The sequence below is a fragment of the Culex pipiens genome, chromosome 1 (genome assembly GCF_016801865.2).
Source record: "Culex pipiens pallens isolate TS chromosome 1, TS_CPP_V2, whole genome shotgun sequence".
Lineage (NCBI taxonomy): Eukaryota > Metazoa > Arthropoda > Insecta > Diptera > Culicidae > Culex > Culex pipiens.
In genome coordinates, this window is record NC_068937.1 from 36,095,578 (window position 1) to 36,167,666 (window position 72,089).

The 72,089-nt window shown below is 35.7% G+C and overlaps 2 protein-coding genes across 2 annotated transcripts; both read left to right on the forward strand.

Annotated features, from left to right (window-relative positions):
- Window positions 1-3,604: 3,604 nt before the first annotated feature.
- LOC120418097 (uncharacterized) lies at window positions 3,605-4,760 on the forward strand. The gene is made up of 3 exons (XM_039580365.2): window positions 3,605-4,122; window positions 4,187-4,266; window positions 4,328-4,760. The coding sequence occupies exons 1-3, from the start codon at window positions 3,927-3,929 to the stop codon at window positions 4,622-4,624; spliced, it is 573 nt and encodes a 190-aa protein (XP_039436299.1). The 5' UTR covers window positions 3,605-3,926; the 3' UTR covers window positions 4,625-4,760.
- Window positions 4,761-10,918: 6,158 nt separating this feature from the next.
- On the forward strand, window positions 10,919-45,551 carry LOC128093836 (UPF0746 protein DDB_G0281095-like). The gene is made up of 2 exons (XM_052711668.1): window positions 10,919-11,052; window positions 45,055-45,551. The coding sequence occupies exons 1-2, from the start codon at window positions 10,919-10,921 to the stop codon at window positions 45,428-45,430; spliced, it is 510 nt and encodes a 169-aa protein (XP_052567628.1). The 3' UTR covers window positions 45,431-45,551.
- The last annotated feature ends 26,538 nt before the right edge of the window (window positions 45,552-72,089 follow it).

Here is a 72,089-nt window from a genome sequence, read left to right on the forward strand (position 1 = left end):
GGAGTAATGTCGCTTTTTCAGTCTAAATAGAGGTAAAAGAATAAATAGCAATCTTAAAAAAAAGGTTTCACAAAAATTAATCGGGAATTGTCTCAACAGCAGCATCCGAGTTCTGGGGAAGGTCCGAAGCCGCGTGTTTGGATTCTTAAGTCTCTGTTTTTTTATTTGTGGTTCCATCTGGAGTATTAGTTTTTAAATTATTGTTATTTTTACAGCTTCCTGGATTTTTTTCTAAATTAACTGTCTACATGTAAACGTATCTACTCACTATATGATTTATTTAAATGTTCATATTAATCCTCATCCTATTCCTTTCCTGTAACATAACATCTCCTCTTGCTTAAATTAACGATACTTTCTTAAACAGCATGGGAACCATCCGGAGCAATTATAATTTAAATTTCTGCATTTTTTTACAGCTTCATCTTGGTTGTATTTATTATATTTCTTATATTTCCTATATTTCTTATATTTCTTACATTCATTCTATTCTCTACATTTATATTTATTATTATTACAAAACTATATGCTTATTACATAATACACTACAGACTCACACTTACACTTACAAACTTCCAATACATTTTACTTATTACGAATTCAACCATTTTCATCGGCCCGATGAAATTCCCCTAACCCCCATTCCAAACCTCCCAAAAATATTCCGTTCACTTTTTAAAGTCGCATGGGTTCCCTGCACTTTTGCCACTAGTGAACAACAAAAACATCCCCTCCCAAATCCCCACGGGACTGTATGGGCGTAGCTTTGGAGCACAGTGTGGAAATTTACGTTCTTAGATATTTTTTGGTTGTACCGGGCAGCAATCAAATTGTCTAAGAATAATGAATTGACCATTGTGGCACCCCCTACAGCGTGGTGCAGAGCCGTAATGCTATGCTATGCTATGCTATGCTAAATAGAGGTAAAAGTTCATCATAAAATATTCAATAATATTCAACCTTCTAAAATAACACCTTCTAAATTTACACATATTGTTGCTGTGAAGGAGATGTGTAGCAACTTTAGGGAATTTCATTTGTAATTTATTTTCATTAGTGTTCACAGAAAAAAAAATCATGGGTATATTACATCTGGGAAGGGGTACATCTTTTATGTCAGTAAAAACCCGATTTAATATCACCAGAGGTGAAATAGAGCCTTTCTTACAAAATGATGAAACTCCGAGAAATATATTGGTGCAATTATTTTTTCAAAAACATAATGATACCATCCAGTAAGAATTTTACTTAAAGCTTCGAATCTTTTAAGGCTAAACCTCAAATACCATTTTTTTTATTTCAGAAGTACATTATTTGTCACAAGACATTTAAATTTAATTAAGAAAAACATATTGGATTGACATTATTAAAAAAAAGGGTACTCAGTCTATAATGTTAGCCTATGATTAACTTAAAAAAAATATGTATCGCTATTGCACTTTGTCGATCAATTATGAGAAGCCAGAAAGAACACTTTCACGCGCAGCGTAAAACGCGCAAGCGTAAAAGCGCTGGCGTTAAAGCGCTGGCGTTAAAGCGCTGGCGTTAAAGCGCTGGCGTTAAAGCGCTGGCGTTAAAGCGCTGGCGTTAAAGCGCTGGCGTTAAAGCGCTGGCGTTAAAGCGCTGGCGTTAAAGCGCTGGCGTTAAAGCGCTGGCGTTAAAGCGCTGGCGTTAAAGCGCTGGCGTTAAAGCGCTGGCGTTAAAGCGCTGGCGTTAAAGCGCTGGCGTTAAAGCGCTGGCGTTAAAGCGCTGGCGTTAAAGCGCTGGCGTTAAAGCGCTGGCGTTAAAGCGCTGGCGTTAAAGCGCTGGCGTTAAAGCGCTGGCGTTAAAGCGCTGGCGTTAAAGCGCTGGCGTTAAAGCGCTGGCGTTAAAGCGCTGGCGTTAAAGCGCTGGCGTTAAAGCGCTGGCGTTAAAGCGCTGGCGTTAAAGCGCTGGCGTTAAAGCGCTGGCGTTAAAGCGCTGGCGTTAAAGCGCTGGCGTTAAAGCGCTGGCGTTAAAGCGCTGGCGTTAAAGCGCTGGCGTTAAAGCGCTGGCGTTAAAGCGCTGGCGTTAAATCTTCGACTTGACGACTTGTCGAGCTTTCGAGCGAGAACGAGCCGGGACTTCGAATTTGATGTTCAGTATATGATTTTGTATAAATCCAAAAATTTAATTGGAAAAAAGGGTAAAAATAAGACGAAAAACCAGTCTTCCCGAAACGCGCGCACGCCGTACACGCCGTACAAGTTTTCAGTGCAGATGAACCTCAAACACACCAGGCTGCCATGTTCGAGTTCTCCCCGCACGGCGCACTCAAGTTTACACGCGGTGTAAACACGGGGTGCACACCTCGGGCACAACGCCGTACGAGCGAAGAGCGTGTAAAGAGACGAAAAAATGACTGCTTCTCACTCTCTCTGTGGCAAACACTGTAGTGTGACTGCAGCGGAGAATGAAACACCGCTTTACAGCAGAGGGAGCGTGAGGGAACTATTTTTGTCTCTTTTCTGCGTCTTCGGCTTGCACGGGGTTTGTACCCGGGGTGCAAGGTTCGGTTTTAAACTCGAGGTTCGTGTGCGCGTACAGACTGTACACGGCAGAGTTTAGGTTTGCTTGTACGCGTGCACACGCGGTGCTGGTGTTTGATCGAGTACAGAAACAGAGAACGCGGTTGAACGCGGTGCACGGGGATCACTGCGAAAAACACTAAAATCGCTATATCTCTGGAAATACATTTTGGAAAAGCTTCAAATTTTGGGCCCAAACAGTTTATGGCGCATGTTTTCGAATGGCTTTTTGTTTGAAACTGAATTCTTTAAATTTGATAGTGTTATCTGTAAAATAGTCCAAAAAATACCTCTAAAAATGGCTTTGACCACATTTACTGGTCGAAAATTGTTAATCGAAAAATAAAATGTTCGTCTCCGACCCCACGGCTACAGATCTGGCTTTTAAAAATTGTGGGTTTTACGAGCGGTTTTCCAGTGATGGAAGACACAAATTTTTAAGAGCGGATACAGACATCGGCCATGTATTTCAGAAAAAGAGCTCTCAAAAATCAGACTTTGAGTTCCGGGTTTCGGGCGAAAATTCAATCGAAAGGGCACATCTAAACCTTCAATTTAGTAATAGGATTTTTTCCTGGGACGAATCCTCGCCGTGCACGAATTTTTTAAGATTTCTGAAAAAAGCGTTTTTCCAAAAGCAAACCTTAAACCTTTCTTTTGTAAGAAAGGCAAAAAGGTGTAATTTTACCTCTGGAAATGTGTAATTTCATCACTTTTCTGATTAAATGTCACTTTTTCAGTCTAAATTGAGGTGAAATTACATCATAAAAGAGGTAATATTCAACCTTTCAAAATTACAGCTTCCAAATTTACATATTTTTTTTCTGTGTACCTCAACTACATGACCTCAAAATGAGACACCCTAACATTGCTTTCTACAATGCGTTCAAGCTATCCAAATATAATGAATCAACATAAACTGGATTCCCTGTCTAGTCGGGATTCTAAAAGCGTCTGAAGTTATCTCTTATGACTCATAACGGAAAGTGGTCATTTTGTTAGTGACCTAGGTATAAAGTATAAACTAGATTCAACCAAAACGTTCCTCGAATGAAATGAGTTATCTTACGACTGATTGGACTAAACAACTCATCACTTTTAAATGTTCTCGCAACAGAACTCTGCTTCTGTTACATAAGAGATTGCCCGAGTCACATCGCTCGCGATAAGGTTCGCTGTTTTGACCTGCAGCATAAGTGGCTGACTCACTGCATCATTGTTGTAACTTTGTGCGGTCAGTCCGTTGAACCATGAAACACCTAGTAAATACCCCAGCGAAGTTAAACAAAAACTACAAATATCACTCCTCCGTTCAATGAGTGCATTAGTTAATTTAAAGTCCAGCGAGAAGGTTGTGCGTGGAAATTGATCCGTCCAAAAATGGCGAAGGTAACAGCTCCAAATGTGGGCGGACACGTGCGCCCCAAAGAGCCACCTGGGGTGAAAGCAAAGCGGATCTTCAAATCTTTCGTGAAAACCAACGGTTACGTGGTCGCCACCACTTCGCTCAACTACTGCGGCGCGATTATCGCGGACAAGTTGACTGAAGGCGCGGTTTCGGCGCTGTTTGGGAAGGGTAATAACGGGGTACTTGGTGGACGTTTTGAGTATTTTTTAAATAATTTTCTTGTTTTTTTTAGACTGGGCTAAAGATTACAACATGAGCTTGTACTATGTTTTGTTCTTTGCAGCTGTGCTGCTTTTGTTTGGAATTTGTTTTGTAAGTTAACAACTTAAACTATTTTTAAAAGAAAGCCAACAGTTCTATTTCTACATTTCAGGAGTGCAAAGTTCTCATCATTTCCTTCATTTTCCCGTACGCTTTGGTGATACACATGGAGGAGGAGAAAAAGGCCAGTTACATGGTGCTGAAGTATATCTTCAGCGTGTACGCGGGCATCGTGCTGACTTTGCTGCTGACGTTCGGAGTTCGAAAAATCTTCAAAAGTAAGCCGCCAAACACACTCCGAGGGGGAGTCCAGCAAACGCCAAAGTGGTGGCACCGGGTTTTGGCGTTCTCTTGCTGTGGTTCTTGCCAGAAAATCAAACAATACCGGCAGGTGACGCAGAATGTTTGATATTGTTGTGATTTACAAAAATTACAAAAAACTGAGATTCAAACAATAACTGCTAAACAGAGATGTGGAAAAACGAGAAAAATGATTGAGATTACGAGATTTACTGCCAAAGATTAAAACCAAACAAGTATTGTATAGCTAGTGTAAAAAAAATACAGTAACTGGTTTCCAATTCTAGAGTAATGTGCTTTAGTTGTGGTTTGGTTGAGCGTTTTAGCAGAATGCATTACTGTGAATACAAAGAGACGAGTTGTTCCTTTTAATTCCGCTATATATTTTTAATATCTTGACAGATACGTATTTCGTCTATTACTTGCAGACTTTATCAGTGTTCTGTTCTCGACTGCTTTAGTTTTGTTTTTTTTTTTAACATATTAATTCAATGTTCTGAAACTAGTTTTAAAGTAGGTGAACATTATTATCGATCATATTTTTTTAATGGTTTATCCAATGGAATTCTAAACAAACTACTTAAAATGATTACCGAGGCCATCGCCGTAATCTGTCTGAGAATAAAACGAGTAAGCTTTATTTTCTAAGGATGTGATTCATTGTTATTAACCACAGTTTATAACAGAAAAAAAGCACGCACGCATCTTGACCACATTGACCAATGAGTCATTTATCATGTGTAGATTGGTTACAACGTTTTAGTGACATTAAAAATTTTAAGGTGGAAAAAATAGAAGTTACAATTCTAAAATCTAATCATTACGTTGCACGTACCAATTTGACGCATTGTTTTTGGATTTTTTTGTTGTGTTTTTTTAACAGAACTTTGATTACAAGACAAAAGTCGGCTATTGTGAAGGATGTATGATGGTTTTCGAAATTATTCTGTGTGTTAAAAATAGAAATAGATTAATTAATTAAAACTTCAACTTAGCTTTCTAAATTTAACCTCAAAAATAAATCGAAAATGGCATGACAATATTTTTGATTCTCAGGTCTCAGACAAACCAAAATCATTATAAGATTTATGTATTTATGTTTAATTCTGAAATAGTGCCTAAATATAAGTGACTTTTTTGAAGTAAAACATTAAAATTTTACAACACCTAAGTTTAAAACTTTAAAGCAAACATGGCAATTTATTGCAAAAAGAACAATGACCAGGGGAGTTTGGGGTAATGTGAACGGTGGAGGCAATATTGACATTACTTAAAAAATCACTTATTTTTCTGATGTGAAGTCAACCATGCTCATGCTCACTTATTTTTCTGATACGAAATAAAAATGGAATTGTGAATTGTGTTATATCTACTAATATTATGGAGAAACCATAAAGGTTTGCATAGGCCAAGTAGTTTTGGTACAAACTTCTGAGCCTGTTAGCATTTCGTCACTATCGTGCTATCTTCACGGAGAAAAAAGAGTTCCCAAAATCGTGAACAAGTGTTCATGAAAATGGGAACCACGAACATTGAACACTTTGTTGCCATGGTACGTTTTTCAAAATCGTACCATGGGATTTGAACACTTTGTTCTTGGTTCCCATTTTCATGAACGCTTGTTCACGATTTTGGGAACTCTTTTTGCCTTTCTTACTAAAGAAAGGTATAGGTTTTACTTTAAGGCTGGACGTCATTTTCATCTTCGTAAATAAGACGATACAGCATGAATTTTAAACGGAAAAATCGCCAAAAATTCACACTGCATCGATTTTAGACGCTCTATCGATTCACCTTGACAGAACTCGTCCATCTCCAACCCTCGAATTTTGAGAAAATAAATTCCGTGGAGTTCGAGTGATGTCCGTGTGTGGTAAATTTTTTGCCAAATTTTGTGTCGCGTAATCCTCGGCTCCCCTATTTTCGATTTTGATTGTTCCAAGTGCATTTGAAAGCTGGTGTGCTGAACAAGGGTCATTTTGAGACCGAATTTCGAAATATCCATCTGTTTTCGGATGCGGCCAGACTTTTCAACAAAATACACAGTTTTCAAATGAAAATATGGTCAAAATTTTTCATTTTCTTTTCTTTTATTTATCTCAAAAATTGCATTTTTCGAGCTCTACAACCTCCCAAATTTTCATCCAGATCCATAATCTGGTTCTGGAGTTAGAGCCGTTTGATTAACCTACCAAAAGGAAAAAAATCCCTAAAAAAAGGTAAAAGCCCACCTGGTGACCTTTGCCAACACTCTTCATTTCCAATTTTATCCGAAATTTCTTTCTACATCCATAGTACAGACCATGAGTGAGCATCTGAAACAAATTTGACATCTATCGGCAATCCGGATCAATTTTTAGAGCGATTTACTTTTTGCCTTTCTTACTAAAGAAAGGTATAGGTTTTACTTTAAGGCTGGACGTCATTTTCATCTTCGTAAATATGTCGATTCAGCATGAATTTTCTTCGGAAAAATCGTCAAAAAATCACACTGCATCGATTTTAGACGCTCTATCGATTCACCTTGACAGAACTCGCCTATCTCCAACCCTCGAATTTTGAGAAAATAAATTCCGTGGAGTTCGAGTGATGTCCGTGTGTGGTAAATTTTTTGCCAAATTTTGTGTCGCGTAATCCTCGGCTCCCCTATTTTCGATTTTGATTGTTCCAAGTGCATTTGAAAGCTGGTGTGCTGAACAAGGGTCATTTTGAGACCGAATTTCGAAATATCCATCTGTTTTCGGATGCGGCCAGACTTTTCAACAAAATACACAGTTTTCAAATGAAAATATGGTCAAAATTTTTCATTTTCTTTTCTTTTATTTATCTCAAAAATTGCATTTTTCGAGCTCTACAACCTCCCAAATTTTCATCCAGATCCATAATCTGGTTCTGGAGTTAGAGCCGTTTGATTAACCTACCAAAAGAAAAAAATCCCTAAAAAAAGGTAAAAGCCCACCTGGTGACCTTTGCCAACACTTTTTATTTCCGATTTTATCCGAAATTTCTTTTCACATTCATAGTACAGACCATCAGTGAGCATCTGAAACAAATTTGACATCTATCGGCAATCCCGATCAATTTTTAGAACGATTTTCTTTTTGCCTTTCTTACTAAAGAAAGGTATAGGTTTCACTTTAAGGCTGGACGTCATTTTCATCTTCGTAAATAAGACGATACAGCATGAATTTTAATCGGAAAAATCGCCAAAAATTCACACTACATTGAGTTTCGACGCTTCGTCGCCAAGTCAACAAGTTGCCAAGTTGAGCTTCGAATACTGGCGCGAGAATGCTGGCGCATTAGGTTTTGGCTCGACTTCTACTCGTTTGTAGTAGCTTGTCTACCGATGTTTCCTACAACATGTAAGATATCGTAGCTTTTCAGTTTCTTTTGCCCTGTCCGTTTTGCATATCTGTCCAATGTATATGCAAAAACTTTTGTGACATCCGGCTACAATCAATTTGTTTCCCGTTTACTCCTAAAATCGCTTAAAAGTAGATTCAATTTTTTCGTGATTTCGTAAGTTTATTGAACAGGGTGCAATTGGGCGCCCTCAGCAGGGCCCAAGAGAAACGTGTTCCGTTTTGATGATTCTTTCCTCTTTCTAGATGTTGCTACGTTGCTGGGTCGCTGTTCGTTTTATGCATCGCTAGCATACAATGACCGGTGTAATGGTATATCAGGGTCCGGTCTGAGTTAGAAGTAAAAATTTTTTGTTCGCTGCGATAATTAAATTTATTGTGGCTGGAGTGGCTATTTATTGCCAAATCATTAAAAATTAACTCCTTAAATTAGTTCAAAATGATTTTTTATGGACTTAGCAATTCCTCAGTCTTTTCAATGAAACTAAATTCTGTTTAAAGGGTTTTGTAGGAGACAACTCAAAAAACGTTTTCTGAAAATGTCACATTCTTAGAACAAAACCTGTGGATGATTTTTCAATAAATTAATTTTTTTCAATATTCCCTTTGAAATGGGTCAAAAGTACCTCAAAGTATAAAAATATCCACTTCCAATATTGTAGCATGTCAATACGATTATTTTGAAAAAGTAACACTGCTGAGTGACTTGTCTTGATCCTTTCTTTATATTTGAGCATTATTTTAGTTTCAATTTTTAAACGATTCTTCAAATTCCAACATATTTTTGGAAAATGTTGCTCAACCATCTGAGAACAATCCTTCGTTAAAAGTTTTTCGCAACCATTTAAATGGGTTTTGTTCTTAAGAAGTTATGAGAAGTCTATCGTTTTTTGACTCACAGTGACACAAACTGATGGTACATTAATTTAAACTTGATACAATTTTCAATGTTGTTTAAAAAAATGCTAGATTTTTATTTAAGTAAGATTTTCATTATGGCAAGATAATTGCAATGCGATGGATTTTAACCGATTCGTTCATATTAACACCTAAACTCCCAAGCTCGTGATTGAGAGTTTAGGTGTTAGGGAGAACAAGCCCCGCCCCCCCTCCCTCTGCACTTGACGCCCCTTGTGCAAATAAAGGCGCCCTACGAGGAGAAGCGCCCTCAACGGGAACATTGGCGCTAGTTCAAAATCGTACAGCTCAGCCCTGTTTTCTTCCTAAGGTACTCGCGATTGAGTGTGTAGTGGTGCGGTTGTAAAAATAGCTATTTCTGACTCTGTCACTTTCGTAGAAGCTGAATGGCTATCTTCCCTGCACAGAGCGGCACACGCTGTTCACTTGGAACTCGAATGTTCTTTGTGCTTGCTTTGTTCGGTAAGATGGTACGATGAACCAAAATACCAACACACAAAAGGGCTCGTACCGAAGCTAGAAAACCAAAACCGCGGTGTGCGTTGTCACAGGTGCATGGAAAGCTTGCTATGCTAGCGTTTGTCATAAACGCTTGTTTGATTAAGAATATGTACGGTTAAACATATTCTTTTGGTGAAAATTGCGTTTTTTATTTCTTTTGGAAAACATATAATTTATAATACTTTGCTTTTGTCATATTCTTTTGTGCTGACGTTATAAATAAACAAAGTCGATGTTATGAATTGAAAGAAGTTCTATCATTGTTATATTCTTTAGTAAGAAATGCTCTATCTCACTCCAGGTGGGATTAAATCGGGTTTTTCTCCGTGTTGTCGCACGTGTATTTTGGCCCAACTCGAGTTAAGAACGCCGGTTAATGCAGCTCTCAATGCCTCACCTTTTGATCTTCACAGATCCCCAGGAAGTTTCAATCTTGTCGTGTTATCTTGACACACCCTGAAAATTGTTGTAAGTGCGACAAAGGGGAAAGGGATTTCAGGTCAGAACGCGTTTGACAAACGTACAAGTCCAAAGTTTGTGATTTTTTGTCAGAAAGTCGGGAATCCCAAGCGATTAGTGTATTTCTGGAGTTTTTTTAAAGGTCCCATAAACCAAATTTTATTTTTTTGCTTTTTGGGTGTTTTTGAATACCCCTGACTCAAGGCGGTTCTAAAAACACCCAAAAAGCAAAAATTGAAAATTTGGTTTATAGGACCTTTTCAAAAAAAACTCCAGATTTGTACGTCGAGCTGTGCGGTTCGTTTTTGCTCGGCGTGCTTGCTTCGGTCCTATTTTTCGAGTGTTCCGTGTGCGTTCCGGTTTAAAAAAGTGTTTTAAAGTCTTCGCAACAAAGGGAACCTGTCGGTCGTTCACAGATTTCGCGGTGACGTGAATAGTTTCTCTGTTATTTGTCGTGTTTTGATTGACAAAAAGTTGGCTTCGCAATAATTTTTCGCTCTGAAAACCCGCAGCGAGACGTATCACACAAATACTAAGAAGTGATACTGTATTGGTGCGAGAGTTGGTAGGAAAAGAAGAGAGCAAGCCAGGGGGGCGACATCTATATCTCACTACAGGCAGCTCGCCAGCAGCCAACACAAGCTATCAACTTTGGCCAGCCCTTTGACACCACTGTAAATGAATACACTCGACCCCCGGTGGTTGGTCACTTTTTCGTTTGACACTTTTTTAGTTTGTACCCCGTTGGTTGGTCAAAGTCAAACTAAAAAGTGACGAACTGTCACTTTTTACACAGCGCTCATGCACACTATCAAAACAAACGTTTGGTAGTGTGTGTGAACTCCGTGTAAAAAGGGTGTCAAACTAAAAAGTGACCCCGTTCGTTTGACAACAATTGGTGTCAAACCATCGGGGTTTGAGTGTAGAACGTTTGACAGTCACCAAAACCTCGAAGAGCCCACGCATTAGTATGTGTGAAGAGCCCACCATAAACAATGTTTTGGATGAAGAAGTATTGGTGTGGTCTGATTGTTTACATCAAAATTAGGAAATGGCGAATGCGAAAGAGTTTAATAAAAAAATATTTTTGTGTTGAAAACTGTTGAAAATTTCGACACAAGTGGTCACGTTTATCTTGGTCATATTTCCGGACATGAAACATGTGTGTAGATGCCGGAAACAAGAAGTGGCGGGACGAGCAGCTGGAAACGGGAAGTGGCGGAACGAGCAGCCGGACCGGCGGAAGTTTACCTCTTCCGAAGACCGAAACCGGAACTGGTGCTTGTTGTTTGGAGCAAGAATCCGACATAAAGCTGCTCTGATGCGTGGAGTAAGTAACCTTACATAAAAGCAATGAACGATCTGCTAGTTTAAAGGAAAACCCCGAATCAACCGAGGAATTGAAGATTGAGGAAACCTTGGAATCTACGCGGAAGGAACATAATTTCAATGGCCCTGGCCATGCAGATAGTTTAACATGTAAAAAGTACACAATTCAAGAAATGTCTGTGCACTTTGTTTTTTTTTTCAAAATCTGACAGCAGGCACTTTTGTTTTCTTCTTTGTTTTCTTGATGTTCGTCAACGATTATTTTGGTTTCATAAACATTGCGGCAGTGACAGAGGGCTGACTTCGGCACCAGCAGCTGTTCGTTACGGAACCAAAACAAAGCAATTGCGCACTGTAAAAAAAAGTACAAAAACTCCAGGCATAAAATGAAAATAAAGCAATTATTGTTTTTATGTAAAATTTTACCGCAATGTACGTTTAAAAGTTGATGTTTGTTTTTAAGGTGATTTTTATCAATTTATTTACAAAATAAACCACTAAAGTTGGAATTATTAAGCACACATTAGGCCGATGACCTCATTTGAAGTTGTACTTTTATCACATGAAACGTTAAACTTAACTACTGTGTAATTTGATTTCTACTACAGTAATTGTTATAACAAAAATTGAATTATTTTTTTTAATTAATAATTCAATTTTTGTTATAATTTTGTTTTCACTGTGCGCAGTTTGCGTGCGTTATCAATCTCAATCACCCAAGATGGCGGCCTTTAGCATCCCCTGGAGCAAGCGGATTGTGAGAGGCAGTCCATGTTACTGACAACGGCCATCATCATCATCGCACCACTGCTGACGGGTTTTTCTAATAAAGTTACCGTAATCTGGGGTAAATTGGAACAACAGTCTGAAGAGGGACAGTATTTTTTGGAGCACTAAAAGCTTTTAAATTTGGAAACGGATTTACACATTTTGTTGGTCTGAGTCTGTTCAATCCGATACCAACCAGAAAAAACATGATTAAAACTGCTGTCCCAATTCGCCCCATGTGTCCCGATTGACCCCAGTTTACGGTACTCAATTTTTCCTTACTAACGTTTTTTAAATATAAGGTCCCTTTCACTATTTCATGAAAAAGCCTATTTAAGACATTAGACATCCTTCTCAATATTGGATGCATTTGACCAGATTTTCATAAAATATTTAACACACCAAAAGATTTTTATCAAACAATTTAAACCAACAATTAAGTTGATGAGAAAATAATAGAAAGTTAAAGCCTCATTCCAACGATTATGGCCAGCGTAAACTTATGATTCTGTTTTATTTTGTCACATTGGTAGAATATTTGAAAAAAGGTTCCAACTTGAATTTGATTATTTTTTTTTGTGGTAAATATTTTTAATTGTTAAGCTAAAATCATAAAACCATCTTATTCATTCGATTTTTTTGTATTTTTTGCCCACTCTGGAAATTTTTGAAGAGTTGGTATTTTATGTCCCCTAAAACATATCAGAAAATGAAAAAAAATCAAAATAGTGATTTGGCAAATCAAGTTTTACTGACAAAAAGTGAAATTAAGAATCAACAAAAAAAAATTACCGTGTATCATTTTTTTCAGCGTAGTCTTTATCCATACCTACAACTTTGCCGAAGACACCAAATCGATCAAAAAATTCCTTCAAAAGATGCAGATTTTTTAATTTTTATACATCATTTTTGTATGGACAGCTGCCAAATTTGTATGGAAAATTATATGGACAAACTAATGATGCAAAATGGCTTCTTTGGGCATACCTAAGGCTACCAACTCTTGCTGAGCAAAAATCCGTATACTTTACCGACATGACACCATGGTATAACAAAAAATGTCAAGGAATTATTTAGACAAATTTGGAATTTAGAAATAGAAATATTTTTGTTAAACGTTTAAAAGTTTACGAAATATCAAATTTGTTTTACGAACAATATCGTTGTCAGTGTTTTCACGAAAACATTTCTAGAGCTTTATTGGAAAGGTAATAAAAATACAAGCACAAGGTTTTCACATGCTTTAGAAAGCCTTTTGATCTTTTATTTGATAAATATGTTTTGTAAGGAATTTGAAAAGAACAATTATTGACAATCAAGTTTGAACTGAGGAAAACCCGGAAAATTATGCCAGTTATCTCTTTAAAATTAAACTGACAGTTAAATAAAAATGTCTAATGAGCAAAAGCTTTGACCCAATCAAAAAGCAATGCATTTTTTAAAAAGTTTTTAAAAATTCCGTACAAATCCGTATTATGCGAAAAATCCGTACAAAAAATCCGGCCTGTTTAAAATCCGCGGAGAGGGTCGAAAATCCGTACGGTAAGGAAAAAATCCGTACAGTTGGCAGCCTTAGGCATACCGAAGGCACCAAATAAGTTTCAGCCGGATTAAAAAATAAATAAAAAATAAAATTAAAGAAAAAAGACCGATTTCGTAGAAAATTGCTCACTTGTAAGCAAAAGGATTGAATTCATTCAAAAATATTGTATTGATTTATTGATTTTGAGGCGCGAAAATTGCAGTTAAATGCAGATGAAACATATTTGTTTTGTTTTTTTGTTTTATTTTATGATTTTAATAAAATTTAACCAACTGATTGAAAGCTTTAATGTGTTGAAAACATATTTTTTGTGTTTTCTTATATCAAAATGACGGAAATGTTCGGAAAATACTAGAGATTTCAAAAAACTTCAAGCGCTAGTTGATTTTTGTTTCAGTTTTACGGAGTGATTTTTTTTCAATTTAAAAAAAATCTTGTTCGGCCCGCAAGCTCATGTGAGCTTCAAATTTGGCCCGCCATTCAAACATGTTGAGCACTCCTGGTGCTAAAAATATGGAATTTAATTAGATTTTTTGCACTGAATCTTCTTTAATTAGTTGCACAACTCAAAATAGCCTTTATTTTTTAATTATTTTTTGGTATCGAGTAATGTTCCATCTTAGTCACATCGGATCAAACGCTTAATTATGTTTGGAAATGTCTCATTCATGTGCATAGGTTGCTTTGGAGAAAATGATACTGAAATCCATTGCAGGTAACTTGCCTTTATTATTTTAAGCAATTTTACTATTTTGAAACGTTAACTAACATAAGTTATACTAAAGAGTATTTAAATTTTGCTATTTCATATATTTATACCCGATGGTTTGAATGGATTGGATTCACTTTTTAGTTTGACACCCCTTTCACGTGGAGTTCACACACACTACCAAACGTTTGTATTGATAGTGTGCGTGAGCACCGTGTAAAAAGTGACAGTTGGTCAAACCTAATGAAAAAATCATTGTAGCCCAACTCATTCCCTATGAAACTTTTAAAAAAAGATTAGCGTGTACAGAATGTTATTTTTAGCAGCAAATAATTAGCAAATATCCGCAAGCCGTCACACCTAGATAAAAAAAACAATTCCCAATATCTGCAAGTTCTTCTCTAGAAACAAACTTTCTCCAACACCCTCTGCCACTCTGATGGATGGATGGCTAAGGTGAACCGAACCGGAGTGCACAATCTTTTCTCTTTTTCTCACACTGTCAGAGCGAACTGGTTCCAGCGCTGGAGTCAGCTGCGTTATCAGCTTCGAAACGAACCGTCCGTCGGGGTTGGCTGTGCAAAAGTTTTCTCATTTATGTCAGCCTGGCGTCCCCGGGAAGAGCCCCGAACAGTTCATACGTACGTTTCGGCCGGCCCTGGAGTTGGAAACAATTTTCATTAACGATTTTCGCTCGCCTCATTTCCTCAGGTTTTTGCTCGTCTTTTCTTGGACTATACTTTGTAGACATTTAAACATGACTGAATTATTGTTGGTTAAAAGTTGTTTAAAAATATTGTACAATAAAAGTCAAATGTGAGGTCAATGTTGTTTATTAGAGAAAAAGAAACATTTATCAAGCAACTGACTGTACTTCTCCACCGGACTACCCGCGCCAAGACGGATGACCACGGAAGAATGGTTTGGTCTTGAAATTTGCTTAAGAAAATGTGCCTTGTTTCTTAACTGGCTGACGGGAACGAAACGGAGAGAGAAAGTTTTTAATCAGATTTCTTCACAAAGAATTGAATAACCATTGTTCAGGGGAAAATTTCCTCACCTCTTAAACGGGGTGGTTGGAAGGGGGTCATTTGAGGTTTCTATGTGTATATAATCTGGCTGGCTTAACTCGTGCTAAATTCAGTTTAATTGATACAAATGAGAGGAATTTTGATGGGACTTTCCAGTACCCAGCAAGCGGAAGTGGTTGGCACTCGTCCAAAAATGTTGAACAAGCAAACCATAACGTCGGTTGAATATGCGTGCCAAATCGGGGAAGAACTGTTTTTGATTTATTTTTGTGTTTTATTTTTGAGAGGAGGGATAACAAAAATGTTTAAATGAAATGTTAAAAAAACAGCCATTTCCTTTTATAAGAAAAAAAAATTCAAGCCAAAAAATACCATCTTTAAAAATTGTACGATGAAGATAAATTTAACATTGGGCAAACTAGCACAGCTATGGACCGTTCTTGTGCTTTTAGTCTAACAGTTTCTACCGAGACCGGTAAACCGAGATTCATGTTACAAACATTTTTGTACCTTTAATAAAAAAAAATTGATTCATTCTTAAAAATATTGAATAAAAAATGCTTCAAAACGAAGTTTGACCTTGAGTTAGACTGTTTTTATAATGGAATTGATAAAGGATGACGTCCTCAATAACAACAATGTTGTTAGAGAGAGAAATTAACTTCACAGTTGACATATTTAAATGAGTTTCATCAACCAATTGTGCAAAACTTCGACTTCCTTGTTGATTGTATTGTAGGATTTGATAGAAAATCAAATAAAAAAATCATTATATTTAATTCACCTTTCAAATTGAATCATTTGATTAGTTTCAAATCGATTGTTAGATTTTTAAGGTATTTTTTATTCGATCAAAGAAGTCATTTGGCATAAAAACTGTCACTTTTTACACGGCGCTCACGCACACTATCAAAACAAACGTTTGATATTATGTGTGAACTCCATGTAAAAAGGGTGTCAAACTAAAAAGTGACCCCGTTCGTTTGACAACAGTTGGTGTCAACCATGGGGGTTTGGGTGTTATCTTAATTTGAAAAAGAGCATTTTTAAATCGGGTTTTGCCCATAACTTTTGAAAGAATTGACCAACATTTGTTTTTCAAGAATAAAAGTGTTCATTTTAACAAGCTCTACAATTGTCTAGAAGGACACAAAAATGTACAAAATGATCTAGTGGTTGTAAAAGAAGAAACAAGTTTTAGCTGAAAGAGTTTAACAAAAAAGACCTCCGGCAAAAACAATTGTTTTTTTTTCAAAAAACTTCCAAATTTTAATGGAAATATAAGTCTAACCAATTAAAAACAAATTGAAATGCATTAACCTAAGTTTAAAATCATATTTAGCATGTCTGAGATCGACCAAAAATAAATTGAATTCGATTTTGAAAGAAAATATTAAACGATAACTCATTTTTTAAATCTTTCTTAAATCGATTAATCAAAAAAATCATGTAAAATTTTTAATGCTTTGACTAACAATATATTTTTTGAAAATCTAATTATTTTTTAATTAAAATACCGTATTTTTCGAATGTACTCCAATTTTTATGGTTTGCAATAAGAGTGTTAAACGAAGCGAAATTTTGTATGATTTCTCTCTTTATTAGAAGTTAAATTCGTAAAATCCGAAAATTTTAAACAAATTCCGTATTTTTCAAATAATCATATGTTCAAAAATGGCAATATGGATTTTAAACGAAACGGAATTTGGTTTGCTTTTTCACATTATGATAGTTTTTTTTAAATACTAGTATTTTCAGAAAATACTTTTTTTATTTGCAATGTGGGAAATATTTTTTGAAATACTAAAATTTTCACATTTTTCCGTATTTTTTTCAAAAATACTGAAATTTCACTTATTACCGTATTTTTACGAAAAATACTAAAACTTTCACACATAACCGTATTTTTTTGAAATATCTCTTGCTTTTTTCATTATTAGAGTTATTTTTTTGAAAATACTAAAATTTTCCGAAATATCTATTTTTTGAAAGTACTCAAATTTTCATAATTTGCAAGGTGGGTATGAAGCGAAGCGAAATTTTGCATGCTTTTCCACTTTATTAGAGTTTTTTAACGAAAATACTTAAATTTTCATATATTACCGTATTTTTTCAAAAATTCACAAATTACCGAATCTTTTTTCGAAAATACTATATTTTTCACATATTATAGTATTTTTTTGCAAATTTGCATTGCTTTTTTTAAAATTTTGCATGCTTTTTCATTTTATTAGATTTTTTTAAATACTTAAATTTTCATATATTGTCGTATTTTTGGAAAATATTAAAAATTTCACATATTACCGTAATTTTTCGGAAATTCTCAAATTTCCTCATAATACTGTTTTTTTTTCGAAAATAAGGTTGGTACCAATTTTATTTACAGTTTTTATCACCTCTCCCCCCCCCCTTCAATGGCTCGAAAAATCAGGGGGTAAAAATAATATTTTTTTTCAAAAAACATCAAAACATCAATAGAAATTTAAGTGCAATCAGCTGAAATCAATTCAAAATGCACTCCGCTGCGTTTAGAATAATTTTAAGCATGTTTGGGTTAAATTGAAGTGCAATTCCAGCTCAAATCAGGAATTTTTCTGATACTTTTGTACCCGACCCTCTCCGATTTCAATGAAACTTTGTAGACATGTTATCCTAGGCCTATATAAGCCATTTTTGTGCATATGGAGCAAATAGTACTCGAGAATAACATTTGAGAAGGGCGTAAGGTATTTAAATATTTTTGTGTTCTGTAATTTAAAAATTACTGTATCTCGAAGCCGTTGCGTCGTATCAAAAAGTGGTCAAAGACAAACTTGTAGGAAATTGGACGGGCTTACTGAAAAAAATACACAATACAAAATACAATACAGTCTTTTAGTTACATTTTAGGCTATTTCCTCAAAAATTTTGAGCGAAAAAAAATCGTGACATCACCTTCAAATTTAACTTTTAAACTTAAAAATTGAAAAATGACAAAAAAGTGGCGTGTATTTTTGTTTCAGTGTATTTTAATCAGAAAGCCCGTCCAATTTCCTACAAGTTTGTCTTTGACCACTTTTGATACGATATTTAAATACCTTACGCCCTTCTCAAATGTTATTCTCGAGTACTATTGGCTCCATATACACAAAAATGACTTATATAGGCCTAGGATAACATGTCTACAAAGTTACTTTGAACTTTTTGGAAATTTTCGATAAAGTTTTCTTTTGCTACTTTTTTTTGTTTTCGTCAAATCTTACATTTTTTGAAGATTTATGATTGGAAAACAACTGAACTAGTGTAAAATGCATTTTAAAACACTTTTTGCATTCAAATGTTGAGACTTTGGCTTGTGATTTCATTTTTATTATTTTTTTAATTTTTTGCCCCCCCCCTCGACGCTGGCTAGAGCCGAGGGATAAAAACTTTGAAAAATATTTGTATTGGCCTAATCAAATTTTCAAATTATGCAATATGGGTATCAAACGAAGCGAAAGTTTTTATGCTTTTTTCACTTGATTAAAGCTTTTTTTTGAACACATTGAAATGTTGCTTCGTTTGGTATTCATATTTCAAATTTTGAAAATTTTGTGTATTTTAGAAAATTACGGTATTTGTGTGTTTTTTTAAAAAATATTTTGCATAAAAAAGCTAACAAAAAAACTGGTGCGTTCTTTTGTCCTGTAGGGGAAGGTGGGGCAAGACGACCATATGGGACAAGAGGAACAATCGCTCCTACGGCCATAATTTGTACAATTTTGATTATTTCCAGTATGAGGAATTGTTGCTAGCAATGCAATTAGCTGATTCTACTTCCACATAACCGCCAAAATGACGTAAACGCCACGGGGCATAAGATTTAATGAAGTTTTTTTCGAAACCTTTGTTTTCTTATAATATTTGGAAAGTACAAAATAAGGCTTAGGGTTCGTTTTAAGGCTCATTTTATCAAAATGCTATTTTTCCTAGATCAGTAGTGTCCCTACAAATGACATGCACCTATTACAAAGTATGATTTAACTTTTGGTTATTTTTGTTGAGAGCTTTTAAAAAATCTTGTTCAGGTGGGGCAAGTGTACCATATGGATTTTTAGTATGGAAAAAAATACGAATTGCTGCAACAACATATTTTATTGGGAAATAAATACATGAAAGTACTTAAAAACTGATAAACCAATCGTTAAAAAAAATTGTACATACAAAGTATAGTGATATTATGAAAATTTACTATTTATCATCGAAGTAGTATTTTTTTTCGTAAAAACGATAAAATTTTTAGTAAAATATTATTATTTAATCTAAAAATGGAAGAAACCATTAAAATACATTCTAATCTGATGTATCTAAGTGATAACAGTTCAATTGTTAGCAAATTACCATATTTTTTCATGCATTGTTCCTCTTGCCCCAACGGGTTGCTCGTCTTGCCCCACTAGTTGAGTAGAACGTACGGAAAATCAAAAATTTTAAAATCAATTTTTCACATTAAAAAACAGGATTTTTTAAAAATTTGCTTAAACAAAGTCTTAGTCAAGACCTAGAATAAGATGATTATAATAAAATCCGACAGATTTTTTAACTTTTTAATGGGTTATAACGAGCATTTCCTTAGCTTGTTACACTTGCCCCACTTTCCCCTACTATTCTTCTGCGAACATAATAACGTTTTTATTTCAATTCACAAATGCTTCTAATCAGATTAATGAGTGAAATAAATTTCATCATTAAAATGAATGTTATTCAGCATGCAATATTGAACATAAAAGGTGAATAGTTTTTCATTCTAAAACACTCATTCACACACACACTCGCCTGTCCACCGAGGGCTTACAAATGAGGTGAAAATTAATTTTAATGAGTGCAAAACAGCAGTGGCTCTTCAAAATAAATGTTCTGGTCTGTGTCTGAGGTGGTGGTGGTGGTCGTTTGTATGTGTGTGAGAGGGGTGGGGAGAGGGTCGAAAAAGCCATTTGTGTATCTGTGTGTGTGCGAGCGTGGATGTAGGACAAGTTTTACGAGCTTCGTCGAATCGCGGGTAGAACAACAACGCCGTCGTGCCATCGTGCAATTATGGCGGATTTTTGTGTGTCAATGGGTGTGTGTGTGAGTTTGAGTGTGTTGTTTATTGCTTAGAACGAATTGCCGACATTAAATTCACTTATATGAAAATTCTAACCATTTACGAGTGCTGCCCGGTTTGAATGAAAATTAATGGCAAGTGCTAATTGAAAGCAAAGCACCATGCGATTTAGCTATATCTAAAGTACAGTCTAGACTCGATTTTGTGAAGCTTGATGTTCCCATGGTCTACTAACAAACTTCAAACAAACGATTTTTGATTTTTAAGTGAAGGATTTTTCCTAAAATTACCAAATCATTTAAATGATATTTTGTCGAAATATTCGATCATAACGATCTAAAGTAAGATAAGTTGTTTTTTTGTGTAGGGACTTCGAATCATCGAGTCTTGACTGTATTTGCTTTAATGAAATTATTATACTCTGAAACGCAGTGTAAAATATATTATGCAATCCATGTAAAATTTGCATTCAATGTAATCGACAGGAGGGCCTCGTGGCGCGGTGGTTAGCGGCTTCGGCTGCCGATCCCTAAGTTGCTATGGGGCGCGGGTTCGATTCCCGCCTTATCCTCCTGGCCTTCTATCGGATGGGGAAGTAAAACGTCGGCCCATTTGCGTAAAAGAGGTTTTGGGTGACTCACCACACATAACCTTCACCTAGAAATGAGCAGAAACTTGCAACAGAGCCCACAAAAGACCCGGGGGTCGTTAAAGTGGATTGCTTTGCTTTTGTAATCGACATGTATTTAAATTATTCATTTTGTAAATATGCTCAAAACATGTCATCGTATCGTTGACCCTTATGAAAGGGACACTTCAACCAAGATCAACGAAGCAGTCCATGAAAATAAACCACTCAAAACGAGTCCCCTTCAGTTGGTAAGGCATCGACAGTTTAAACCTTTTACGGTGAAGGGCCAATCCAAAGTAGCATAAAACGAATCAAAGCACGCCAAAAAACATCCACCAGAAACCCAACTCGATACAAATATCTGGATTCCAACAAAACACGGGAGAGAGGGAAGGGGAGAAGGTGGGTAAGCTTAACGAGCGATCCCCAAATCAAAGTGCGACGATAAGAGGATTACCACCCAATGATATTCTGAGCTTCTTTTTTTTAACCCCGTCGTCGTCCTCATCATCATCATTTGTTTCACAGAGTTTTCTTGTTTTTGGGTGTTTCTCATTTTTGTCTGCTGTCTGTGTTATATATTTTTCCGTGCTTCCGATTTGTGTTTTTAATTTTCGGTGTCAACACGAATCCTTCCTTCTGTTTTGTAAGCGTACATTAAATCCTCACCGCCAATACAGCACGAAAAATCCGAATCCAATGAACAACACTGGTATTTGGTTTGTTGATTTATAAAAAAAAATAAAAATAGGAGGAAAAAAATAAAGGTTGATTGAATATTGAGCAATTCTCCGAGGTATCAGTCATTCGATTTATTTTTTGTATTTTTTAATCCGGCTAAAACTTTTTTGGTGCCTTTCGTATGCCCAAAGAAGCCATTTTGCATCATTAGATTGTCCATATAATATTCCATACAAATTTGGCTGCTGTCCATACAAAAATGATATTAGAAAATTCAAAAATCTGTATTTTTTGAAGAAAAAAAATGATCTTTTTGGTGTTTTTGGATAAGGACTACACTGAAAAAAATTATTCACGGCAAAAAATAGTATTTTTTAATTTTACTTTTTGTCACTAAAACTTGATTTGCAAAAAAACACACCTTTTTATTTTCTGATATGTGGAAATGGATTTTATTTGTATTTTTTGAATTGGCTCAAACATTGTGGGGGTCTTCCCTGTGTCCAAAGAAGCTATTTTGTGTCATTGGTTCACCCATACAAGTCTCCATACGATTTTGGCAGCTGTCCATACAAAAATGGTATGTAAATATTCAAACAGCTGTAACTTTTGAGTGTAATTTCTGATCAATTTGATGTCTTCGGCAAAGTTGTAGGTATTGTTGAGGACTTTTGAGATAAAAATAGGTACACGGAAAAAAATTGCTGATTTTTTATTAACATTTTTTTCTCAAAAAATTCAATTTCCAAAAATAATATTTTTTTGATTTTCACATTTTTTTGTATGTTTTAGGGGACATTAACCCGAAACTTTTAAGCTATAGAGAAGTATGGTCAAAAAATCTTCCGTCGAGATATAAATTTTTGAAAAAAATAGTGATTTTTGGAAAAATAAACTTACTTAATCCACCTATGTGGTAGGAGCCTTCCTCACTTATTACCAACAATGGCTGATATGATGGAATTGAACAAAAATTTTATCTTTTTTTAGATCCGGAATAAAAAAGTACATAAATATCACTTAATTGGCCATATTTTGAGTCAATGTTTTTGGCTCGTTAGAAAGGTCTTTTGAAAGCCTAACTAACGATGGGTCGGATGATGGACCCGGACATAGTTTACATACATTTAATTAAGATCCGGATGTATGTGAAAACACTTTTTTATACATAACTTTTTAACTACTTATCGAAACTTTAATCTGCATAAAACTCGATCTATGGGACCCTAAACCAAGTCGAATGCAACAGGTTCGGGTCAAATCGGTTCAGCCAGTGCCGAGAAACATGAGCTAGTTTGTTGGTCACATACATACATACACACACACATACACACATACATTTGTTCAGTTTCCGGTTCTGAGTCGATATGTATACATGAAGGGGCCTTTCCTATGACCAAATAAGCTATTTTGCGTCATTGGTTCACCCATACAAGTCTCCATACAATTTTGGCTGCTGTCCATACAAATATGGTATGTAAATATTCAAACAGCTGTAACTTTTGAGTGAATTTTCTGATCAATTTGGTGTCTTGGGCAAAGTTGTAGGTATTGTTGAGGACTTTTGAGATAAAAATAGATACACGGAAAAAAATATGCAGATTTTTTTATCAACTTTTTTTCACTAAAACTCAATTTCCCGAAATACACGTTTTTTGATTTTCGAGATTTTTTTATATGTTTTAGGGGACAAAAATCCGCAACTTTTGAGCCATAGAGAAACATGGTCAAAAAATCTGCTGCCGAGTTAAGATTTTTTGAAAAAATAGTGGTTTTTGGAAAAAAAATCGAAGTTTCATGCAAAAACAAGTTCGATATTATTTTTTTGATGCAAAATTGAATTTGCAATCGAAAACTACTTTACAGATTTTTTGATAAAGGGCTCCGTTTTCAAGATATAGCCACCGAAAGTTAGATTTTAGCGAAATATTTTCAATTTTTCAATTTTTAAAAATAGTGACCATGAGTGACCATTTCTTAAAATATTTTTTTTAAAGTTCAGAAAATTTGCTATAAAATTGTCTAAGAGACATTGAAGATTGGACCTCGGGTTGCTGAGATAGAGCCGCTTTAAGAAAAAGAAACACGCAAATTTAAGTTTTCTAAGCCTCACCAAAATAACCCACCATTTTCTAATGACGATATCTCAGCAACTTATGGTCCAAATTTTCAATGTTAATACATGTAACATTCGTAAAATTTTCCGATCTTTTCGAAAAAAATATTTTGAAAACTTTTAAATCAAGACTAAAATTTTAAAGGGCCAAACATTGAAAATTACGCCCATTAAAAATGCTTGTCTTGATTTAAAAAATAAGAAATGGTCACTCATGGTCACTATTTTTATAAATTGAAAAATTGCAAATATTTCGCTAAAATCAAACTTTCGGTGGCTATATCTTGAAAACGGAGCCCTTTATCAAAAAATCTGTAAAGTACTTTTCGATTGCAAATTCATGTCAAACTTGTTTTTGCATGAAACTTTGATTTTTTCCAAAAATCACTATTTTTCAAAAAATCATAACTCGGCGGCAGATCTTTTGATCATGTATCTGTATGGCTCGAAAGTTGCGGATTTTTGTCCCCTAAAACATATCAAAAAATCTCGAAAATCAAAAAATATTTATTTCGGGAAATTGAGTTTTGGCGAAAAAAAAGTTGATAAAAAAATTTGCAATTTTTTTTCCGTGTATCTATTTTTTTTTTCTAAAAAGTCCTCAACAATACCTACACTGACTTTTAACTGAATTAAAAAATGCACCTCAAGCATGACGAGTCATGTAGAACTTAGTTTTAGATCTCCTTCTCCCTCTTGTCTACTTTCTTCAATATAGAGGGACATAAACTTCACAAATATGTACAATGGGATTGATCCTCTTAAATTAACAACAGCGCTGTATTTCGAAAGTCGAGATGTTGATTGACGACAACGTCGTGGGAGGTTATCTGGAAATCAATCCTTTTATCAACCACAAAAATTGGTTGACGAAAAGTCAAATTTGACCCACTCTGGTTTATATCATATACCTTTCAGCTTCCAACTCCCTCAATATCACCTTTTAACAATCCATTCCAGCTCAAATCTATCCCAACGACATAACAAGCAACAAGCTTCATTGCCTTATCGAGTTTTCCACCACTTTTCACCCGTTCAACAGAAAAGAAGAAGAAAAATCTCGCGCAATCCACCGCAATCATTTCCCGGTGAGGGGGAAAAATCTCGCAGCCATTGTGGGGCGTGTGGGATTCTCCCTCATCCACCCACCTCTAAATCTCTCCGCGGCGGTCGTTATCTCGGTTTCTTTACGTTCGACAAAGATTTTCCGTGACACAATTGAAGGTCCCTTTTTCCAGAATCGAGGTGAAAATTGAATTTTCCCCGGCAACAGAACGGACCAAGAGGGCGCTAATATTGCGCGGAACAGTTGCTTTATTTATTCTGCCTTTTTCGTCCTCGCTTTTTTGTTGTCCACCCACAGCACCGGACCATTTTTCCGCAGTCCCGAACTGCTGCTCGGCCACCGGCTGGGTGGTTTATTTGATAATTTAGATTATGGAATTACCGACCGCCAGATTGTCACGTTTCCCAGGCTGTTTACTTGCTTTTTTCTTCCTTTCCTTCTTTTTCCAGTTCGAGGTCTTGTTTGTCTACCGGGCGAATAAAATAAAATAAAAAGCTGCGCCCCGAAGAAATCCAGTGAAATTCAATTAAATTAGAGGCAATTTAAGAGTGTCCTGCCAGCGCTGCGCGCTGAGGGAAAGAAATTTGGAATTTAATTTCGTTCCATTGGCCCAGCAGACCTTTGTGCCACGGCTCACTATGGTACATTGGGTGGCCAAGTTTCAAAAAAGTGACCTTCTCCAAATATTTTTTGGTATTTTTTTCACGAAAGAAAACATTCTAACTAAGAAAAATCCAAATTTTCAAAGCTCTAAGTTTGTTCATTACGGAGATACGCAAGCTGAAAGTCAAAAAATGGAGTGAAAAACTAGCGTTTTTCGTTAAAAAAAGGCTGATTGTTTAATTTTAAAATAGCTCAGCCATTTTAATTTTTTTATTAGGACAATTATACATCGTTGGAAAGGTAATGAGCTAAGCTTTGAAACTATTAATAGATAAAATGTTGTTTCCAAACCAAAAACTGAAGTTTTCATCGAATAACTGGAGCATTTTTTTGACAAAACTTATTTTTTTGTGTTTGTTAATCGAGTACTTTTTTTGCTAACCGATGCTAAACATGAAACTAAGATCACTTGAAAGATTGGATCATAATCTAACATTGCTGAAATTTCCAGCCTGCGATTTTTTGCGTTTTCGGAGATATACCATTTTGAACATTTACGTTTTATCAAAATTTGCTGCAATCTACATATGCGCCCGTTTATTTCATTTGCTTTGCTACCTACTTCGTGGGCATCGTCGCTTCAAAAATCAATACCTGGTTTCAAGAAGTTCGAAATGACTTTATTGGAATTTTCTGTTGCCTACATTTAAAATTGAGTACCTTAGTCAAAATAAGGTATTCGTACCGAACTTTCTCAAGCGAAACTGGAGAATCTCAGTTTGATACTGAAAAAAGTATTAAGCAAAATATTGACTTAGCATGATGAATTTCTGCGATCAATCCATGAAACTGATCCACATTTAAGTTCTTTGTTGGTTAGTACAAAACATCATAAAAGTATCTTTTTGCAATTCCACTGTGAAACTGTCAACTTTCCTGTCCTTCTGGAAAACCGAAACGGCCTACTTTTCCCTACCAAAAATAACAGAATGGAAAATTAATACCTTTCAACAACAGTGCTGAAAAGTTCTTCTTTTCAGCACTGAAATGGGTACTGAAAAGTTGAACTTTTCAACACTAGTATTGAAAAGTAACATTTTTCAATATTTTTTTGTTTTGAACGATGAATTTAATCAACACATGAAAGCACTCGTCGTATTTATCCAACTCGGTAAACCTCGTTGGATAAATGTACAACTCGTGCTGAAAAGATCTTCTTTTTGCAACTTGTTGCATAAACTACTATTAACATATCCTGAAGCCGTCAGAAACTCTATAATCAAATGAATTTTCATGAACAAGAACATTAGGATTAGTAAGAATATGTTTTGTATTTTATCGTTTTAATTCATAATTAATATTTTGAATAAAATTAATTTTTCTGTTATTTGATTTAACAATTAAAATTTTCGCAATTCATGCCCGTAAGGGTGGGGGCGGTGGGTCTCAAGTTATATGGCATGGACTCACAAAAAGAAACACACAGCAGTAAATAATAAATATTTGACTTAAAATGGATTTATTACGCTTAACAAAATTTGGTTGGATGGGAGGAGGGAAGGGGGGCGGGGGGGGGGTTAGAAAGAAAATGGAGGGAGGGGTTGTGTCCTTAAAGTGGGGATGTATAAGCTTATCCATAATTTGATAATATAAACTTGCAATAAAATATATACGCAATTCTTTTGCACTTGCAAATGTTTGAAAAGACTATTTATTATAAACAATCCACTATTGAAAAACATGAAAAGTCATAAAAATCGACGTATATCATTTCAATACCATACAACTACCCAAATTTGTATGAAAAAACATTTAAAAAGCAAAAAAAATTATTTGGCCGCCTGTTTGTATGGAGTTGGCCCATAGTGGGCTGGACCGACGGTGGATGCCCAAACGGATGGTGACCGACGGCTGTTGACAGGTTCTGTGGGAATTGTCACCGGGGAAAATGGTAATGCAATTTGAAGTTAGGTCGAGCTTTTTTGACTCGTTAACTCAAAATTTGTGAGTTTTTTTTTGAATGCCAGTGAATTTGCAATTTATTCAATTTAAATTTATAAGAAAAATAATGACGATTTGATCTCTATGTTTGTATCATGAAGATATTTCTCAATTTATTACAGAACTTTAAATCTATACTGCAAGCTGTGGAAGCATACAGAAATAGTTTCAATCCATTTTAGATTTGGAAAAGATAAAACACCAACAAGTGATTTCAAAATTCATGATTCCAATATGCTACTGTTTTGAATTTACTAGGATTGGTCTAACTTTCTTTTGTCGAATATTTCTCGGAAAAATAAATAAGCTCGTGCTAAGGAAACCAACAACGATTGAGATTATAAAAAACTACACGACCATGACGCGAATTATCCCGATCAACTAAATCGAATCATGAAACTGCAATGCGATTTATGCTTACTGAAAACCAACGACGACTCCACTAAAGTATCTAAAAGTTTCTGCAATTCCCTCACACAACAAACAAACTTCAGCGAGAGACGACGCAGTACACAAAATACTTAAAATAGTTAAAATTGTTTAACTAGTTAAAATTATTAAACTACATTAAAAACTTAAAATACTTAAAATACTTTAAAAACTTTAAAAACTTAATATACTTAAAATACTTAAAATAATTAAAATAATTAAAATACTTAAAATACTTAAAATACTTAAAATACTTAAAATACTTAAAATACTTAAAATACTTAAAATACTTAAAATACTTAAAATACTTAAAATACTTAAAATACTTAAAATACTTAAAATACTTAAAATACTTAAAATACTTAAAATACTTAAAATACTTAAAATACTTAAAATACTTAAAATACTTAAAATACTTAAAATACTTAAAATACTTAAAATACTTAAAATACTTAAAATACTTAAAATACTTAAAATACAAAACGAGTTTCGAAAATTTCAATTAAAATACTCATTGGTGCACGACGAACTCTGCCAATTGAGTGGTGTTTTAAGAATTTTAGGTTTACGTTTCAAATTGATTTGCTTTATGTGGCTTTGCGTTCGATTGAAGTGGTTTGACGATGACACAAAACGTCAACTCAATCGTGTTGGTTGTGAGTGCTAAAATAGGTGTGCAGTGAGGGGGGATTGTGCTGGTTTTAAGTACTGTGGAGGGATGCGGCCAACTGCCGCATGAAGAGAGGCAGCTTCCTTCTAGGTTCTTATGTTAGCGGCTGCATCTGTTTGTGCGGAAACGAGACCGGGAGCGGTGGCAGCCCTGTGATTGCTAAAAGTGTTAAGTGATAAGAGGAGGACAACGTTCAACGCTCGTCTGTTGCCCGGAGAGTAGGATACAACATTAACCTAGCAAGGCGGGCAACTGCGTAGCATGCTGAGAGTGATGCTGGGCTTGGCGACACCGGACAACAATGAGCATTTTTTGGTGGACTCCGGTGAGCACGTTCTATGTTGTCTTATGTATGAAAATGTGTGTGTGTGTGTGTGTGTGTGTGTGTGTGTGTGTGTGTGTGTGTGTGTGTGTGTGTGTGTGTGTGTGTGTGTGTGTGTGTGTGTGTGTGTGTGTGTGTGTGTGTGTGTGTGTGTGTGTGTGTATGTGTGTGTGTAAAAAAAAATATGGCGTAAAACATAACAATCGAGTCGAATGTGGTCAGCGGGGCCACGCGATTGCTCTGACGGAATGATGGTGATTTTAGCGTTTTTTTGCTAGTAGTGATGAAATCAGTCTTTCCTTTATCACCGTTAATCGGAAAGCACGTCGCCGGTTGAGTTCGTCGAGGTTTTTGTGTTTTAATAATATAGTAATTACATTACAAACATGCACGGCCAAGAGGAGTTAATAAGGGTAGCAAATAGTTATTTTTTTAATGTTATTAGGTAAATCGAATTGGAGTAACAACGCGTCGCGTCGCTAGTTGCTTTTCTTGCTTGGAGTGTATTCTAGACCTTTTACCTTCCCAAAAACCATCCAACTCCAAGCGAAACTAACTTGAGGACACCGTGGAGATTTTCCCTTATCCCCTTAGAAAAGTGAAGCAGAATCCGATTTGCGATGTCGTTCCGTCGGGTCGCAGGATTTTTCGCGTTCGTCGTCGGTGTGCAACAACAAAAAAAACTTATCATGCCTTTTCAGCTCGATAAACATCGTAACTCGTCGTTCGCTTCGTTAATCAGTACCTCGCTAACCATCAATCATTTAAAACTCGTAAAAAAATCTCAATTTAAAAAGTTACACTGTTTAATCCTTAATTCTATAATTATAAATGATTTTGGTTCTATCTTTCCACAGTCGGCTGTCTAAGATTAAACCATTTAATTTAAAATTTAACAACCGATAAACGGGAAATGTCTCATCCGCAGCATCCGATTGTTTGCCTTGAGAATAAGATATAATACCTTTCAACAAACACTATGATTTTGGGTCGCATCATCATCTTCTATGATGAATCCTGACCAAATACCCTACCCTACTAACAAATTTTCAGGTTTCTGGCGCTTGTGGGGTGTAAGCACAGAGTAAATCAGCTGCCCTAGTAGCAACCTGCGCTAACTAACATTCCCGTCCCTTAAACTCGAGGTCTACAAACTGACATGGCGGGCGCCGTTGGTGGCCAATGACTGTTACCTATTCGCAACTGATCTAGTTTTGACAATCATGGTGTTTTATCTTTTCAGCGCATTCATACATGCTGTTGATAAGGGAAACACCATTAGATTGTTGAAGCCTATGGTCATTAGTGCTGAAAGGATATTACGGTTCTGTTCAGCAACGGAGGGGCAACCATGGGTGATCTCTCATGCTCATGCTCATGCTCATGCTTAAAATACTTAAAATACTTAAAATACTTAAAATACTTAAAATACTTAAAATACTTAAAATACTTAAAATACTTAAAATACTTAAAATACTTAAAATACTTAAAATACTTAAAATACTTAAAATACTTAAAATACTTAAAATACTTAAAATACTTAAAATACTTAAAATACTTAAAATACTTAAAATACTTAAAATACATAAAATACTTAAAATACTTAAAATACTTAAAATACTTAAAATACTCAAAACACTTAAAATACTTAAAATACTTCAAATACTTCAAATACTTAAAACACTTTAATTACTTAAAATACTTCAAATACTAAAAATACTAAAAATACTAAAAATACTAAAAATACTTAACAAACTTAAAAAACCTAACAAACTTAAAATACTTAAAATACTTAAAATACTTAAAATACTTAAAATACTTAAAATACTTAAAATACTTAAAATACTTAAAATACTTAAAATACTTAAAATACTTAAAATACTTAAAATACTTAAAATACTTAAAATACTTAAAATACTTAAAATACTTAAAATACTTAAAATACTTAAAATACTTAAAATACTTAAAATACTTAAAATACTTAAAATACTTAAAATACTTAAAATACATAAAATACTTAAAATACTTAAAAAACTTAAAAAACTTAAAATACTTAAAATACTTAAAATACTTAAAATACTCAAAATACTTAAAATACTTAAAATACTTAAAATACTTAAAATACTTAAAATACTTAAAATACATAAAATACTTAAAATACTTAAAATACTTAAAAAACTTAAAATACTTAAAATACTTAAAATACTTAAAATACTTAATATACTTAACAGACTTAAAATACATAAAATACTTAAAATACTTAAAATTCTCAAAATGCCTTGGTGACATTGATAGGATTTCAATTTATTTTTAGAATATTTACCAACTGGTAAGGTTTTTCTCAAAATTACTATTTTATAAACAGGTCCGGGGTAAAGCCACACAAATTTCATGCACTATTTAAAAAAATAAAGTTGTTTCAAGAGGGTTTAAAAAAAGAGTTACGTTAAAAATTCTAAGTTTAAATTGCGGGGTGACTTTCAGAGTCATAGTTTTTCTTGTTCAAAACAGATTTAAGATGTTCAAACTTTATTTGAACGTTAAATGTAGCATCACTAAAGTAGCTGATATATTTTTCAAGAAAAAAAATCAGTGTTTATATTTAGTAAACTTAGTTTATAAATTTTTTTTTACAGAATACACATAAATTTTAGGAAAAACGTCAAATTTTGCCTGAAATTTGTAAAAACTAGTTTTGCTTATAAAATTATCGATTTATATTGCATTTTATACAGAATTTGAAGCACAAGTTTCCACATTTTACATGAAATTTGGTAAACTGAAATTGCCTACGAATTCGGAAATTATTTTTAATTGTGTTTCAAAACGCATATTATTTATTATTTACAAATTTATTTAACCAAAGAATCCAAAGAATCCGATAATGCCTTCCGTTTTCCGATTCAAAATCATTTTCGTTGAGAAAATCATGATACTTTGAAAAGGTTAAAATAATGACTTTCAACAACACTTTCTTAGCTGTAATCAACTAACTCTTTTATCTTTTTATAATTTTGTGAATAGTTTATTTCTTTACCCCGGTCAGTATGATTCTTAACAATTCCTTACGTAGTTTAATTGTACTCTTCATTTTGCGGAAAAATTTCCAAGCTTTCAAAGTCACCCTGGCTATCAAAGTCACCCCGTTTTACGGTACATAAAATAGATAAAATTCTCCAATTCCTTAAAATTCTTAAAAAAAACTTAATTACTTAAAATATTTAAATACTAAAAAATACTTGAAATAATCAAAATACTTTAAGTAATAAAAAACTTATATTCATAAAAAACCTAAGATTCTTCATGATACTTGAAATACTTTAAATACCTAAAATACATAAATTACTTAAATAACATGAAAAACTTCAAAAACTTTATTTCAAATACTAAAATACATGCAAAAAATATTAGTTAAAAAAAAAAGAAAATCACTTGAAGATATGTTGCGTATTCCACAGTTTTTACTTCCCAATTTTAGCGGTAATTAAATTCTGGATCAATCAAAAACCTTTTCACCACAGCGATCAAACTGCAGGCCAAGCCACATGAGGACGACCATTTTTTTTGTTATGCTCTCTTTGAAGGGTGTACTAAAACTAATCTCTGCAATGGTCACATGTTGGCATAAGTGAAACAAGCGTAGCAAAAAAGAAGTATTGCCTCAATCATGCCATGGACCACCTTTATGCATTTTGCATCAAACTCAACCCCACTTAGAGACTGGAGGGGAATTGGCTTCTGAAACGGGTTGCGGTTTGTTCGGAATTTCACGTCGCAAAACATTGTTTGCATAAACTTTTTTTTTTTTGTACTGGTCGGGCTTTTCCTCGCCTCCGATTGACGACGACGATGACGGTGGCGGTGGCGTCCCTGGTGGCCCGGTGACTCGACACAAAGTTAGAACAACCAAACCGAGGGAGGACCGACGACGTCGCCGTCCCCAGCAGCCGTTTTAGCTTGATTGGCTTCGGAAAAGCTTTGGAGCAAGCTCACTCGCACACAAAAAGTGGCAGCAACTTTTGATGAAATTATTTTTTCCTCTGTTATTTTCCGTTCCGACACAAATTTTTGCCTTTCTTGTTTGTGGGGAGAAACAAAAAATCGCAACCGAGCAGTTCTCTGGGATTTAGAATTTCTCGTATTCCAAACCAATGTTTTCCATAATAAATATGCCATACAGCGATTCCACGTTAAACCAGCATGATTCAGATAAAAAAATGCTCCGATTCAACTAAAATTTAGCATGAGTTTATTTGTTGGGATTTTAATGAAAAGTGCTAAGATATTTTAAAAACATAGCTAAATCCACTAATTGATGAAATGAAAACTTTAATTGGAGATTAAATTGATTGGGTGAATGAAAAGTTTACATTTTTGTAAAAAGTGATTCAAAAAACCTCCAAAAGATATTTTTTCTTTATTTTCATATTTATACAAAACAATTAAAATTTATTCAAAATATTATTTTTTATACATGAAATGTTTGATTAACTTATCAACTACAAAACCCTTACGCACTTGACGTTGAATTTTTTTTCTTACTAATTTTTTAACTAATTGTTCAAAAAGTGCCTTCACATTATTGAAACTAGCCTCAAGTTTAATTGATTGGATTAGTTTTTCGCTCATGGATTCCTTTAGAAAAGTTGAAGATAAACAAAACTTATCAGCTTATCCAAATATGCTCAATTTCGGTCTAAAAAAGAAAATTTTAGGTTTTTAAATATTTTTCATATTAAATTTGTTTGTAACGTACAGATTTATAGCTCGGATGGATAAGAAGCATGTTACTCAACATTTGTTCTAAATTTTGAAGAGAGTCAAGTTACCCCTAATATTTCGAAAATGACGGTTTAAAATATTTTTGCTTTCCTGACTGAGGAAAGGCAATGAACTTCCTAAATACACATCTCAGGTATACCTCAACATATTGACTCAGAATCATTTTCTTAGCAAATGACTGTGGGGATGTGTGTAAAAATGATTTTCTTTCCACACGCACACGCATGATAAAAATAAATGCTTTGAAAGCAGGGTGTTCATAAGAAAACTGCTATAAATGGTTTGAACTTATTAGATACAAAGCTGTGAAAACAGTTTTCAAGATTTTTTAAATACTTGAATGTACCAGGTTTTCTTATTTTGAAAAGATACTAAACTGTTTTTTTATATCGCAAAGTTTATTCTAAAAAAATGAATAAATAGAAAATTTAACTTATTTTTTTAATATTAAAATTGCCAAAAATACCAAAATTATGAGAGTTTGATGATATAAAAACTAACGGTTTCCACACGAAATCGACCATAAAAATAAGATTTTGAACCGGACCGTTTTCGATCTTAATAAAACTTGCTGGATCGTTTGTCCTACTCAAATCAACAACTCATGTGCACTCAGTTTAGCAATTCTCAATGGCATTTGAATTTTAGGAATTCTTTTAGTTTCAAATTTTTGGTAATTAGGGGAAATATGCCCATTTTAAGCCTAATAAGTGGTCGTGTTTGAATGATGCTGGATAATCTAGATTGTTCCTTGAAATTCACTAAAACCAAGTACATAAACTGGTAGAGCAACTTTTTGTGAACATTTCTGTTTATTTTCACTTTTATCAAAAGTTATGCTATTCCTTTTACAAGCATTTAAAAAAAATATTTCAAAAATGCATTCTAATCAGTCGAGTGCATTGGGCCACGCCCATTTTTTTATTTTCAGCTTAGTTCTTATTTTCTTCCAGCGCTCTTTTGGGTCTGCTTAGTGCTGCCAAAATTGATGAAATTTCAAGCGAACACTCACGAAAAGTAGCATTTATAGCGAAAGTTTCCTGGCAGCACTTGCTCACCCCAACAGGCGCTGCACGAGCATGTTGGTGGTGTTGGTGGCCACCCTTTGTTCTTTATTTGCCTTCGCTCCTCGCTCGGTTTTCTTCAGCCTTCGATTGGAATGGATATTCAAAGTTGAAACGTCAAACGACTTGGCGCGTTTGTTTTTTGATGGTGCTTGCTAATTATTTACATGTTTCGGGAATATTTTTCAAGTGAGTGACTAACTAATGGGAAAAATAAACTGTTGCCGGTAGTTGGAAGCAATTTTATATCTTAAGCGCTTTGAAATCGTTAGCGCAAGTGAAAAGATATTGATGGCGGCTTTCGTTAAGCAGTTAACCTCTCATCATGCGTGTGGATGTGTGTGCCACCAAAATGATGAAAAATGGTCTCGCAAAATAGAAATTATGATCAAAAATGCATTAAACATCATTTTGGCCAGTAAGTGGCATACATTTGCGGGCTTACTCGAGGCGGTGCTGTTGATGGTAAGTTTATAGCCTAAATAGTATTTTTGGAGCTTTAATCGACCATCAAACTCTCCATATGACGAAGGTAGGTGTTTGATTAGAAAGGGTATATTTCCCCTACTTTTAAATTGAAAAAATCATATCATTCGAAGCAGATGTTCAAAAACTCGAACGAAAGTTTGTTTTAACGAAAATCGTGCGCTCTTTTCAATGATTTTTTGAATGAAAGTGGTTCAGGAAATGTTACCTTATTGCACCTTGTTTGGTTATCTTTAGTGATTATTTCGTTCCTTTTATATGTATTTGAAACTGGTACGTCAAGGAAAAACTCAAAAACACGGAAGCAGCACTTTATTGTAAGTTTAAAAATGGGATCTGTTACAAAATTTGCCATCAAACATGTAATTTAGTTTTTTGGAAAAAAAACGAAAAAAGGTTTTTATTTACAAACCACTTGAAAACGCTTTCGCTCGAACTTAGTGTCTATGGAAGAAAAGTGGGAAATTGTCCGCTCTTTCGAATGGTAATGGCTAAATTTGAATCAAAGGGTGTATTCAGCCTGATTTTCGAAGAAAATTTGATTTTTGGCTGTTTTTTGATCGAAAATGAAAGTTTCGTATTTTCATTGAAAAGAGCGTAATATTTTCATTGAAAAGAGCGCACGATTTTGGTTAAAACACACTTTCGATCAATTTTTTGAACATCTGCCTCGAAAGATATGATTTTTTTCAATTTAAATGTAATTACCAATAATTTAAAACTAAAAGAATTCCTAAAATTCAAATTGCCATTGTGAATTACTAAATTGAGTGCACAGGAGTTGTTGATTTGAGTAGGACAAACGATTAAGCAAGTTTTATTAAGATCTGAGATGGTCCGGTTTTTAGTGGTCGATTTCGCGTGGAAACCGTCTGCTTATAACTTTTGATAGGGTTGTCAGATCTTCAATGTCTTGGACGCGTTGGAAAGGTCTTTCAAATACCTTTCTGAAAATGTATAACACGCATAATATTTAATAGCGACTTATGGGACCCCAAGACGGATCGAATGAGGCCAAAACGGACAAATTCGGCTCAGCCAGTGTCGAGATAATCGAGTGACACCACACACACAGACATTTGCTCAGAATTTGATTCTGAGTCGATAGGTATACAGGAAGGTGGGTCTACACGGAGAGACTGTGCCCAGAAATTTTAACAATTAAAATTGTTGATTTTACTTTCGTAAATTTCAACAAAAGCGTACTTGTTGCGGCCAATTTTCAGTTGAATCAACCAAAATTAAGTAATAATTTAATAACCTGTTTGTTGAAAATGCTAAAGGCAAAAAGCTAACAGATTTCCCGAACTCGAATGAACGTGCTCGACTGTTAGCTTTGGTTTTAGAAAAATCAAGATTTTTTTTTGGTTAAATGTAAATATCAATTGGTTGAATATTAAAAAGATGAACTTGGGTTTGTTTACGTTTGTCATTTGAAGTCAGGATTCGAACAAGAGCGGTCGATTTGTTGAGTTTGTGTTGTTAATTGTGAAGTGAGAGAATGTGAAAGGTGAAAATCACACTATTTGGCTAATGTTGAAGTGCAAATCGAAGTGAACACTGTTGCAACTGTGGAGGTGCAATTGGTGAGTAAGCTTGTTGATGATTTCTTTGCAGGTGATAAACTATGAAGAACAAGACGAGGACATTCGCAATGAGGACCTCTGATGCGAGGGGACTTCATGACAATGCTTTAAGGAAAGGGAAGGGCAGTGAAAGGAAGAGGCGGGCGAACTCTTGCACGACAATTCTTGCACGGGCAAATTTAACAAAAGGTTGGTTAATCTAAGTAAGTATGGATTTATTTTTACATAACAATTTATCTGTTGTGATTTTAATTAGAAAACTGAATAATGAAAAACCTTCGTTCTTACGATGGATACAAATTTAATGAACCATTATTTTTTCAGAATCATCAACCATAAAATACATGGAAATGCGTACACATAATATTAAAATAAAAATTAGATGATGGGAAATGTCTAAAAAATAAAATTTATAAAAGATATACAAAAGAAGATAGAAATATTTTAAAAATGCTGTTAATAGAAGACTGTTAAATAAACTGGTAAGTAAAACTCTAAATATTGTTTTCAGGAATCGGAGTATGTTGAATAAATTTAATGCAAGCTTGGTAAGTAGCATTATTGATATTTCTTCTTTCCTCATCATAATTAAATTTATTTACGATCCTATTTTCAGTTTATAGCCAAAATTAAGAATTTTGTATTAAATTACTAATAGATTTTATATGTCTATTTGCAGCAAAAGGTTCACTTTGGTGTAAATTCTGTGTCCAACCACAAGAAAAATAACTAAACCTGAGACCGTTGTAGATGATGATGACTTATCGGATGATTGCACAGTGATGGTAAGTGAATACAACACTTAATTTTATACAACATAATAACTTAACTTGGTGAAAATTTTGCTCGGTTTATATTTTTAAGGAATTCACATCTTTTTTAAATATGTTTGACAAAATTTGTAACATGTTTTATTATTATTTTTTTAGATTTATGCAACCTAATTTTTTCAAACTTTAATCAAACTTTACATGTTTTATAATAACAGTTAATAAAAAGTTTTGTTTTTATGCTTTTTAACAGTAATTTAATAACTTCATGCTAAAAAAAAAATAGTACAAAAAGTTAAAATTTTAGGCAGAATAAATGCGAATATTAAAACAACCAACATTAATTTGTGAGGCATTATTAAAAAATTTACTTCAAATTCAATAAAAATATTGCTAACAATAGCTAATTATTGACTACATGTACGAATATTTTTCTGTATTTAAGTAAGACATTAGTTAAAAATATAGCTAGAAATTCAGCCCGGCCTGTATCGTTAGATAATTAAAGAAAATATATATGAACACTTACATAAATTATGTCTAATTAAGAAATGTTTTGTTATAGACCACTAATAATTTGCTGCATGCAAACATATTTCAGTTAATACAACGAAAAAAAAATGTTGAAAAATAGTTGAAATGTATGGTCCAGCCTGTTTTTTACAGAATATTCCACAATATTTCAGCTGAAAACAAGAAAAAAATAGTTAATTTTCTGAAAAAAATATTCTAGCAGTCGACTGCTAGAATTTTTTTCGGCTATTTAGCCAACAAAAATGACAATTCCAACTATTTTTTTAGTTACTTTTAGTTATTGGTGGTCAGCAATTTTGGGTTAACAAAATCAACAATCGATTGTTGAAAAAAAGCTGTGTAAAAAATTAACCCATACTTTTAGTTAAATTAACCAAGATTTTTTTAGATTTGCCCTGGCCGGTCTCTCCGTGTAGGAGGTTTAATTGAGAAGTTTATTTTTCGAGTGATTTTATAGCCTTTCCTCAGTGAGGTGAGGAAGGCAAAACGCAACCAAGGGCACATTTTTTCCCTTTTTTCAGGATATGATCAGCTTTGGAAAAATGGTTCCTGACCACTGAAGATATTTCGAGTTTCCGAAGATGGTTTTGAGGTGCTTTTTTGCTGATTAAGGTGCCTGAAACCCGATATTTTGGTTTATTGCAGTCAAGGTTATAAATCTTTGAATGTTTGTAAAAGTTGGTTTTACAAGCCTTAAACTAAACCGAATTCATTTAAACCCCTAAACAACTCCTCAAAATCTAGGAGCCAGTAGAGAAACCTGAAGTTATTAGAGAACGGCCATCTCAAATGAAATAACTGCAGGTTCTCTAGTCGATAGTAATAGTTACAACAGCAATCAGCAAACTACATTCACAGCGTTTGGGAAACAAGTAGAGAACTCCACAAGTACAATCTCAAATGTATTGTCTTTCTAATTTGATGGGAGGACCGTCCGGGGCTCGACACTCCAATATTGTTGTTTCTTTTGTCCCTGGGACAAAAAGAGCAAGCAGGACAAACTACTCGGCGTATTCGGCAATCCTTAGCCAAAGCGAATCTGCACAGAACCATTGCAACCGCGATCGTGCTGGTAAAAGGTCGTCACGGGACGAAGCTTTTCGAGCGCTTGGTGTTAGATAGTTATTCTCAGTGCGATATTATATCGAAAGCGGTCGCCACCAAGGTACGACTCCGTCGGACTAAGACAAACACGGAATAGGCCCAGGTAAAGTGCAGAATCGGTCAGTGTGAAGCTTCGAAACATCGGTCGTTTGCTGTTTGTTTGGTTGTCTCCGAAATTCCGTCAATTTTACCCAACCTTAATATCGATATTCGTGACTGGCCGGTTTCGCATGACTTTAAACTGGTTGATCCAAAGTTTAACAAGTGCGGGTGTGGACACTTTTACTGGAAACTGTGTTTGGACATATCGTGTTAGATCTCTTTCTAAACATTTTATTCGTTAAATAAATACGCTAGTGTTTTCCTATGATTTTTTTTTTAAATAATTGTATTCGACTTCAGAATTATTAAAAAAAAATGCATTTTATTATTAAGTATGCAATCAACTATTCAAAATTGACTAAAATGGGGTCGCAAAACTCGAATTTGGGGTTAATATTTTTTTTGTTTTGTGATTCAATTTTTAATTTGCCTAATAATTTTTAAAAATGAACTTGAAATTTGAAATTCTTTTATTTAAGAAATTCAGGTATTAAACTTGTTGTTTGCAATATTCTCGAGAACTGCTCCGATCAGGCGCAGAGTAAATAAAAGGCTGCGAGAAAGCTTCGGGTGGTGGTGGTATAGAAAGAATCCGGTTGTGGTTTGGGGGGGCGCACAAGTTTAAGCATTGTGGCTGGGGCTTTTTATCAGCAGCAAAAGCTGTCGAACACCTGTCGTTATTATGCTCCTCTCTCTGCGCCCCTCTTTAGTACGGAGGGGGTGGTAAAAACTTTTTCTTGTTCTTTGCACAAACTCAAACGAAAGCTCTGCAATCCGGTGGTGGATGACAAAAGTTAGCATGTGGTCGGTTTTTATGGGTGAAAAAGCTGGTTTGACATATTTTGGTTGATTGGTGGGGAGCTTTCTTTTTGTTGTTGTTGCTCCAACGTCGTCACCTTTGCCAGTGAAACCAATGAATCCAATTAGGACTTATTGGGTTTCGTGGTACAAAGGTGATTGGCTGTATGAGAACACTTGAGAGAAGAAAGCGATTAAATTAATTTGGGATCGGTTACACCAAGAAGTCATTTCGACTTCATAAGATATTTTTTTCGATGTCATAACCCATAAAGCTCTTTCAAAACTTCCCTAAATAACGTATAGCCTTAAATGCTACTTATTTTGACGTGCGTTGAAGAAAGTGAACCTTCTCGTTCTCGCCACTCTTTTTCATTCATCCCTCGAAGGAATAATTAATTTCCATTTCACTTTTCCCTAAGCTCACCACCAACGAGATAGAAAGAGAGAGAAAGAGCCTTATCCGCGTCCGGAAGAGAAAAAAGCTTCTTCCGATTCTGCCAGCCGTGGCTTTGGTAAAAGGAAGCATACATTTGGGGGGAGAGCGAAAACGCTGCTGCATAACAATGAAATCCAATTTGAAAGTACAATAAACAAGCTTTAATTGATTTGCTTTCGCCGAGAACGACAACGATTTGTGTAGTGCTTTGGAGCCAACACGAATCTGGCTCAGAATTTTCTGAGATCTTAAGTTTGATGTTGTGTTCTCTTGGCAAAATTGGCAAAACACAACAAAAAAAAAACAAAAAAAAAGACCAAAAAGACAAAAATGACAAAAATGACAAAAATGACAAAAATGACAAAAATGACAAAAATGACAAAAATGACAAAAGTGACAAAAGTGACAAAAATGACAAAAATGACAAAAATGACAAAAATGACAAAAATGACAAAAATGACAAAAATGACAAAAATGACAAAAATGACAAAAATGACAAAAGTGACAAAAGTGACAAAAATGACAAAAATGACAAAAATGACAAAAATGACAAAAATGACAAAAATGACAAAAATGACAAAAATGACAAAAATGACAAAAATGACAAAAATGACAAAAATGACAAAAATGACAAAAATGACAAAATGACAAAAATGACAAAAATGACAAAAATGACAAAAATGACAAAAATGACAAAAATGACAAAAATGACAAAAATGACAAAAATGACACAAAATGTCAAAAATGTCAAAAATGACAAAAATGACAAAAATGACAAAAATGACAAAAATGACAAAAATGACAAAAATGACAAAAATGACAAAAATGACAAAAATGACAAAAATGACAACAATGACAAAAATGACAAAAATGACAAAAATGACAAAAATGACAAAAATGACAAAAATGACAAAAATGACAAAAATGACAAAAATGACAAAAATGACAAAAATGACAAAAATGACAAAAATGACAAAAATGACAAAAATGACAAAAATGACAAAAATGACAAAATGACAAAATGACAAAAATGACAAAATGACAAAATGACAAAAATGACAAAATGACAAAAATGACAAAAATGACAAAATTGACAAAAATGACAAAAATGACAAAAATGACAAAAATGACAAAAATGACAAAAATGACAAAAAAGACAAAAATGACAAAAATGACAAAAATGACAAAAATGACAAAAATGACAAAAAAGAAAAACAAGAAAAACAAGAAAAAAAAGGAAAAACAAGAGAAAAAAAAAACAAGAAAAACTAGAAAAAAGAGAAAAAACAAGAAAATTAAGAAAAACAAGAAAAACCAGAAAAACTAGAAACACTAGAAAAACTAGAAACACTAGGAAAACTAGAAACACTAGAAAAACAAGAAAAAATAGAGAAAAGAAAACCTAGAAAAACAAGAAAAACAAGAAAAACTAGAAAAACTACAAAAACTAGAAAAACTAGAAAAACTAGAAAATCGAAAAAAACGAGAAAAACAAGAAAAACAAAAAAAAACTAGATAAACCTTGAAAAACTAGAAACACTAGAAAAACTAGAAACACTAGAAAAACTAGAAACACTAGAAACACTAGAAAAACTAGAAAAAATAGAAAAACTAGAAAAACAAGAAAAACTAGAAAAACGATAAAAACTAGAAAAAAAGAAAAACAAGAAAAACTAGAAATACTAGAAACACTAGAAAAACAAGAAAAACTAGAAACACTAGAAAAACTAGAAAAACTAGAAACACTAGAAAAACTAGAAAAACTAGAAACACTAGAAAAACTAGAAAAAATAGAAAACCTAGAAAAACTAGATAAACGAGAAAAACTAGCAAAATAAGAAAAATAAGAAAACAAGAAAAACAAGAAAAACTAGAAAAACTAGAAAAACTAGAAAAACTAGAAACACTAGAAAAACAAGAAAAACAAGAAAAACAAGAAAAACAAGAAAAACAAGAAAGACAAGAAAAACAATAAAAACAAGAAAAACAAGAAAAACAAGAAATACAAGAAATACAAGAAAAACAAGAAAAACAAGAAAAGCAAGAAAAACAAGAAAAAAAAGATAAACAAGAAAAACAAGAAAAACAAGAAAAGCAAGAAAAACAAGAAAAAAAAGATAAACAAGAAAAACACGAAAAACAAAAAAACAAGAAAAGCAAGAAAAACAAGAAATACTAGAAAAACTAGAAAAACTAGAAAAACGACCAAATTAATCAAAACGACAAAACGACATTTTTTTAACCAAAATGACCTCTGTGCCAACAGTGCACGCACCCCCCGCCAACAAACAGTTTGTTATTCCGGCACACGAAACTTGAAGCGAGCCTGTTGATGAGGACTCCCGAGGATACGAAATAATGGGGACGACGCTGAACTGCATCCTTCTCACCACCGATGTCTGATGTCCGTCTGTCTGTCGATGGCTCTGCGGGCTGTTTTCGTTCATCTCGGGCCCGAATGTTGATTCAGGCCTTGCACGTGAGTAAACACGCTGTACCCGTTTTGGGGGCGTCCAGACGGATTCTGCCAACTCTACTTGAGGTGGGTACCGTTGGGTGGTGTGAATCGCGGTTGAAGCTGATCTTGGAACTGGAAACGATCGGTGGAATGTTCTGTTAATTGTATGACGTTATTTTGCGTTATTAAGAGTTGAAGTGATCGTTCAATATCACTCCAACAAACTGTATGTTTCATTAATCCTAGTGGCTCTTGTGGAAAATAACTCGGCAAACATCTTGCAACTTTTGGATTGCTCCTTCTTGTTCTTCCTTGAAGACATTTACCGAAAGAAGGTGGGCTGAAGGTATGTATTTCATGAAATCAAGAAATGTTCTACCTTCAATTAGTTTTGAGAATAAAATGTGATTTAACCAATGTTATAAATTACAACAATTAAATCAAGGTATTTTTTCGAACGCAGCTATTCCAGAGACATATTTGGCCAGATTTATCGCACTATTAGGTCTCATTTTCCCTGCCCAAAATCCGGACTGATTGCCAGCGACAAATAACACTCGGCGGAACCAATCCTGACGGTGCCATATATAGCTTTGGCGCAAAGTGAATTCGTCTTCTCTTCCCGCCCATTTGTCGTCATCGTAAATCCAGCCATCATTATTGGCACAATTTATTTCCCCCGGAACCGCGCAGTTCCAGATTGCTCCCGGAGGTGTCTTTACAGTGTCCAACGATGACGACACGTTCCAAGGAGTGCCAACTAAGACGTTGTTCTGGGTTGTTTGATTCGGCCACCACAGTGTCTGGCGAAGAAGCTGGTCACGTTTTCAATTAAAAGTATTCGAGTTGGGGATCCTTAAGGTAGGATCCAGGGTGGAAATTCGTTTATTGAAGGTAAATAAGTTATTTTAAGAACTGAGTTTTCATGCAAAAATTGTCCCTCTCAGCCTGATTTAATTAAAACATTTGTTTACGAATCGACAGCTTTTTTGTATTATTTCGATCTCATCATCACCCCGGGGAACAGTTTTCCCAGTCCGTTAATCTTTTAATTTATTTTCCCAGCACCAAAGCCGCAATCAATCCGGGATGCCGGACAAAAACATCCCAATTTAATGGACAACAATTAATCACTGCGCACAGCTTCAATCGAAGTCCCACACAGTTTTTCGCCCCCCGGGTGGAACTTGGATGAGGTATTGAAACGGTAAACAGAGTGATGGAAAAGTGTGGGAAATTTTGTTCAATTCAATGATGATGAAATTCAATTTAAAACGCGTGGGAAACGAGAACCCACTTTGTTTGTTTACAATAACAATCTTATTTGATCCAAATCCGAGAGATTAAATATCAAACATCATATAGATTCAAATATTATTATGTATCTCTACGCTATCTAGTTCTGTAAAAAAAGTCTGATTCAACCGAATTTTCATCATCTCGTCCTAAAGTATCCTGAAGAAATCCGCAATAAACGTCACAGCCCGACAGAAACAAAGTCACATCTAGACAGACAGCGGAAAAAAGAGGTCGCCAAACTCCAATAAACAGTTCGCCAACAAATCATCGAAACGTGCTGATAAACAGCCCATTATTCTATCGCGAGTGCACCCCGCACAGTGTCCTTCCCCTCCCGTGACAGCACTTTAAGGAGAAAAACTTTCCCCCCCCCCAGCCCGGCTGGCTGCAACTCTGGGCAAAACTGCACCGAAACTTGGCGCGCCCAAACTGACTCGCCCAAAGTCAGTCACTTTTTGCACACACAAATTTTCCGGTCGTTCCCCCAGACCGCAGCACCCGTTTCCAAAAAAAATAAAGAAGAAAAAAGTTACGGGTGAAAAACAGGCAAAAAGCCGTAAATTGTTTTCTCAACATTTCCACTTGATACCTTCCGCCATTTTGTTCCGACTTTTGGTTGGCTGGCGGGGCCAGTCGCCGCGGGTAAAGGGCTGAAAACTTTTGCAAACTATAAAGATTTATCTTCCAGTTGCTTCCTGGTTCCTCGCCATCGCTACCCTCTCTGAAGAGGTCCACGTGGCGCCCGGACGCATTTGCTCATTTTCACCGGGCACCTCTTTCCCTTGGACGGTGATTGTTGTAGAGCACACTTTAAGAGTGCACCGCAAGAGGGCACTAATGGATTCTTTTCTTTGTCTGGAAAGTGTGGTTTGATCAGGGTTTTCGTGCTGCGGGTTCGCAGCTGTAAATGAAGCATTATTTTACTTGAACAACAACAGCAACAGCAACAGCAACAGCAACAGCAACAGCAACAGCAACAGCAACAGCAACAGCAACAGCAACAGCAACAGCAACAGCAACAGCAACAGCAACAGCAACAGCAACAGCAACAGCAACAGCAACAGCAACAGCAACAGCAACAGCAACAGCAACAGCAACAGCAACAGCAACAGCAACAGCAACAGCAACAGCAACAGCAACAGCAACAGCAACAGCAACAGCAACAGCAACAGCAACAGCAACAGCAACAGCAACAGCAACAGCAACAGCAACAGCAACAGCAACAGCAACAGCAACAGCAACAGCAACAGCAACAGCAACAGCAACAGCAACAGCAACAGCAACACTAGCTCTATTTTGTTTACATCTTGTAACAGCTTGCAACGGTGCGAGTGACAGATCTCCCGTGGTAGCAGTGTTGCTAGTTTTGTAGTTTTAGATGTCTGTACTTATTGTGCAGTTATGTCTGTAGGCGGTTTATGGGTTTGTTTGAAAAGGGAAGAACCTAACATACTTTTCAACGCCTACTACGTTTTTTAACCTTCTTCAAGTTGGTAAAGACCTCAATCCCAAACCGCCAAAACGCCGAAAAGGTTACATTTGACAGACGCGTCTGCACATTGGGCGGTTGTTTTGAGCTTCTGCTCCTTTTTTTTCGAGGTTAGACGCCCGGCAAGACTTGTCAAGATAAAAGACGTGCTGACAGCTTGAGGGGTTGCCGCGGCGGCGTGGCAGAGGGAGGTGGCGAATGCTTTACCCAATAGACCGCACAAACGTAATAAATTATTTATGGCAGCGGCGTCTCACAAAATGGCGAAAAAGTGAATGTCACCCGGGTGGGAGTTGTCACTTGAGGGTGTCGTCGTGTTCGGAATGAAAGAACCAAAGTGGTGGAGGCGTTTGGGTTGTATTTTTTTCTTCTCGAAAATCAAACGATGTAAACAATTAACACCCGAAATTCACAAGCCTGACACACATGCAATCCAAACAATCAATTTATCTCAAACTTCAAATCACGTACTCTCTTCCAGGACAAAACCCCAGATGCAATTATAACCCTCTTCAGTGTAACGAAAACCCAACAAAATTTCATCGGTCAAGCCGGGGCCGGCGCGCCATCATCATTTGCCCAAGATTAGACACCTTCCGGGCATCAATCAGCACACTTTCACTGCAGGCCGCTGACAAGTCCTCCGTCGCCGTACACACAAACGTGGTCCGGACACACTGATTGGAAGCTGCGGCTCAGGGTGCCCCACTCCGATTTGCATAATTTGGACGGAACGCCCTGGGTGTTCCATCGAAGTTGTGGGAGGCACGTTCTTGTCCATTGTGTTGCGTTGGTGAGGAACCTCTAAATCTCAACAGTTGACTGCATTGACTACCGTTCCTTTGAGATGCAGAGGTTCCCTAGCGCTCGGTTCGGCTACCGCTGATGGATGACCCTTCCAAGCCCTTCACGCTCCCCGGTAGCTAGTTGGCCAGTTGGCGAAGTGCGTTAATTGAACATCGATCCATCGGTGACACAAGTGCACTGCACGATCCAGAGTGTGAGGGCAACCTTTTTGAGTATAGATACACAAAACAGTTGAGTTGCACTTTGACACATGATGCAGTGCTGCTGGTATGGTCATCAACCAGTACGGTGGTGTGAGGAGAGTGATACACCGAAAGAATGGACTCGAAAATCACTTTTGGGATGTTTCCATTTTCGAGGGCTGGTCAAAAGTGATGACTTGATGGACGTGTGCAATTGGCTTGATTTGGGGTTTAAATGAAACAGTTTTTGAACAGGGAGTTTTGAACGAGCGATAATAAAACTGAAATTTAATGGTTTCAATTTAAGACTAGACCGTTTTCCATACAAAACTAATCTTTTTTGTATGGAGCGTGTAACATGGCTATTATCTTCTTTTGCTTGGCTTCCAAAGGCACAATTGGCAGCAAACTATACCACAAGTATAAGCTGTCAGAAATAAAGAATTAACAACATTAAAAACAAAAACTTTACAACAAATTCCTAAACAAAAATAGCATGGCATAGCATAACGGGTCTGTACCACGCCCCCTTCAGCCACTATGGTCAGTTGAATATTCTTAGAGTTTATTTTTTAAATTGGCAAACGATACTTTGTTTCAACTGGAAACGGCAAAAAGTTAAAGATATCTGAATTGAAAATTGTATTCTTAATTTTATTTTACTTTCAATTTAAGAACGCTTCAAACATGATTGCTATTATTATGTTTTTTCAAAGAATTAAAAAAAAGATCTAGGAATTCGTTGAAAAACGGAACTTGGTAAGCCTTATAAATTTTTTCAACTTTGATATTAAATTTTTGAATTATTTTTGGTTTGTCTAGTTGTCAGTATTTAATTGCTCTATTTTTTCAATTTAGAAAACTAAAAAAAATCAAGCCCTCCACTTTAACGATTTCATGTCTTTTTGTGGTCTCTATTGAAAGTTTCTGTTTTAACTTAGGAGTTCAAAGGCTTGAATGGGGAGAGCACCCAAATTTATGCTAACTCCAAGTAACCTTCTACTCCAGAATAAGAACTGACGACCTTTGGATTGCGAGTCCAACCGCGTGGAGACGACTCTTACACTTGGAATGCCTTAACGGCCTAACAACATCCAAGGCCGGGACCGACGTTTTACTTCCCCATCCGATGGAAGGGTGGAGCAGATGGGAATCGAACTCATGATCTTCCGCATACTAAGTGGACAGTTTAACCATTCGGTCAAACCTGCTACCAATTTCAATTTAAAATACAGTTTGATAAGATACCATGTTTACTACTTATTTATGCGAAATGTTTGAAGAGACATTTTAACATATTTGCAATAACTTAAAAAAATGTATTTGTTTTCTGCAATTTAAATATTTTTTGCATGTTTTCAAATCGAAAACATTCGCTGATTTAGTTTTCGAGAAACAGCCCTTTTAAGATGTTACATCCGATTTTCAACAAGAAAACCAAAACAATCTATTCAATTTTAGCATTTCAAAGAATATGCAATTCGAGATAATGATGTGTTTTGCTTCAAATGACTGTCAAGTATCTCTGGGCCAAGTTTCAGAAGGTTTGGTGATGTAGTTCTCGAGATACAGCCATTTTCAAATGTGTTTTCCGACTTTTTCTAAGAAAATCTCTAAAATCAATACAATTTCGAGATAATGATGAATTTTGCTTCATAAGACTGCCAAGTATTTCTTGACCAAGTTTCAGAAGGTTTGTTGATGTAGTTCTCGAGATACAGCCATTTTAAAATGTTATTTCCAATTCTTTCGTCCTCGATTGAGAGATTCCTACTCAAAACTAGGTGTCCGAAGGCTTGATTGTTGAGGCAATTGCCAATCTCTTTTTACACCTAAGCTTCCATCCACCCCGGGATTCGAACTGACGACCTTTGGAGTGTGAGTCCAACTGCCTACCAGCGACTCCGCCGAGACAGGACCCAGGGACACGACTCCTACACCTAGACTGAACTAACGACCTAACCCTCTAAGTTAGACCGGGGATTCCCGACTTTTCTCGACAATTTGACAAAAAAATCTAAATTACCCACTTTCCTTATTTCCTGACTTGAGTGGCCACCCTGAGACTGGATTAAGTTAGTCTTTTATTGAAATTTTGTGCCAACCCGAGATCCTTTCGTCGAAAAATCCACCGGCTTCGGAACCGGTTGATCAAATTGACTTTTTATTAAGAGCGAGTTTTTCACCGATGTGAAACAGGTCGTATCGAGGTGCTCCGATTTAGATGAAACTTTCAGGGTTTGTTTGTCTATACATGAGATGAACTCATGCCAAATATGAGCCCTCTACGACAAAGGGAAGTGGGTTAAAACGGGCATTGAAGTTTGAGGTCCAAAAAACATGAAAAATCTTAAAATTGCTCGCATTTTCGTAAAACTTCATCAATTCCAATTCTCTTAGATGCATTCGAATGGAATGTTGAAGCCCTTCAAAATGAGCTATAGACATCTAGGATTGGTTTGACTTTTTATCATAGCTTTTGCAAATTACTGTTAAAAATGGATTTTTTTAAAACCTTAATAACTTTTGGCAACATCCTCCAATACCCATACTCCCATAGGTCAAAAGTTAGGGAATTTCATGGACTATAAGCCTACGGTAATAACTTTTTGGCCAACCGCAGTTTTTCTCATAGTTTTACGATTTTTCTAGAACGAATATTTTACAACGTTAGTTTTTGCCCTGTAGGCCTCCATAGCGGCACTTTTTGGTCTCAATTTTGACATATTTGGAATCCTCAGAAAATTTTACATTAGATTGAGGTGTTGGGATTTTGAATTTGATTGGCAAAAATGCCATTTAGAATCAACTAAAATAATATTTAGCATTTTGTCGCATTAGGGGTCAAACAAGTTTTCGCCTACTTGATACAGCATTTGACGTTTTGATCATAGGGTAAATAAGATCTATTTCTTTTTTCAAAAATGTTTTATTTAATTATTTTTTAAATCAAAATAACAACTCCAATACTTCTAACTTACGTGAAATTGTCCGAGGATTAAGATTGAGACCAAAAAGTGCAGTCTTCTTAGCCTACAGGGCAAAAACTAACGTTGTAAAATGTTTGTTCTAGAAGAATCGTAAAACTATGAGAAAAACTGCGATTGGCCAAAAAGTTAATACCGTAGGCTTATAGTCCATGAAATTCCCTAACTTTCGACCTATGGAAGTATGGGTGTTGGAGGCTGTTGCCAAAAGTTATTAAGGTTTTAAAAAAATCCATTTTTAACAGTAATTTTCAAAAGCTATGATAAAAAGTGATAAAGTCAAACCAATCCTGGATGTATATAGCTCGTTTTAAAGTGCTTTAAAAGACCTTTCGAATGCATCTAAGAGAGTTGAAATTGATGAAGATTTACGGAAATGCGAGCAATTTTAAGATTTTTCATGTGTTTTGGACCTCAAACTTCAATGCCCGTTTTAACCCACTTCCCTTTGTCGTAGAGGGCTCGTATTTGGCATGAGTTCATCTCATGTATAGACAAACAAACCCTGAAAGTTTCACCCAAATCGGAGCACCTCGATACGACCTCTAGAACAAACCGAGCAGAATTTACAAATACTGCCTCTTAATGTGATATCTGAACAATTGGCCATTATTATTTTTAAATAATGACTTTCTCATAAAATTTCACTTTTACGTTTTTTTTTTGCTTTTATAATTTCGTATTTTTGCCCGATTGACCAATCATCCTAAAAATCAGGTCTGTGAAGTCAGGTCAAAAAACAAACTCAAGCGACTCCGACTCCGGCTTTCTGGGATTAGCCGACTCCGACTCCGACTCCGGCTCCGGCTTTTAGATCCAACCGACTCTGACTCCGACTCCAACTCCGGCCCACCAACTCTAGCCGACTCCGACTCCTGCTTTCAAAAAATGGTTGGCTCCGACTCCGACTTCGACTCCACATATTTTTAAATATTTCAAAAGTTAGTTTACTATTATTTCGAAAACATTGATGAATAGGATTATTTAAAAACTCATTAAGTGGAAAAAACCGGAAACAAGTTTCTAGTTTTTCAAGTTTAAGACGTTATTGAAATAGAAATAAAAAAAACGCCAGTTTTGAAGGCATTTTCAGAAGAACAGTTTGGTATAAAATTATTATTTTTAATGATCACTAAAAGAAAGCTGGCCCTAATGATTGATTTAACATATAAATTCAATTTGCTCACTTTTAAGTTGACATTTATAAGAAGCACATTGACTATCATAGGCACCTTGTATTTTTAAATAACAATTTTAAACGAAACTTTTTTGTAAAGCTCCATTGAAATTTTGAAGACATAGGCTAAAGAAGTTTATTGTTACAAATCAATGTATCTAAAAAAATCGTCGTGGGTCCTTTTCAAATATCCGTGACCTGGAAAATAACTTACCTGGGAATTTTGGATTTATTTGAATTTTTATTTATCTTATATATTTAAAAGGAGGCGCGCGATACTTCTTGCATCTTCGCCTGAAACAAAGCTGTCATGGTCATGCGCCTCCATGAAAATATATGAAAAAACTTAGAATTTGATTAATAACAAAAATCCACAGGATAAATATTTTCTAGGTCACAGATATTTTTTTATCTTGAAATCCTGTCCTATCCTGAAATCTTGAGATTTGTTCAACGATAATTTGCAACAATAACAAAATAGTTTGCCTAAGAATCAACATACTCAGACACTTTTAATTTTTTGTACAAAGTTATAAACAAAATTCACATGTTGAGTTCCATGGAATAGATTGTTATAATCGTTGAATATTTGTGGGAAGAGTTATCCTGACAGTGATTTTTTTTGTTTTCGATATCCATAGATTATTTATATTTTTGTACCTCCTGAACATTGATTTACTTTAAACCATCAAGACACTCGCTATCGGGGTATAAGATGACTGTGTGTGTACTTTTTTCAGAAAGAACTAGATTGAATTTGGTCAAATTTGAGTTCAAAAGGTACATAAATATTGGCAAAAGGATGCAGTCAAAAATCAATTAAATATTTCTGACTACAAAACCAATATTGTTTTTATTTTTTGAGTTATGATGATACTACATACTTGGGTAAGAGCTGATTAACAGGTTATCATTTAGTGATCTCTAAAAAAATAAAAATGGCAACGCAGCGCATGCAACTAGAAAAAAAATTAAAACATAAAAAAGTTTTGTAAATTAATCTGCAAATACTAAAAAATAAAAAAATATATGTAATTTTTGTTGAATTTCAGATAACTCCGACTCCGACTCCAACTCCGGTTAGCCAGAAATTTTCGGCTCCGACTCTGACTCCGACTCCAGCTAATAAAATTTAGCCAACTCCGACTCCAGCTGTTCGAGTTTTTACGACTCCGACTCCAGGCTTCCCAAAAAGACCCGACTCCACCGACTCCGGCTCCAACACCGGCTCCGACTCCGGCTCCAAAGCCGTGCTAAAAATGACATTTTTGCAATTCCGTCGTGAAACTACTTACTTTTCCTGTCATTCTTGAACGACGAAATAGCCTACTTTTCTGTACTAAAAATAACAGAATCAAATAGCAACACTTTTCAAAATAAATGCTGAAAAGATCTACTTTTCAGCATTCTGTGGTATGCCAAAGCGGACGGACATCGAACGGCGCGGATTTGGAAACTCCAGAGGACTTTCTTTGCATTATCAAGGTGTCCTGGGTGCAGTAGTCTACGATAGTAGATACTGGCCAGGATCTCGATTGAGAGACAAGTCAGAGGTAGTTCCAATGTTAAACTGATTGATTGTTTTATTTCGGCTATCGGTATTTATACTGTTACATAATGTCGCAAGACTTGCAATTTGTCTTGCGACACTTACGTGCTACAAATATGACTTCTGGAGTTGGCTTTATCCTTTGCGCTGACTCGGCAGGAGTCAGTGCCCCGGCCTGTAGCCGATGAACCCAAAGCGATTCAAAAAGGCTAGGCGCATGCATCAGCAATTATGCTTGCGCCTCGCGCACTTGCTAAGTGCAATATGATCCCGGTTCTTGACTGTGTGCGGCCTGCTGTCCAAGGCAGGGTTTATTTTGAAAGATGAACCCTGGCTTGGTTAAGCTTGGTCGTGTAGGGTAAATTAAGTGTGAACGGGTATGTGTGAACTGAGATGGGTTTGTAATTAAAGGCAGTGGTGGTCAAACCCACGACACCTTCCCCCTTTAAGAAGAATAATGAAGTAAAATTATTCTTTGCCATTCTCCAGTAGCCATTTACATTTATTTTGATTTACAATGATTTTCTTTTGTGTTTTGTTACATGTTTGTGTTTTGTGTATGTGTTAACATGTGTGTTTAAGTGTTATTGTGTGTATTGTGTACGTATGTTTTCTAACCGAATTTTTCACTTCCGCAGCCTATTGCCGGGAAAATTTCACCTACCTCGTTGAGGTTAGGCTCGGTGGAACTATTTTATTAATCTATTTTTATGAACTATTTGGCAATCCTTATTTGATTTATGTTTTATTTTGACATTCGGATGATTTATTTCTATGACTTGGTATGGTCCTGAATATACTGGATCTAATTTTCTTCTATTTTCCTTTTTAAGCCAAACTGTATCATTAATGTTAATTTCTAATGAATTTGTCTTGTTTTGCTGTTGTATCCTGTTAGTTTTTGATTTTTCCAAGAATTCTTTGGCTTTTAAAGCAGCAGTTTGTAATTTAAATTTTAGTTCTTTATAATAAGCTTCGTGATTGTATAAAGGATCTATTTGAGTAGTTTCTCTTATATTTTTAGGGAAATTTGGTTGTGTTCCAAAAATTAGTTCAAAAGGAGCATAAGAGTGCTCTGTATGCGGGGTTGTGTTATAACAGAAAGAGTAATATGGTAACCAGGAGTCCCAGTCGTCATGTTGTTCATTAATGAATTGTCGGAGAAATTCATTTAGACAACGATGACTTCTTTCTAGGGCTCCGATTGTTTCTGGATGGTAAGCTGTAGAAAATTTTTGGTTTATGTTTAGTTCTTTGAAAATTTCGTGGAAGACTTCGTTTTTGTACTCAGTCCCCATATCTGATTTAATCGTTTTGGGGCATCCGTATATCAAAATGACATTTTCTACGAATGCTTTTGCTAAGGTGTTTGCCTGTTTATCTACTAGTGGTATTGTAATTATGTATTTAGTTAAATCGCATTGTACTGTTAATGCATAGCGATTTCCTTTTGATGACCTTGTAAATGGTCCAACTGTATCGATTGAGATTAAATCAAACGCTTTTATTGGCGTAGTTGATTTTTCATATACCTCTTTGGTATTTTTTTTTTGAGTGTTTGTTTCTTTTACATGATATACAATTTTTTACGAAATTTGTTATTGTACTTTTCATGTTATTCCAATAATAATTTCTTCTTAATTTTTGTATCATCTTGTTGATACCTATGTGTCCTCCCGAAGGGGTTTCATGGTTTTCTTTAATAATGTTTTTAATTTCATTTTTTTTTTTTAAGTAAACCATGTCTTTTATAATATATAATATTTTCAATGATCGAGCAGGGTTGCCTAAAATATGATTTTGACGTCAATATTAATAAATGCGCTTATATACCATTCATCCCTTTTATTTGAATAAACTTGCGCTAAAGCGAGTTCTTCTTTCAGGGTGTGGTTTTCATTAATTTTCTTAATTTCTTCCCGGGAAATTATTATTTAATAAGCATTACTTGATGCTATTATGCGCTTTGGCCATTATTTAGGATCACTTTGGATCTCTTTATATATAATATACCATACCTTTTGTTGAATAAACTAGCATCATAGCCAGTTCTCCTTTCAAGGTTATGAATATAAATCTATATTTTATGCGATCCTGCTTGAAATGTTTTTAGAGGAATCATACTCTATGAGGTGATCAATCTCTAGTAGTATGATCCTTATTTTAATTTTAGATCATGGTCTCTTTATTTTCTAGAAAATCTCCTTTTACACTGGTCCAAGTTACAAACTTGCCACTATTTATTCTTGTTTCATTATATGTTTTTCCGTTTGTTTATTTTACATGGGGTGCAGTTTTTTCACAAAGTTTGTGATACTGCTTTTCGTTTTTTTTTTCAATAATAATTTCGTCTTAGTTTGTTTATCAATTTGTTAATGCCAACGTGTCCTCCCGTAGGGGTATCGTGGTTTTCTTTTATTATTTTTATTATTTCGTCTTGAGATTGTATTACTTGTGCTGGATTGTAGAATATAATTGTGACGTCACTTAAATGTTTGTTGCATGCGCTTTTGAACTCTTCCCGGGAAATTTCTTGAAATATACAATCAGCATTATTTAATGCGATTGTTTTTATGCGCAGCTTTTTGGCCATTTCATTAATTGATCGGATGCATCCCTTTAATCAGACCGAAAAACCGGATGAACTTGTGTCTTGGCAAGTTCTCCTTTCGAGTTTTTGGTTCTTATAGATATTTCTATACAATCCAGTTTCACAGTAAATTTTATTTTTGGTAGTTTAAAAGCGTCGATATTGTTTATGGAATCATATGCTTTTAGCTGATCAGTCCTAATAGCATTATGTTCCGTGTTTTTGGTCAATTCTTTTGTTTTAGCTCTTGTTGTAACATAAATGTTTGCAAGGGCTTCGAGATCTTCGGAACTGATTATGATTCGTGAAAGGGCGTCGGGCCCTACGTTATCCTTTCCTTTCACATAATCTATTCCAAATGAGAACTCGCGAAGATCGAGTCTCATTCTTGCCAGTTTTGAAGACAGGTCTTTTAGCGAATATAGATACACTAAAGGTTTATGGTCAGTCAAAACTGTGAAATTTCTACCATATAAGTATGGTTTGAAATAAGTAAAAGAAATGTTTTTTGAAATCTGGAAATTTCAAAATTGTTGGATTTTTTAATTCATTTTTAAGAGTAGTAAATGCTTTTTCACACTCTGTTGTCCAGACGAATGTTGCTGACTTTTTTTTTTTTTTTTTTAAAAGGGCATTTAAGGATGCTGCCTTTTCTGCAAAGTTAGCTATGGATCAGATATATGATGCCCGAGGTATGTAACTTCGGCACAGAAAAATTTACATTTTGCTGGATTTAGTTTTAAATTGTACTTTCGCAATCTTTGAAATACATGCTCGATATTTTTCAGATGGTGTTTGATAGAACAGCCTGTTATTATAATATCATCTATATACAAAAACGCGCATTCGGGCGGTAGTCCACTAAGGGCTATCGTCATCATGCGTTGAAAACTATTTGGAGATATATTTAAACCAAACGGAAGTCGGTTAAATTCAAAATGTCCCGAATCCGTTGAAAAAGCTGTGAATTGTTTAGATTCATCATTTAGTTCAATTTGATGAAATCCCGACATTAGGTCTAGAGTCGAAAAATATCGGGCTCTGCCTAATTGGTCTAGGATGTCATCTATGCGGGGTAATGGAAATTTATCCGCAATTATTTTTTTATTAAGTTGTCTGAAATCTACAACTAGACGCCATTTTTTTTCGTCTGTTGAAGATTTTTTAAGGACAAGTAAAATTGGAGAATTGTATGGGGATACGGAAGGTTGTATAATGTCTTCGTGCAGCATTTTCGCAACTTGTTTTTTAATTTCTTCCTTATGAACTTCCGGAGTCCTGTCGTTTTTTATATAAACAGGACTAGGGTCATTCAAATTTATATTCTGTTTATAAAAATTGTTGCAAGTGAGAAAATCATCCTTTAAGGAGAATACATCATTAAATTTCTCACACAAGGTTTTAAAATCTTTTTGCACGTAGCTTGGTACTTTATTCAAATTAAGTTCTGAAAATAGTTTTTCGTTCCTATTTTCAGAAACTTTATCAAAAGTGTATTTGTTAAAAATTTTCAAAGGTGTAATTTGAATTTCGAAATTCTTTTGCAACTTTACCATATAATTATTTGTGTTAACAATCTTAACTATAGGATTATTTTTATTAAAAATTGAATTAGCACAGACAACACCTGGTGCTATTTCATTAGAAATGGTCACATAATCCTGATCATCTTTATTAATAACGATCTGTTTAAAAATTTCACATCTAGGTGGTATCATTGTGGTACCGTCTAAATTGTCTTCAATTGGGTTTAAAGCTCTGATAGAGGCAATGACAGATTCTAATTTTTCCGGGTTGCCATCATACTCTGGCACCAGAGCAGAGTCTGTTTTTATGATTTCCTGAATTGTAGTCATGTTATTATCTTTTGTAAATGAATATAACTTAATTAAGGTTATTATTATTTTAACGGTTGTCTTGAAAGATAATCGTATTTTACCAGTTTTGATCTTAAGATCTATAAAATCTTCAATTTTTTTTTTGATGTTTCTAGATGCCTTTATATAAAAGTTAAGCTCATTTGATTCTACTTTTTCTTCATTAAGAAGCAGAAAATTTTCTATTTTTGTATAACAATCTCTGGCTATTTCCTTTTTTTAAGAGTAATGTTTTGTTTAAAAATCTTCTGTACGGATTTTTTTTCTAACGAAGTAAGAATTCTTTGCAGAGTTGCTATATTTTCATCTATGCTATTCATTTATAGATTTTATCTTGTCATTTAACTTATTGATAGATTTCATTTTACTTAGCTGATGATCTTTCCTTAGTAGATGATGGGCCTGATGGGTGTTGTCTCTGCTTTGCTGCTGTTGCTGCGGGTCTGCGGTCCGGGTTGTGGTGGAACCGTCCGTTCCCACAACCGACGCTCCCCTTCTAGATGATTACCGATGTTGAGTCCGTGTAGAAACACCGCGTAAGGATATGCGTCCGCTAAAAGCGCGCTCCCCTTTACGGTTGTTTGTTGTTGGTGACCTCATTCGATTCCAACTCGTTGCTCGTTGCGATCGCGTCTTAGTAGATGATCGCCAAGATGATTCCACCGGTTTGGTCCTGGATGGCCTGATGGTGGGTCATCAGTCCTCTCGTTGTTGACATGAGTACATGCCCGGTAATGGTTGGGAGAATTCTGCTACTTTTCAGGAAATCCACAATTTTTATTTTTTTTATAGGCGTTGGCTTCACCATCACTATTTTTTGTACTTCACTATTTATTATTATTTCACCGTTGGCAGCATTTTTTGCTAGTTTTTCCGCTACTAAACAACTTTTTAGTTGGTTGTTGTCCAACTGTATTGGTTTCTTTGATTTTAGCGTTGATTGAAGTTTCCGTAAATCGTTTGTTAGATTGTTTTTCGTCATTTTCTGCGCGCACTTTCTATAACACTTTTTCACTGGGGGTCACCGGAGTTCTGAGCACTTTTGATGTTTTTTTTTTTTCACTTTTTTGGCACATACTGGGCACTTAGTCCTGTCACGGTCGCCATGTGGTATGCCAAAGCGGACGGACATCGAACGGCGCGGATTTGGAAACTCCAGAGGACTTTCTTTGCATTATCGAGGTGTCCTGGGTGCAGTAGTCTACGATAGTAGATACTGGCCAGGATCTCGATTGAGAGACAAGTCAGAGGTAGTTCCAATGTTAAACTGATTGATTGTTTTATTTCGGCTATCGGTATTTATACTGTTACATAATGTCGCAAGACTTGCAATTTGTCTTGCGACACTTACGTGCTACAAATATGACTTCTGGAGTTGGCTTTATCCTTTGCGCTGACTCGGCAGGAGTCAGTGCCCCGGCCTGTAGCCGATGAACCCAAAGCGATTCAAAAAGGCTAGGCGCATGCATCAGCAATTATGCTTGCGCCTCGCGCACTTGCTAAGTGCAATATGATCCCGGTTCTTGACTGTGTGCGGCCTGCTGTCCAAGGCAGGGTTTATTTTGAAAGATGAACCCTGGCTTGGTTAAGCTTGGTCGTGTAGGGTAAATTAAGTGTGAACGGGTATGTGTGAACTGAGATGGGTTTGTAATTAAAGGCAGTGGTGGTCAAACCCACGACAATTCAAATGGGTGCTGAAAAGTTGAACTTTTAAGCACTTGTTTCGAAAAGTAACTCTTTTCAACATTTTTTTGATTGAAACGATTTATTGACAAATACATGTAAATTTGACATAAAATTTCACTCAGTGTGTGTTTTTTGGAATTGCAAAAAATGTTGTATGGAACTCGTTGCAAAACTTGATTTTTTCAACACTCTTCGTATTTATCCAACTCGGTGAACCTCGTTGGATAAATGTACGACTCGTGCTGAAAAAATCCTCTTTTTGCAACTTGTTGCATAAACTACTATTTTCTTTTGATAATTGTGAGAAAGGTTAGGAGGCGGGGGAAGGGTCCAACGCTTTCGTCATTCCATTCATATTCATAGAGCCCGGAAGTTGACAGAGCCGGCCACTTTCTGGTTGTAAACGTATATTCCTTCCATACTCCCTTGTCACAGTGCCAAGTTCCTTTCCCTGATACGTGCAATCACTTCCCTAGTTCTGCTGTACAACCCAGAGGGACCGACTTCCACACTCACCGAGAGGAGTCACTTAACAATGGATCCCGGACGAGGACAAGCTTCCCAGTGTGTCAGAATCGGAACATCTCCCCATCTTGAAAGGGAGCGGGGGGTGTCGAGATTCTTGATGCGATGAAAGGTCTCAATATTTATTAACTTACCGGGGAGGTGGAAAAAAAAGCTGAACTTGGCGGCGACAATAGCTCGACGGGTTGGGGGGGTACTTACTTTATGGCGCGTGAAGTTTATCGCACCGAAACTAGCAGCCGCCGCTCTTGTGCTTTTACTTCCACGGTGCGCTAGCGATGCTTAAGAGCGGGATAAAGCAACGAACGACGGTGTGACGAGTTGATTGCCGCATTTCAGGAGATAGGATAACGTGTGACGGCAAGGTGTGCACGAAGGATCCAGTGTTGAAGCGAGAGGGGGTTCTTTATTTTGTCAAGTGTGTCAAGGGTAAAATCGGGGATGAGGGTATAAGGCCTGTGTACGTGACAGCAATCGATTATTGATTTCGTGACGCCGAAGCATAACGTGTGATAAGTGGATCAGGGATTCCCCGGCAACCGTTTGGACCAGGCTTGACAAGTGTGTAACTTTTGAGAACGCCTGCAGAACCACTTAACGGCTCTGGGAGTGTCTCGCGGAAGCTACGACGACGGAGAGCAGAACAGAACAGCTGCCGGTCGAGAGTGATGATAACACACGATAACGACACGCGCGCCAGGCCTCTTTTCGCTTTTCGTACGACGTCGATGATGATGATGATGACTCAATAGATGGCGCTGGTAATGACTTATTCACGTGGCGGTAGTAGACGAGCAGTTGGTGGGAACTTTAAAAAAAGTTGAGAAAATATGTAACATTTTCATGAGAAGATTTGAACAAACTTGAATAACTAACTACTGCACTTTTAATTTTGTTGTTTGTCTCAGCAAAGTAAAATGAACGAGTTGGTTTGTGTCTTAGCTCACCACTGTAGAACACCAGAGCAAGCCAATTTGTCGTTACGATGGATGAGCTCGGTCTATTCGGAACGCGTATCGCTGCGTGCTAGTGCACTGGTTCGATTGAATGAAATTTGGGTGAATTGCGAAATGAGTCAGACTACGTGATTGATTCCATTGTTAGAGTTTTATTGTGCGTTTCATTGCAAGAAGTGGCAAGCATCTCGGAATAGATTTTCATCGGGCATATATTCAACAAGATGTTGTGTCTTCTCCATTGTGTTCTCCAAAATTGCAATACTGATGTTCTTTGTATTCGGCAAAATGGTAAAATATGCTCAGCTTATAACCAAATATGTGAGACTCCGACAAACCTGCTAAACAAACGGGCATTTATCCTAATTAATCGCATAGTTTTAAAATGCTTATTTATGTAATCAATAATGATTGCATGACAAAATCCCATTTCTAAACATTTTTTTATTTGGTGCTATAAACAAATGTAAATATTGAGTGTAATCCGCTTACCCATGAAGTGTAGGAGCGATACACTAAATGTTTACATTTGTTTACAGTACCTAATCAAAAACGTTACTTAATCTACCTTTAGGTGGTTGGTGCCTTCCTCACAATCATAAAGTCAATACATTCAGTAAAAATAGCAACATTCGCCCTTAACATGTTTCACAAATCCACTTTATTACTCATTTCTTTTGATAGGGCTCGCAGACCTCCAATATTTCTGGCTCATCGGCAAGATCTGATAAAAAACCTATTCAACGATAGTTCGCATGGCAGATTCAGACAATATTTCTATCACAATATCTGAGATCCGGCCTCCAAAAAGTGTATAAATAACACTTAAGTGCTAATAACTTTTGGTAGGGTTGCAGATCTTCGATGTTTTAAACTCATTTGAAAGGTATTTCAATTATCTAACTAACGACGGGTTGCATAAGGGACCCGGACATCATTTTTATTGAAATATCTGAGATCCGGCCTCCAAAAAGTGTATAAATAACACTTAAGTGCTAATAAATTTTGGCAGGGTGGTCAGATCTTCAATGTTTTGGGCTCATAAGAAAGGTTTTTATAATAACTTTCTGAAAATGTATAACATGATAAGTTTTCTTGCAAAAACCACCCTTTTTACAATCTTCCAGACATACGCCAAAATCGTTTTTTTAGCATAACTTTTGAAGTACTTAACTAAACTTGCTGATTTTAAATAGATACCTACGGGACCCCAAGACGAATCGAATGAGACTAATACGGTCAAAATCCGTTCATCCAGTCCGGAGATAATCGAGTGACAATTTTTTTGCCCACGCACCTACACACTTCCACACAGACATTTGCTCAGAACATGATTCTGAGTCGATATGTAGACGTGAATTTGGGTCTACGAGGTCAAATTAATAAGTTCATTTTTCGAGAGTCTTTCCTCAGTAAGGTGAAGAAGGCAAAAAGAGTCAAAATTTCTATATGAATCGCAAAAAAAGGACTTCAACATCCATCAACCTACACGGAAAGAAATCATGTCGGCGGATCCGTTTACATTGTAAACGATATGTTCCAAAATTCGTTTACGAATGTAAACAGTTCGTCGTCCGTTCACACCTCGAAACCTGACTAACGGGATTTTTGTTACGCGTGTCGGATAATGCGGATAATGCTGTACAGATCAATTCTCAATCTTTTCTTATTAAATGTAATGATAATTTCACTCGGACAAGTTTCACGCTTAGCTGCAAAGTGAGGAAAAACCACGTTGTTTTTGACAGCACGAAATGTAACGAGAAGCAGAGCAAGGTTTGACAGATCGGTAACGCAAAGTACGCATCCTAAAAGCACCCAAAAAAATCTCGTCGGCAAAATCGTTTGCATTGTTGGCACTTTTGAATACAATTGTTATCAAATCTGATAACATTCGATGTTAACGGATCCGTTACAAAATGTATTCAAATATGCGGACATGATTTCTGGCGCGCAAAGTCAATTCAACCGATCCCGAACAAGGCTTGCTATGATCGCGCCAGCACAGGTCACCGTCACCACCGCCAGGTACTGCAAAAACTGTTGCACCGAAAAACTCACCCTTTCGGATCCTCTCCTTGCCAGTTGAGTCGGCTGGGTTTTTGATACAAAGACGGAGTGGATGAACGCGAACCGATCTAAAAGGGACGATCACATTTTTCAACGCCGCGTGCATACGTGCTCAAACGATATCATCCTGAGATTGGCTGTCATCGAGACAGCTGAGTGTCAACTTGACAGCTTTATGGCTGACAGGCTTTTTCGTCGAACGGGGGGTTTTCTGACGAGGGGGGTTAGTTGTGTATACAATCACGAAACAAACACTCCATCCAACAAAGTTCTCATCGTATCCCAGATTAAACTGGTTTTGAACTTCGTGATGGCCGGTTATCTCATAACTTACTTTGCGGTAAAATTCACAGTCGTCTTTGTGATGGTCGACGATGAACTTGCCAATCGAGATTGATCTTTGCAGAGCTATCTGGATAACAATGTAACGAGAAACAGGTCAAGATGTATAAGATGCAATTACTTTATGGATGAGACCAATGAGTGAGCATTAACTGTTTTGCTTGCCTTTCTGGGCTTCATATTTTCTAGCATTTGCCAGTTCTTCCATTCCCAAATTGAAAAGTTGGCATCCTACACAATGATTTGTTTAAAATTTCAATGCTTTTTTCGAACGTGTTGTGATTCTCCAGCCATTTCCCAAATTTCAAAGGTCCTTCTCTGTTATATCCTAATCTTATTTTGTTATTTATGAACACCCAGAAACAACATCCGCTGTCTTCTCCGTTTTTCCATTGTCCATATTTCCGTTGTTTTTAAATGCCTTAAAACATACTTTTTATAAATTGCCAAAGACTCGAAAAAAGATGACCAACAAACTCACAATTCAACGTAGGAACCCTTATTCAAACTACAGTTTTAATCTCACTTCTCACAGCGTTCCACTCAATTTGGGAGCGAACAAATCAACATTCCTGAACCACTAGGTGCAATTCACGGGCTTCCCGACTCTGCCACGAAATTGTGCGCCACAATGGTAGACGGCTTCACGGCTGAAAGTTTCCAAATTCGAGCGAAGCTTTCCCCGTCAAATCCGACCTCCCTCCCGCTCGAAAACGACTCAGCTGGGAAATCAACGCACGACCCAACATCAACGGCGAGCGTTTTGCTCGAAACTTTCTCGACGCGCAGAGTATGAAGGGGGTGTGCGTCTTTGCTAAAAATGTTTATTGATCTTTGAGAAGATCAATTTCTGAATTACAAAAATCATTATGCGAAAATGTGTTAGTCGAGACACACACCTCAACACTGTTTAAAGAAAGCATGTGAAAATTCCCACTTTCAAAAAGCTTCGTCTCTCCTCATTTGACCTGGCCCAACCTGGCAGGTAGCTATGATGAGCGGTTTTTGGAACTAATCCTGCTAAATGGAGTCATTCTCGGTGCTTCGTCGACAGCGGACCGCTTGCAGCCTAGCCTCTTGAAAGTGCCTCCCACTTGAAGCCTTGTGTCAATCGTTCCGGTACTCGGCCGAACAATCCTTGGGATTTGTGAGCACGTTGGTGGTCTTTTGAAAGCTTGGCCATCTCAAGGTGAGTTGAACCTTCAAATTTTTTTTGCAGAATATGACAATTTTTTTAAATTTTGAAGCCAAAAAAATATCTTCAAATTTCTTATCCAAACCAAGTACCCGGGCAAAAACAAACTTCAACGACCACTAATTGCTTTCAATCTAATCCCTCCTGCGAACTCCCGCAAAAACTTGCTTGCAGCAGATTCCGACAGTATGACCCTACCGTTGGAGGGGCCTGTGTTCTTGGGTCGGTGTCGAGTGTTGGGTTGGCCATTTGGGTTTTCCCATTTCTGGTAGCTGGTATCATGTTCCACCTCACAACCAAAATGGGGTTAAGCTCGGAAGCAGACTTCAGTTAGCCAGCTATTCGCGATTTTGCGGTTTCCTGGACTAATCTCTTTGTAGCTCTGGTAGCGTTGAAGCATCCTCAAACGGACAGAAGGAAGGGAAACGTTTCATTAGTGGCGAAAGGTCGTAAATTAACATTGTTCATGAGGGAGGTCATCGGTTGCAAGGGGTGTGTTGGATGGTTTTTGATCCACAGTCAGATTTGCCCGGTTGGCATTGCCTCACTAATATTTGCTTTCCATTACAAAAAATGGGTTCATGACATGTTTTTTGTTAAAACTCTATCAAGCAAATAAGCTAACATTACAAAATTCTGCTTAAAAAAGACAAAGCTTTTAAAAATATCTGCAACAGCCGCAGCATTTCAATTTAGAGTCATCCACAGTTCTTCATTCGTACAAATTTAAATTACTAATTTGAAATTTAGGATGGCTACTCAAGACAGGATATATTTGGAAACTAGTTTTTTCTCGAGTATTTATAACCTTATTTGCCAATGTATCCATGAAAATTAACTAATAAAACCAAAACCAAAACCAAAACCAAAACCAAAACCAAAACCAAAACCAAAACCAAAACCAAAACCAAAACCAAAACCAAAACCAAAACCAAAACCAAAACCAAAACCAAAACCAAAACCAAAACCAAAAACAAAAACAAAAACAAAACCAAAACCAAAACCAAAACCAAAACCAAAACCAAAACCAAAACCAAAACCAAAACCAAAACCAAAACCAAAACCAAAACCAAAACCAAAACCAAAACCAAAACCAAAACCAAAACCAAAACCAAAACCAAAACCAAAACCAAAACCAAAACCAAAACCAAAACCAAAACCAAAACCAAAACCAAAACCAAAACCAAAACCAAAACCAAAACCAAAACCAAAACCAAAACCAAAACCAAAACCAAAACCAAAACCAAAACCAAAACCAAAACCAAAACCAAAACCAAAACCAAAACCAAAACCAAAACCAAAACCAAAACCAAAACCAAAACCAAAACCAAAACCAAAACCAAAACCAAAACCAAAACCAAAACCAAAACCAAAACCAAAACCAAAACCAAAACCAAAACCAAAACCAAAACCAAAACCAAAACCAAAACCAAAACCAAAACCAAAACCAAAACCAAAACCAAAACCAAAACCAAAACCAAAACCAAAACCAAAACCAAAACCAAAACCAAAACCAAAACCAAAACCAAAACCAAAACCAAAACCAAAACCAAAACCAAAACCAAAACCAAAACCAAAACCAAAACCAAAACCAAAACCAAAACCAAAACCAAAACCAAAACCAAAACTACATAGTGAACGCATGTTATCTAAATATGTTCGAGTTGTTGATTTTGGTAAATTATGTCTCGAGTATTGTTTTACTTCAACCTTGAATGGCCAAACAACATCGTTTGCCTCGTTCAACCACTAATTCGCCAATTTATAACACAGTCAACGAATCTGGATCCACCAATGCTAATGCTAATAACGCTAAATCCTGAACAACACACACCTCGTTCCACGTTTCACGAACTCCCACCCGTGACGTGAGTCCATCCATTATGCTACGGTATCGCATAAATCCTTCAATTCAGCACGGCTGATAAATTGTTTATGTTTCTCTGCTCAGCCGAATGGCACGAGCAGTCTCTCGTCCTTTCTGACTGACTGACTGACTGAACTGACTAGGACTAAGTCACCAATGCAAAAGAAGAAGAGAACCCGAAAAAGGTCTAGAAATGGGAACAAGATAATAGAGTAAAATATGATAATGATCAGCTGGAGGAAAATGCTTTCACGCAGTTTTTCCCGGTCCACAGCTTGAAAGCTCAAGCGCCTTGGTTCGAGGAGACGGATGGAAATGGCTTTTTTGGACTTCTTGCTGTCTTGTTGGTTGGCTGGTTGGTTCTTTTTTTTTATGCTACCAGCCATGTTACAGGCCTAACCCCATTCATATTCATAGACATCAGCATTATCTTCCCCCGTCGTAAAGGCCGCTTGGAACGACGGCCGCCGCCACCAGTTTTCGGCCTGATGTCCCTTTCTGTGTGTGCATAAAATGTCCATCCCAAAAAGTCACTCACTTTCGTGGTCCTCGTGGTTTTGAGGGGGCAAACTTGCGGTTGAGCTTTTGAGGGGCTTGTTTACAGCAAACACTGCGAGGGGGATTATGGTAAACTATGCTGGTTTTTTTTACAGCTTTCATGAGAATTATTTTTTTCCTGCGAATTAAACCCTAAATTACAAAAAAAATAACTTTTGCTAATGATTCCTGGTGGCACGCCATTTTCGTCATTGGCTCGTTTTTTACAAGTTTCCATACACATTTGCTCACCCAAGTAAAAAATTTTTCCAGGAGTTCTACAAGAGCTCTTCAAGATAGCTACAGCATAGCAGTTTGGACCGCGGTAGGATAAAACTCTCTTCAAGTACTCTTCCAAGCTCCTGAAGAAGTTTTGAAGAGAATTTTATCCTACCGCTGTCCAAACTGCTATGCTGTAGCTATCTTGAAGAGCTCTTGTAGAGCTCTTGCAAAAAAATGTTACTTGGGCACAGCAGTTCATACAAAAATGGTATCTAAATATTCTAGAAACTGTATCTTGAGAACGGAATATTTGATGGATTGTTACCCAAGAACATTTTTTCCAGGAGTTCTACAAGAGCTCTTCAAGATAGCTACAGCATAGCAGTTTGGACCGCGGTAGGATATAAAACTCTCTTCAAGTACTCTTCCAAACTCCTGAAGAAGTTTTGAAGAGAATTTTATCCTATCACGGTCCAAACTGCTATGCTGTAGCTATCTTGAAGAGCTCTTGTAGAACTCCTGGAAAAAAATGTTACTTGGGATACTCTTTTAGAAAAAAAAATGTTAACAGTAGAACGCGACTTCCGCATTTTTATACATTATTTTAATTGAAAAATGAACTTTATTCAACATTTCATTACCGTCATTTTGGCCGCCATCTTGGACTAAAAATTTTAAAATACTTTAGAGCAGCGATTCTCAACCTTCTTCTAGGCTGGTACCCCCTACCATGTAAATCAAGTAGGCCCGGTACCCCCCTTGAGAATCGCTGCTTTAGAGTAGTTACGAGGTCATACAAAAGCTCAACAATCAAAAATAAGACAAAGAAAAAAAAAATCGTGATGCTTTTATTATATTGATAAAATCATTGCCAAGCATTTAAACAAACTTGATTTTTTCTTTCATATTTCCGAAACAAAAATTAAAGAAACTTCAAACTCAAGACTAACTTTTGAAAAGGGCTCCCTATAACCAAAGAAGCTAAGACCTAAGAAGTCATTGGTTCATCCCGGGCAGACGGTAATAACAAAATTAATAATATTTCAATAACAAATCCTGTTAAAATAACAAAAAGTGTTATTATTTTATTCTGAAGTTCAACTTCAAAAAGAAAAATTAATAACAGTTTCTGGTAAAATAGCAAAATTTGGTATTGAAGTGATATTATATTGAAAATGTTTAATAACACGCTAATAAGAGGAAATGTTATACATTTCAATAACCCTCCCAATAACAAAATTTGTTATTCGTTTGGTATACTGACTTAGAAATAAAATTACCATAAATCGCACAAATGGAAAAGTTTCTAAGTGTCCATAACACAATCTGCTATTATTTTTTCTTTTGTTAAATATGTTTCGATCTTTGGGATAATTTTGTCTAATTTCTTCGGGGTCATTATTTTGGCCATGAAATGGGGTCCTTAAGCTAAAATTATTCTAAAAAATTGAAATTTTGGAAGTTGATTTCTTAAATTATTTGAAATACTTCCTAAGGGACTTTGCTAAAATTGGCTAGAACTATGGGATAATTTTGACCAATTTCGTCGGGGTCATTATTTTGGCCATGAAATAGGGTCCTTAAGCTAAAATTACACAGCTAAAAAAGTAGTAATCCAGCTGCGTGTAAAAGAACGCGGTGTAAAATAAATATTGCATTATTTTATGCAATTTTATGTGATTTTACACCCTGAAATATGTAGCCCATCAGTATGGGAAACCTACTTGACTGAAATGTCAAGCTCATATATGCGTTTATCCTTACAAATTTTCATTGGTCTGATGGCCGAGTGGGCTAAGGCGCCAGTCCTTACTGTTGGTGCTGGGTTTGAATCTCGTCGGTTGCAACTTTTTTTTGTGTTTGCAAAAAATGTACATGCAGTGTGTAATATTAAGTGTTTATTTTGACGAAGGTGATGTGCATGCTTTTGCATGCGATTTTACCATCGGATTTTTTGCTGTGTATTCTATAAGTTGAAATTTTGAAAGCTGATTTTTTAAATTATTTGATATATATATACCCCCTAAGGAATTTTACTAAAATTGGCTAGAACTATGAAATTATTTTGACCAATTTCATCGGGGTCATTTATTTCAGCATGGAATTGGGTTTCAGGCTAAAATTAATCCGATAAAATTAACTTTTGAGAGTTCAATTTCTTTTAATGTTGTTATATTCCCTAACGGAATTGATTTATTTATTGAGAATTTTTGAAGTGTGAATAACAAAAACTGTTATTATTTTCACAGAGCCAGGAAGTCGGAGCTGACGTTGAAGTTCGAGCTGGAGTGTGACCTCGGAGACTGCATCGGATTCAGCAAATTTTCAGCAACTTTCACTTGGAGTCGGAATCTCTGAAGTCGGGTATTTTTGGAGAGCTGAACGTCATATGGGTCATTCCATCTGAAGCGGAACAGCATTTGAAAATTACCCTCTTCAATCCTGCTCAAATTTGGCAGGGCTGCTGATACTATCAAAACAAGTAATAATCCCGAATTTCATCCAAATCGGACCACCCCCTCCATTTTTGTACCTCCTCAAAAAATCGACTTTTTGGCGATTTTTGTCCAAACCTCCTAGTTTCAAATGACGATAACTCAGGAACCACAAATCTTAGAGGGTCGGTCTTAAACTCAATTTTGAAGAAAATTGGATGTAGAATCCATTTCCGTGATCAAAATGTTGATTAATTTGTTTTTTCTACCTGTATTGCGCAGTTGAAAACTTGAAACGGCCGTATCTCAAAACACCCCAACTTATTTTTTTATTTGACCTCACCATCGTGTTCCCCGGCCAATTTTACATAAGAATCACTTATCGACAGAAATGAATATGTTTCGTTCCAGAGATATCGAATTTTAAAATTTTGTGTTTTCGAGATTACCTACATCAGCTTCATTCGCCGCATCTGCTAGAAGCACACAGGCTTCAATAACTGCTACCTGGTCATGTATTGAAATAATATTTTATCATAAATAATCTTTACCAAATTGGGCAAAAATTAACTGTATAACACTGTAGGAAACTGAAGTTTAATCGCGAATAATCGCGAAATATCTGCTCAAAAAAATTAATGAAATGAATTTCTGTGCTAACCCACAGGACAGAGCAATAACGACACACACACCAGTGCACGATACATTATTGAGCAAAAAATATGAATTAAAATGAATAAAATTTGTTGATACGTTGTATTCTAGTGAAGGACGATCACAAGGAGTAGGAAAAGGATTTCTGGAAAGTATAAAATTGAAAAATGTAAGCAAATCACAAAGTTTGATCTGCTTCAAAGCGGCTAATTCCCCAAATTTATTTGCGATGATTTCGACACCGTCCGAACAACAGTGTTTTTTTTCTTCTTTCATGGCTGCTGTCCTCACGTATGAAGATTTTTTTTAAATTAAATGTAGGGGAGAGTGGGGAGACTTGATCCCCGGGGACACTTGATCCTAAGCCTGTATCTCGTCAGCATGTGGGTAAAACAATTAGCTTTGTTCTAGAAAGTTGTGCGAAATTAACTAAAACTCATTGTAGAAAACACAGAAAAAAAATTAAAAAATGTTTAGATTGAGTTACACACATTTTTCTGAAACGAGCTGCAAAAAACTTCCAAGAGATCTTTTTTTCTTTGTTTTGATATGTATAGAAAACACTCAAAAATTATTCAAAAAAATATTTTTCATACATGAATTGTTTGATAAACTTATCAACTCCCCCTTACGCATTTGATGTTAAATTTATCGTCATACTATTTTTACAATCAATTGTTTAAAAAAGTGAGTTTTTTACAGTCACTGGAATCAGCCTCAAGATTAAATAATTGGGCTGGGTTTTCATACATGGTTTCCTTTAGTATAGTTGTACATAACTTACTGCAGTTTGTACCTTTTTTCAAAAATTTTGTAAACAAAAATTTCCAGCTTTTGTTAACATGCTTAATTTTGGTCTAAAAAATAATATTTTAAGTTTTTAAATATTTTACATATTAAACTTGTTATATTTTGAACACAAACGTACAGGTTTTATGTGAAATTGCTGAGAATTACAAGTTTGAATGAATAAGAAACATTTTGCTTAAGATTTCTTCAGAATGTTAAAAGGGGGATCATGTTACCCCTAACATTTTTAAAATGCCCGTTTAAAATATTTTTTTAAAACGCTTGGCATGATTCAAAGAGTTAATCTGATGAAATACCCTCATTAGCCAAACATAGATGAATGTTTAAGCTTTCAACTCATGCAAAAAGTTTATAGTTTTGTGAGAAATTGACAGAGTTATGTGCGATACAAAAAAAGGGGATCAAGTCTCCCCACTCTCCCTACTTTGACCAAAATCATCTTTCAATCAAATGGAGCTGGCTAACAATATAAAAATTGATTTAATATAATCAATCTTTTAAACCATAAATCAGATTTGCCAAATTTTGGTAAAGTGTCAATAGTAAACTATAATAATGATAATAATAATAATAATAATAATAAAGTAGGTTTTAGGGTTTTTGCTGAATGGCACTATTTTGCTACCGCCCATGATAAAGGCCCTAGTCATGGCCTCGGAGGTACTCTGAAACGGTTAGCAACACGTAAAAAACGGTGCATTCAAAATAACCCAATAAATATTCCTTTCACAAAAATAGATTGATCAAGGTAGGTATCAGCCATTTGAATAAATATTTGCGTAATTTTTTTTAAAATTTAAATTAAATTATTCATCTCCCAGAACACCAGGTAGCTGTTATTGATCGGCCCGCCTGTGTGCTTCTAGCAGATGCGGCGAATGAAGCTGATGTAGGTAATCTCGAAAACACAGAACTTTAAAATTCGATATCTCTGGAACGAAACATACTCATTTCTGTCGATAAGTGATTCTTATGTAAAATTGGACGGGAAACACGATGGTGAGGTCAAATAAAAAAAAAAGTTGGGGTGTTTTGAGATACGGCCATTTAAAGTTTTCAATTGCGCAATACAGGTAGAATAAATAAATTAATCGACATTTTGATCACGGAAATGGATTCTACGTCCAATTTCCTTCAAAATTGAGTCTAAGACCGACCCTCTAAGATTTGTGGTTCCTGAGTTATCGTCGTTTGAAACTAGGAGGTTTGGTCAAAAATCGCCAAAAAGTCGATTTTATGGGGAGGTACAAAAATGGATGGGGTGGTCCGATTTGGATGAAATTCGAGATTCTTGCATGTTTTGATAGTATCAACAGCCCTGCCAAATTTGAGCAGGATCGGAGAGGGCAATTTTCAAATTTGCACTTTTTCGTGCACAGTTGAGATGGAATGACCCATCCCGAACAGACGGTAATAACTAAATTCATGCCATTTCAATAACAAATACTGTTAAAATAACAGAAATTGTTATGGAATGTTCTTGAAAAATCCATTGTTGCATAATAGTTCAATAACAGTTTATGTTATCATAACAAAATTTGTTATTAGTCTGATATTGATTGAAAGCCAAAACAACTTTGGAATAACGTTATTTGTTATGGACGAACACCTCCAACTGTTATTGGGATGATCGGATTAGTTGTTAAAATAACAAAAAATAATAACAAAGATTTGTTAGAAGAATAACTAGAAATGTTATTAGTCTGTTATTACAATAACAATCCAATAACAAAAAAATCATAACGACGAATAACAAATCCTGTTATAAATAACATAAAATGTTATTTGCCTAGTATTTTCAAATATCAAAAAACGTTATTCCCAAGTTATTTCCGTCTGCTCGGGATATCCTGCATCCAGAGTCGGAGTTGTCTTCAAAGTATGGTTTCAAAGTCGCTTGGAGGTACCCGACTCTGCAGCCCTGATTAGTACAGAGGAGTTATGGCAACTGCAGGTTTATTTGCAAATTACAAATAAACCAAAACAATAAC

What these genes read in the sequence shown, in the direction of transcription:
- LOC120418097 (XM_039580365.2), top strand. Translation starts at nt 3,927, where the DNA reads ATGGCGAAGGTAACAGCTCCAAATGTGGGCGGACACGTGCGCCCCAAA. An exon ending in TTCGGCGCTGTTTGGGAAGG is followed by an intron (nt 4,123 to 4,186) that starts GTAATAACGGGG and finishes TGTTTTTTTTAG; the next exon opens with ACTGGGCTAAAGATTACAAC. An exon ending in TTTTGTTTGGAATTTGTTTT is followed by an intron (nt 4,267 to 4,327) that starts GTAAGTTAACAA and finishes TCTACATTTCAG; the next exon opens with GAGTGCAAAGTTCTCATCAT.
- LOC128093836 (XM_052711668.1), top strand. Translation starts at nt 10,919, where the DNA reads ATGTGTGTAGATGCCGGAAACAAGAAGTGGCGGGACGAGCAGCTGGAA. An exon ending in ACTGGTGCTTGTTGTTTGGA is followed by an intron (nt 11,053 to 45,054) that starts GCAAGAATCCGA and finishes CTGTAAATGAAG; the next exon opens with CATTATTTTACTTGAACAAC.